The sequence below is a fragment of the Heptranchias perlo genome, chromosome 25 (assembly GCF_035084215.1).
Source record: "Heptranchias perlo isolate sHepPer1 chromosome 25, sHepPer1.hap1, whole genome shotgun sequence".
NCBI classification, from domain to species: Eukaryota; Metazoa; Chordata; class Chondrichthyes; order Hexanchiformes; family Hexanchidae; genus Heptranchias; species Heptranchias perlo.
The window spans coordinates 43,248,129-43,320,217 of NC_090349.1; the positions used below are offsets into that span (position 1 = coordinate 43,248,129).

General features: G+C 45.8%; 1 long non-coding RNA gene across 1 annotated transcript; it reads right to left on the bottom strand.

Annotated features, from left to right (window-relative positions):
* Nucleotides 1-2,987: 2,987 nt before the first annotated feature.
* LOC137342413 (uncharacterized) lies at nucleotides 2,988-37,564 on the bottom strand. The gene is made up of 3 exons (XR_010967256.1): nucleotides 37,447-37,564; nucleotides 26,200-26,305; nucleotides 2,988-3,212 (listed from the first exon to the last, which is right to left on the bottom strand). It is a non-coding gene; the product is annotated as an uncharacterized lncRNA (long non-coding RNA).
* Nucleotides 37,565-72,089: the final 34,525 nt, after the last annotated feature.

The window sequence follows — 72,089 nt, forward strand, 5'->3', positions numbered from 1 at the left end:
TTCCCCTTGGCCCTGCAAATTTGTCAAAAAGTGCTTACGTATTAAAAGAACTCCATACATACTGCAAAAAATTGTTACTCATTTCTGTTACGTGACAGAACACACAAATTTTGTGACCAGTCTCCCAATCTATCCGAGAGGATCCCATAGTACCTGTGGTGGCTTCCAAAGATGCAGGCAAAACTCCCAAGTGCACTGGGAGTTGTCCGATCTGGATAGGGGCAGTCGGGATGTTTGCCTGCAAAAAACCTGAGGTGGGGGGGTCAAGGGGCAACTCCAGCGACCTGGGATCCTCCCAGATGTCAGGTAAAGACTAGGTGTCAGCCGTGGCTCAGGGGGTAGCACACTTGCTTTCGAGTCATGAAGGTTGTGGGTTCAAGTCCCATTCTAGAGACTTGAGCACAAAATCTAGGCTAATGCTTCTGTGCAGCACTGCACTGTTGGATGGTTCTGCCTTTCGGATGAGATGTTAAACCGAGGCCCTGCCTGCCCTCTCAAGTGGATGTAAACTATCCTGTGGCCACTATTTGAAGAAGAGCAAGGGAGTTCTACCCTGTGTCCTGGCCAATATTTATCCCTCAACCAATTTAATTCAAATAGATTACCTGGTCATTACCTCATCGCTGTTTGCAGGACCTTGTTGTTGGCAAATTGTGCCCCATTACCTCAGTGACCACACTTCACAAGTAGTTAATTGTCTGTGAAGTGCTTTGGGATGTCCTGAGGTGGTGAAAGGCGCTATATAAATGCAAGTCCTTTCTTTAACCATTACTGGATTTTACAGGTCCAAAGACTGATGTACTTTAAGCATAACAGGTGGCAGATGTTTCTGCCAGTGGTGCCCGGAATGAACTGGGGCAAACTTCAAATAACTCTGAGTATTAATGGGATGGAATGCAACAGAAACTATTAGCACCCATGGGTGGAAAATCCCAGTCATCGGCTTGACTTGGGGACAAATTCCTTGCCAGGAGCTGAAAAATAACGTGGTTCTCCTCCTCCAAGGCCTTGCCATTTCTTTCCACCTTTTCTCCAGTCTTCAGAGATCCTCTTGCAACTCTTCTCTGCCCTGTGATCTTTTGCTGGCGGCAAAATTCACCTTCCGTTCCCACTCAAACTCCTCGCAAATGAAACTGTCAGATCGGAGAGATGACAGGCCAGTTTGACTGGGAAGTAACCCAGGATTTTCATAATGACATTCTTTCAAATTTAAAGCAGGTATGGTGGTGTAGTGGTTTTGTTACTAGACTAGTAATCTAGAAGTCTGGACTAACAATCCAGTTCAAGTCCCACCACAGCGGTTTGAGAATTTGAATTCAGTCCAAAAGAAAAAGCTGGTAACAGTTAAAGTGACCTTGAAGCTGTTGAATTGTTGTAAAAATCCCAACTTGTTCATTAATGTCCTCCCTGCCATCCTTATCCAGTCTGGGCCTATATTGTGACTCCAGTCCCACACCAACAAGGTTGTCTCTTAGCTGCCCTCTGAAGTGGCAGAGCAAACCACTCAGTTGTATTAAACCACTATCAGAGATTCCAGATGTTGGCCCTTCATTACCTTCTCAAGGGCAATAAATGCCGGCCTTGCCAGCAACGCCCACATCCCCAGAATGAATGTAAAAAAAAATTGATTTGAGCAAAAGTTTTATGGCCAATATTAATCAAATCTTGACCCGTCTGAGGCAACACTGCCTGCGAGGGACTACAACTGGACATTGATAGCCACGGATAATGGCCCACTTTACAATCGTAAAGATGCTTTCATGTTATAAATGTTCAGCCAACAGCAAATGCAGAGTCCTCTCACCATCAGCTGCACTTGAACTTATAAATGGGGCCAACCTACTTCTCACGAGCCTCTGTTAAACTGAGTGTAAATTAATGCACAGGCCTCACGCAGCCCACAGGAACGCCAACGGCAAGCGTGCATCAGCCGCCGAGACCGGTGGCCAGGGAGGACCCTCCCTGCCGGCCGACATGAGCGGATCCGGAAACTTCATCTTTGGCTGTCACTGCCACAGCCTCGTGCGTCACGAGCCAGAGGCGCTGGCGAGATCCCACGGTGCCGGTGGAGACTGGTCCCTGGATTCGAGGCCTTTGTTTCTGGTCAGCTTCTGAGACAGAACAGCGCCAGGTAGAATTACATCGAAATTACAGCACAGAAACAGGCCCAACTGCTACATGCCGGTGTTTATGCTCCACTCGAGCCTCCTCCCTCCCTACTTCATCTCACTCTATCAGCACATCCTTCTATTCCTTTCTCCCTCATGTTTTTATCTAGCTTCCCCTTAAATACACCTAAGCTAATCGCCTCAACTACTCCTTGTGGTAGTGAGTTCCACATTCTAACCACACCCTGGGGAAAGAAGATTCTCCTGAATTCCCTATTGGATTTATTAGTGACTCTTATATCTTTGGCCCCTATTTCTGTTCTCCCCCATAATTGGAAACATCTTCTCTACGTCTGCCCTATCGAACCCCTTTCATAATCTTAAAGGCCTCTATCAGGTCACCCCTCAGTCTTCTCTTTTCTAGAGAAAAGAGCCCCAGGCCTGTTCAACCTTTCCTGGTAGGTAGAACCTCTCAGTTCTGGTATCATCCCAGTAAATCTTTTTTGCACCTTCTCCAGTGCCTCTATATCCTTTTTATAATATGGTGACCAGAACTATGCACAGAAGAGGACAGTTCTGGGAGGGGGAGTAGCTTTACTATTAAACCGCTGTTGTAGTGAGGGGCAGCTTCTTATATTAGCTTTTTGTGACTGTGTAGGCGGGCTGTACCGACAGGCTAAGCCACTTCCTCTTGTGGATTTGGTTGAGAATGTTTGGAGAAAGAGGAAAACTGTCTTTTGAGAGGAGGAGAGGGTAACGGTGTTTTTGTGTCATATTTTCGTTCGCATCCCAATGAAGGAATAACTAGTTTTATTCCTATGTTCCTATGTTTATTAAAGTTCGAAACAACTTCATAAATTCAGCATTAAGCAGCTCCGGGAAGCTTACAAAGTCCATCTCACAAAGTCTGTAGGTAAGATCTAACCAGTTGCCTAGTTGCTACGTTGATGCCGCACTTAAGAGATGTTGAGGGAGTGTCTCTAAGTTACCATGGTCAAACTGATACTTCATTCTAGCTCCTTTCTCAGACGACTTAGACGTGTTCTCTGGTGTTGGCTTCGGCAGAACGGACCGATCTTCACTCCTGGCCTTTTTGGTTAGCACCTGGGGAAGAAGAGGCATAGTAACTGAACGGATTTTCTGATGTTAAAATAGTAGCAGGATCCTCCCCAGTGCCTGCCCCAATACCCAATATGGGGTTTCTGGTGGGCAGGGGACAAAAAAAGAAAGAACTTGCATTTCTATAGCACCTTCCATGACCTCAGGGCGTCCCAAAACGCTTTACAGCCAATTTAGTATTTTTGAAGTGTAGTCCCTGTTGGGATGTAGGAAACATGGCAGCCAATTTGCGCACAGCAAGGTCCCACAAACAGCAATGTGGTGATAACCAGATAACCTTTTTTTAGGTGTTGGTTGAGGGATAAATATTGGCCCAATTGTGCTAAAGCTGTGAACCAACAACAACTCACCTTTAACGTAGTAAAACGTCCCAAGGCGCTTCACAGGAGCGATTATCAAACAAAATTTGACACCGAGCCACATAAGGAGATATTAGGACAGGTGACCAAAAGCTTGGTCAAAGAGGTAGGTTTTAAGGAGCGTCTTAAAGGAGGAGAGAGAGGTAGAGAGGTTTAGGGAGGGAATTTCAGAGCTTAGGGCCTTGGCAGCTGAAGGCATGGCCGCCAATGGTGGAGCGACTTTATATACTTCATGTAACAAGCGTGGGAGAAAAAAAGTGACTTTGGACCTATGTTTCCCAAAGCTTTCCACCACTGGGGGTTTTCCTCGCCTCATGTCTGGATCTGTTGTAGACTAGTTGTTTGAGATTGATTGCGATGATTAGACAACAACGCCGTTATCGTATCATGTGACTTGAGATTTGACCTCAAGAACTTTGGGTCACTAGTTCAGTACCATACCTACTGGACCACCATACTACTGGCAGATATGCAAGGCCACGTCATGTTGCAATGTCCCAAAGCCCTTCGCACAATGAATTAGTTTATAGGCAAACATGGCACCCATTGTAAGCCAACAACATCCCATTAACAGCAATGAGATGAAGGAGCAATCTGTTTTATTTTCATGTTGGTTGAGGGAGGAAATGCTGACCAAGACTTTGGGAGAACTCCATGTTCTTCTTTGAAGAAGAAAAGATCCATTGGATCTTTTAATCAGAACCCCTGGAGAAGGCTGAGATGTCTTATCCGAAGGACAGGTCCCCTGACAGTACAGCACTACCTCAGTACTGTGTCGGAATATCAGGATAGATAATATAAATTCAAGCCCTGGTGTGGGGATTGAATCCATGACCTTCTAACCCGAAGGTGAGAGTGTCATCAACTGAGCCACGCTGAAAGGTTTGGGGAAAATTGAATTAGTGCAACGTTCTGAAGTGAGATCAAGAATAATAAATGTTCCTTTCACCTCTCATGCTTGCTTATATTGTTAATTTATAGTGGTGTGATCTGACTCAGTTTACAACTGTTCCAAAGTCTTTTCACACCATGTCACCTCCTACACAGGGATGTACTGAATTCTGATTAAGTCACTGAATGTCAAGCATGCAATAACAACAAACTCTTTGGAGGCCATGTATACCCCCCAAGGCTGTAACCACATCCCCTCCTGCACACAGCCTAGTCACACACCAACAGATGCCTGCCTAGCTAGCTTTCAATTATCCAAATTCAAGTTCTAGGTACTAGGCCTGGGCCTGGAAATTTAGCCTCGAAGGCAGGTTAAAAAAAAACTTTTTTTTTGTGTATTAGGTAAGAAAGAAAAGCTTACATTTATATAGAGCCTTTCATGACCTCAGGATGTCCCAAAACGCTTTACAGCCAATGACGTACTTTAAAAGTATGGTCACTGTTGTAATGTGGGGAAACATGGCAGCCAATTTGTGCACAGCAAGAACCCACAAACAGCAATGTGACGATGACCACATCATCTGTTTTTAGTGATGTTGGTTAAGGGATAAATTTTGGCCAGGGCTCCGGGGAGAACTCCCCTGCCCTTCTTTGAATAGTGCAGTGGGATCTTTCATGTCTGAGTCGGTAGGCGGGACCTCGGTTTAATGTCTCATCCGAAGGGCGGCACCTCCCGACAGTGGAGCACTCCCTCAGTACTGCACTGAAGTGACAGCCTAGACTACGTGCTCAACCCACGACCTTCTGACTCAGAGGCGAGAGTGCTACCCACTGAGCCAAGGCTGACACCAGGGAAACAGCGCAGCAGGCTCCAAGCAGTGAAAGCTGTAACAAAGACTGTAGCTGCTTTTATATTGGTATCTGTGGGGATTAACTGCTGTGGACTTTTTTTTGTTGAGGGAGGGGTGGTTAAAATGAGATTCCATAGTGTGTCCGTCTTAAAAATCATACCTATTGGGGACTTCCATGCAGGTCTAGCAAGGGTCTGACAATGCTCCACAATCCCAGCCAACCAGATCGATGAATGGTAATCAGATCTAAATTTAAGCCACGTAATGAACATGAGTCTATGGGATTGACCTTCACTCCCAGTGGGTTTCCGGTGGGAAACTGCGGGAGTCAGTTTCCCACCTACTAGAGGCAGGATGAGGCCACCGCGATTTTAACCACCAGGCCTCGTTACCATGCCGCCGACCCCCTTCCAGGCAGGAAATTGGGCAGGCCGTAGCCACCTGTCGGCATGCAGGTGGGTGTGGAGGAGGGGGTTCTGGGGGGGTGGGGGGGGTGGGGGGGGGAGTAAGTTTCGCTGGAGGGAATGGAGGGGGAGGGCGGAGGGAGGGGGCGTCTGGGGCAGGGCAGGCCTAACCTCTCCTGTTGGGGCCTCTTCACATCCTGATCCTCTGCCGACCTGCTGGGAAGATTAGAGCAGCTTCCTCCACGCAGACCCGGTTTAAAATTGCAGTCGTGGTCTGACTGACATCATCGGACCCCGATTAGCATATTTAAAGCAGGACCCCCGCAGGCTTCAGGCAGGTGCCTCCGCCGCCTGCTCAGAACCGCAGGTTAAAATCGGGCAAGTAACCTGGGGCAACGGAACTGACCACTCGTTTGTTTGTGCCGGGTGGATAGGGTTAAAATTCCAGCCCCCCCCCCCCCACTTCCATGACTTTGTGCTGCGTTGCACTGGCACGTACCTTGTGTTCTGTACACCCAGTGTTACGGTGGCTGTGGATAATATTTACAATCACATTTCATCTCTTTACCGTCCTTCAAACACCGACTGGTTATTTTTAAAAATAAAAATGCAATAAATATAAAATGAAAATCACACTCTAATGACCAGATAGAGTCGCTTTCACATGCTTGATTTGTTCCATTACCGAAACGAACAGTATGGTAACTACCTGCGAGTTAATGTGCAGAGAGATTAAACCACAAAACCCATTTGCTGATTAGTGTCCCTTTTACAGTTAAGCCTCTGCTAGCACTGGGGGAATGGATCCTGTCAAAATGAGTCAGAATCAGATTAATCTGAAGCCCTTGTAATTTGACAACATTCACACAGATCAATACTAACATCAGTGCCTTGCCTCTGATAAATCATATTTGTAGCAACACTAATCACTTGGAGCCACAACCTTTGTGAAAATGAATCAGAAGAAATTAATTCCTCTTCATCAAACCCCCTCAGAAAACAAAAATAAAAGTTTGGCGAGAAAATAGCAGCACATCTTCCACTGGGAAAAATGATGTCAGGGAAGAGTGAAAGAACTTGCATTTATATAGCGTCCTTCATGACCTCAGGTCATCCCAAAGCGCTTTACAGCCAATGAAGTACCTTTGAAGTGTAGTCACTGTTGCACTGTAGCCAATTTGCGCACAACAAGATCCCACAATCAGCACTGAAAGAAATGACCAGATAGAACCATAGAACCATAGAAAAGATACAGCTCAGAAGGGGGCCATTCGGCCCATCGTGTCCGCGCCGGCTCGAAGAACAACCAGGTGCCCATTCCAATCCCACCTTCCAGCACCCAGTCCGTAGCCCTGCAGCTTACAGCATTTTAGGCGCAGGTCCAGGTACTTTTTAAAAGAGTTGAGGGTCCCTGCCTCGACCACCAATTCGGGCAGCAAATTCCATACACCCACCACCCTCTGGGTAAAAAAGGTTTTCCTGATGTCCCCTCTAATCCTTCCACCAAACAGCTTAAATCTATGTCCTCTGGTTCTTGAACTCTCCGCTAGGGGAAACAGGTACTTCCTGTCTACTCTATCTAGGCCCCTCATAATTTTGTACACCTCAATCAAGTCCCCCCTCCGCCTCCTCTGCTCCAAGGAAAACAACCCCAGCCTATCCAATCTCTCCTCGTAGCTGCAATTTTCAAGCCCTGGCAACATTCTTGTAAATCTTCTCTGCACTCGCTCCAGAGCAATTACGTCTGCTAGGATCATCTGTTTTTTAGTGGTGCTGGTTGAGGGCTAAACATAGGCCAGGACACGTGGAGAATTCCCTTGCTCTCCTTAGAAATAGTGTCATGGAATCTTTTACGTCCACCTGAGAGGGCAGGCGGGCCTCAGTTTTACATCTCATCCGAAAGATGGCACTTTCGATAGTGCAGCACTCCCTCAGTACTGAAGTGGAGTGTCGCCCTACATTTTGTGCTCAAGTCTCTGGAGTGGGACTTGAACCCATGAACTCCTGACTGAGAGGCGAGAGAGCTGCCCACGGAGCCTTGGCTGAGTGTAGGGTTGGGCACTGCCCATGTCCCATTAACAAATAGCAGAAACACACTCTTAAGCGCTCACTGCTTGTTGCAACATTTTGTTTCTCCAGCTGCAGGCACCTCCTGTTCATTCTGCAGGTTAAGAGTTCACCAAAAATACACAGGGAGTGTAACATTACTGCTTATTACATAATGGCCGTTCAGCACAATACAAAACTACACTGCAGCACCTGATTTGGAAAAGGCCAAAGAAAGAACTTGCATTTATATAAGCACCTTTCACGACTTCAAACATATGTCATTGTCTGTAAAGTGCCTTGGGATGTCCTGAGGTCATGAGAGGTGCTGTATAAATGCATGTTCTCTCTCAGAGGCATAAGCAATAAAAAGGCACAGGAGCTCAGTTTGGAGATGGGTCACCAAGAACATTCACTGATATCAGTGCAGCCACCTTACCTGGAGTGCAGCATTGGTCACAGTGAAGGGTGAGTGTTAGCGCTGTCTTAAAAGTGAGAAGGATGATCAGTCTCTCTGTCGCTGATTTGCTCAGCGGTGATGTAGCAGGTATCAGTCATCGCTGACTGCTGCAGTAATCAATCGAGCAGCTCAAGGTAGGTGCCTCCCTGCAACTCGAAAGCTGGATTTTTTTTTATTCATTCATGGGATGTGGGCATAACTGGCAAGGCCAGCATTTATTGCCCATCCCTAATCCCAGTCGGGGAACACTTCAGCAGTCAAGGACATTCAGCCTCCGTTCTTCGGGTAAGCGTTCTCCAAGGCGGCCTTCGAGACACACGACAACGCAAAATCGTCAAGCAGAAATTGATAGCCAAGTTCCGCACCCATGAGGACGGCCTCAACCGGGATCTTGGGTTCATGTCACGCTACATGTAACCCCACCAGCGAAAAAAAGTTATCTGTGTTTAATACAACTGGTCATTCTCTCTCTTTCTCTGCCTTTTGGATGTTTCTCTCTCTCTCTCTCTATCTTTGTGTTCTGACCGTTTGTGTATTCAGTAGTCTTGTATGTAATGTTTCTCTGTCTGAACACTATTCAACTCCTTTGATTGCCTTGATAACGGGCAGTTGGAAAGATTATCTGTAATCATCAGGCATTGTTCTCTGACTATATATGCTGTACCTTTATGGAATCCCACACGCACCTGACGAAGGAGGAAGCCTCCGAAAGCTTGTGATTTTAAATAAAGCTGTTGGATTATAACCTGGTGTTGTAAGACTCCTTACATTTGTCCACCCCAGTCCATCATCGGCATCTCCACATCATGACCTTGAGAAGGTGGTGGTGAGCCGCCTTCTTGAACCGCTGCAGTCCGTGTGGTGACGGTTCTCCCACAGTGCTGTTAGGAAGGGAGTTCCAGGATTTTGACCCAGCGACGATGAAGGAACGGCGATATATTTCCAAGTTGGGATGGTGTGTGACTTGGAGGGGAACGTGCAGGTGGTGTTGTTCCCATGCGTCTGCTGCCCTTGTCCTTCTAGGTGGTAGAGGTCGCAGGTTTGGGAGGTGCTGTTGAAGAAGCCTTGACGAGTTGCTGCAGTGCATCCTGTGGATGGTACACACTGCAGCCACAGTGCGCTGGTGGTGAAGGGAGTGAATGTTTAGGGTGGTGGATGGGGTGCCGATCAAGTGGGCTGCTTTATCCTGGATGGTGTTGAGCTTTTTGAGTGTTGTTGGAGCAGCACTCACCCAGTCAAGTGGAGAGTATTCCATCACACTCCTGACTTGTGCCTTTAGATGGTGGAAAAGCTTTGGGGAGTCAGGAGGTGAGTCACTCGCCGCAGAATACCCAGCCTCTGACCTGCTCTTGTAGCCACAGTATTTATGTGGCTGGTTTGATCACAGGTCAAACATAATGAGATTTGCACTCCGACTCACTCTGGGTACAGTTCATCACACACATTTAGAATTATGTGCCTTTCCACTCAACGGAATTGCTTTTTATCAATTGGAAAGGCCTCAGCTGACTGAGTTTGACACGTTAAGAGTAGCAACATACACATTTATTTCTCAGCCAGGAGTCTCTCATCCTGTTACAATTGGTTGGAAACAGACTTGTGTACACGGGGAGTCGGTCAGCACAGTGAGAGCGGGAGAGAATGGTCTTTCCATCCCATGTCGGAGGTGCCGTCTTTTGGATGTGATGTTAAATCCTCTCAGGTGGACGTAAAAGATCCTGTGGCACTATTCGAAGAAGAGCAGGGGTGACTTGCCCAATATTTATCCCTCGACCAACATCACTAAAACAGATTATCTGGTCATTACCGCATTGCTGTTTGTGGGATCTTGCTGTGCATTAATTGGCTGCCGTGTTTCCTACATTACAACAGTGACTACACTTCATAAGTACTTCATTGGCTGTAAAGTGCTTTGGGACATCCTGAGGTTGTGAAAGGCGCTATATAAATACAAGTCTTTCTTTGAATTTATACTGCTAAGCCTGACCCTCTTATTGCAGTGTTTGGATTGTAGCCCTGGATGCTCAGGGGGCTTCGAGTCTGCACTGGGATATTGGACTGAGACTTCGGAGCAGTGTTGGGAGTCAGCTTCCAGACTCGAGTCTCCAGAAATCCACATTAAAACAGCAGCAGGTAATCATAGAATCACACAGCACAGAAGGAGGCCATTCGGTCCATCGTGCCTGTGCCGGCTCTCTGAAAGAGCTATCCAATTAGTCCCATTCCCCTGCTCTCTCCCAATAGCCCTGTAAATTTTTAATTTTCAAGAGTATATCTAATGCTCTTTTGAAAGTTATTATTGAATCTGCTTCCACCGCCCTTTCAGGCAGTGAATTCCAGATCATAACAACTCGCTGCAAAAAAAAAGTCAATCATCTCACCTCTAGTTCTTTTGCCAATTATATTAAATCTGTGTCCTCTGGTTACTGACCCTCCTGCCAGTGGAAACAGTATATCCTTATCTACTCTATCAAAACCCTTCATAAATTTTGAACACCTCTATTAAATCTCCCCATAACCTTCTATGTTCTAAGGAGAACAATCCCAGCCTCTCCAGTCTCTCCACATAATTGAAGTCCCTCATCCCTGGTACCATTCTGGTAAATCTCCTCTGCCCCCCTCTCCAAGGCGTTGATATCCTTTATAAAGTGTGGTGACTAGAATTGGACACAATACTCCAGCTGAGGCCCAACCAGTGATTTATAAAGGTTTACCTTTAATCTTGTACTTTTTTATTGGGATGCGGGTGACACTGGCAAGGCAGTGTCTATTGCCCATCCCTAGTTGGCCGGAGGACATTAAGAGTCTAGGTTGGTGTGGGGACTGGAGTCACATGTAGGCCCAGACTAAGGATGGCATGTTCCCTTCCCTGAAGGATATCATTGAACCAGTTGGGGTTTTGGGACAATCCTACAACTTCATTTGGGGTTGTATTCTCTAGAGTTTCGAAGGTTAAGGGGTGATCTGATCGAAGTTTATAAGATATTAAGGGGAACAGATAGGGTGGATAGAGAGAAACTATTTCCGCTGGTTGGGGATTTTAGGAGTAGGGGGCACAGTCTAAAAATTAGAGCCAGACCTTTCAGGAGCGAGATTAGAAAACATTTCTACACACAAAGGGTGGTAGAAGTTTGGAACTCTCTTCCGCAAACGGCAATTGATATTAGCTCAATTGCTAAATTTAAATCTGAGATAGATAGCTTTTTGGCAACCAAAGGTATTAAGGGATATGGGCCAAAGGCGGGTATATGGAGTTAGATCACAGATCAGCCATGATCTTATCAAATGGCGGAGCAGGCATGAGGGGCTGAATGGCCTACTCCTGTTCCTATGTTCCTATGTTCATGGTCACTTTTACTGGTACCAACTTTTTATTTCCATTTTTAAAATTCATTCTCGGGATTTATCGCCTATCCCCAGTTGCCCTGAGAAGTTGGTGGTGGGACTTCTTTTTGAACTGCTGGTGACAGTCTAATGCAACTGCTACACTTCAGAGGGCAAGTTAAGAGTCAACCATGTTGTTGTGGGACTGGAGTCACATATAGGCCCAGACCAGGTAAGGACAGCGGGTTTCCTTCCCTGAAGGACACTGGAGAACCAGTTGGGTTTTTAAGACAATTCAGCAGATTTCATGGTCATTTTCTGGTGACCGCCCACAAGTGATCAGATTATTGAATTCAATTTGTCACAGTGGGATTTGAATTCATGACCAGCATCATAACCACTAAGGTACTGAGGGAATATTGCTGTCGACATAGGGTGAAACCATTTGGAAAATGTTGTGTTCCCATTGGATTGAGATCTGTCACTTTGAAGAGCACAAAAATTTACCATAAAAAAAAGCACAGAACAGTTGAATTATTTGTGTAAAACTCTGTTGTGAAAAGACTCTAACTCTCACAAGCTAAAGCTTGAATATTTGACACCACATCTTGCTCCCCTGTGTGAATACCCTCATTAATTTTCTGATCACTGATGTTGCTATGCTGATAGTTTGAATTTTTCTTAAAATGTCACACGCCGCTGCTTCCAAAGTCGATCAAAAATAAATGATTTGGAACAAGAAGAAAATGACGACAGAAGGAAAAGAACAAGCAACTTCTGCCAAAAATGTATTTTTATTTATGAGTTTACAACGTTGAATAAATAATTCATGATGTGTGTAACAGAGTGGATGAAAGTTTGGGGTTTTTTCGATATACGAATGGTTTTGTTTCAGGCATATGCCTTGATATGTTTTCATTAGAGATATGAAAACAATTATCACTTGCCTTAAAAGAATCATACTGCTGAAACGGGTCTTGGGCAGCGATGATAAAAGAATATTGGACGGGGTGTAAAATGGACTACCAATTCGCTATCACCCATTTTACGTTACTGCCCAACACCAGTTTCGTCCCCATTAAGTCTACCGCTTTTTTGTGATCTGAGCAGCATTTCTAATTTTTTTTTGCAAAGGAAGTTATGCTAAACCTTCATAAATCAATGGTTAGGCCTCAACTGGAGTATTGCTTCCAATTCTGGACTCCAGGCTTTAGGAAGGATGTCAAGGCCTTGAAGAGGATGCAGAGCAGATTTTACTAGAACTGTATCAGGGATGTGGGGTTTCAGTTATCTGGAGAGACTGGGGGAAGCTGGGTTTGCTCTTTTTAGAGCAGAGAAGGTTAAGGGGAGATTTAATAGAGATGTTCAAAATTATGTGCAGTTTTGATAGAGTAGATAGGGAGAAACTGTTTCCACTGGCAGGAAGGTCGATAACCAGAGGACACAGATTTAAGCTAATTGGTAAAAGAGCCAGAGGGGAGATGAGGAGAATTTTTTTATTCAGCGAGTTGTTATGATCTGGAACGCACTGCCTGAAAGGGCGGTGGAAGCAGATTCAATAATAACTTTCAAAAGGGAATTAGATATATACTTGAGAAGGAAAATTTGCAGGGCTATGGGGAAAGAGCAGGGGAGTGTGACTAATTGGATAGCTCTTTTAAAGAGCTGGCACAGACTCGATGGGCTGAATGGTCTCCCTCTGTTCTGTGAGATACTATGATTCTATGATCGATGATTTACATAGCGGCTTTCATGACCTCAGGACCATGAATAAAGAAGAAAAGTGCCCTTACAGATAACACTTGGTCCGTGTGATCTCCTGGACTGGTTTCCATCGCCCGAGGGGGTCGGAGAGGAATTTTCCAGAGTATTTTTTCCCTGATTGACCCTGGGATTTTTCTCTGTTTTTTTTGCCTCTCCCAGGAGATTACATGACTGCGGGGGGGGGGGGGGGGAGGGGAGGGAGGGAGGAAGTGTTCAGTCAGGATTCTCCAACCAACATGGTGTGAGGGACAGGCTTGATGGACCAGCTGGTCTTTTCCTGCCCCTCAATTTCGAATGTTCATAATACCATTGAATTAAATAGATTCAACTGCCTTCAACCACACAGAATAAAGAAAATTGTCACTTGCCACATCTGCACCATTGTTTCAATGATATACAGGCAACCAAGGTTTCGACCTAACCTTCATGTGAATCAGATAGATTTCAATACCCTTCTCATTCCCTTTTCTGAACAAGTATTGATCCAGTGCCTTTTTAAAAGCTGTCAATTAGGCCAGAACTAAAGACTTTTTCGGGCAGTCTGTTCTATCTATCCAGCACCCCGCAGGGGGAGGGAATGGGAATTATCCTAATCTACAACTCAAGTCTTTGCGAAAAGCTGGGATTTTGTTTCTGCTTACAGCCCCCAGGGGCAAATGATCGTTTCAATCCCCCAGGGACTGATATTTGACGGTGAAAATCAATATGGAAATTATAGAGAAAACTGGCAGCGAATCTCTTGGTCCTCGTGTGCGATTATTGGGTAGTTTCCTTCGTCTGTCTGTGCTGATTGACCCAGGCCCCGTCTACCCTCTCAGGTGGACGTAAAAGATCCCACGGCACTATTTGAAGAAGAGCAGGGGGAGTTCTCCCCGGTGTCCCGGTCAATATTTATCCCTCAACCGACATCACTGAAACAGATGATCTGTTAATTATCACATTGCTGTTTGTGGGATCTTGCTGTGCACAAATTGGCTGCTGCGTTTCCGACATTGCAACAGTGACTACACGTAAAATAAGTACTTCATTGGCTGTAAAACACTTTGGGATGTCCTGAGGTTGTGAAAGGCGCTATATAAATGCAAGTTCTTTCTTTCTTGTCTCCCCGTGCTGATCTTGCTGGGCTGAACATCTTTAGCAGCGGACAAGGCCGTGTGGTGACTTGCTCAAGGCCCTCTGCTGATGCCAATCATCAGCTGACCACCAGAGGGGAGGTGGTCTGGCAAAGGCTAGACTTCCGACTCCCCCTCTCCGCAAGGGAAACCACCAAACAGACATCAGGTGCCTTGTTACAGCGATATGCTGACATTGGAATCTCAGGGGAGGGGAGTCAAAACAGAATCAAATCAAACTTAACATGTGGAGCCTCGCTCCTCCCCATCTCTGTAACCTCCTCCAGCCCTACAACCCTCCCAGATCTCTGCGCTCCTCCAATTCTGGCCCCTTGCGCATCCCCGATTTCCATCGCTTCACCATTGGTGGCTGTGCCTTCAGCTGCCTAGGCCCTAAGCTCTGGAATTCCCTCCCTAAACCTCTCCAACTCTCTATCTCTCTCTCCACCTTTTAAGACGTTCCTGAAAACCCACCTCTTTGACCAAACTTTTGGCCACCTGTCCTAATATCTCTTTATGTGGCTCGGTGTCAAATTTTGTCTGATTAACACTCCTGTGAAGCGCCTTGGGACGTTTTACTATGTTAAAGGTGCTATATAAATGCAAATTGTTTTGTTGAAACAACATGTACCAGATGCAAGGGGTCTCCCAGCATTAACTTAAGCCTACGCAGAGGATTATCCAATAGTGCACGATGGTTTCACCCATTCGAAAGCCTGTCGTAGCTCTCACACACACACAGGGCTATGGAATTTGCGCCATCACTAATGGAACTCAACCTGGTGGTGTCCCTCTCTGCACACTGTGTATCCGGTGTGCGGGTACACAGTGTGCTGAGAGTTCGGTAAGTGTGGGAGTTCGGTGAAGTGGGGGAAGGAGGTGCTGCTTTGCCTTGCTTTTCCTAACTTTTCCCGCAGAGCGGCAGTGGATCTGAGAGTAGAAGACTGAGATTGTGGAATAAAAGCAGCAGCAGACCTGCACCAAGAGACAACGACTGTGCGACATCACAGGGACTTAACTCCTGGACCTAAGATAAATAAGAAGCAAAAAGTAATCCAAGTGGGACGTCACCAAGGAAGAGGTAAGTGATTGGCTGGTGAGTATTTTCCTGCTGAATTTGTCTAAGGTTAGAGTTTGTGGATTCTCTGGTCTCTGTTGTGTAGTGGGGGACTGCTGTTCAGCAAGGGCCCTTGAGTATACCTTTTAATTGAAGTGAAATTGGTGGGATTCATTTAATTTGAATTAATTAGTTAAAGGGTAAGTCATGTCAGGACAGCCCAGCCCCGTGTTATGCTCTTCTTGCTCTATGTGGGAAATCAGGGACCATTCCCGGTGTCCCTGACGACCATGTGTGCGGGAAATGTATCCAGCTGCAGCTACTGACAAACCGCATTGCGGCACTGGAGCTGCAGATGGATTCATTATGGAGCATTCGCGATGCTGAGAACGTCGTGGAAAGCACGTTTAGTGAGATGGTCACACCGCAGGTAAAGGTTGTACAGGCAGGAAGTAATTGGGTGACCACCAGGCAGAGTAAGAGGAGCAGGCAGGCAGTGCAGGGGTCCCCTGTGGCCGTCCCCCTCTCAAACAAATATACCGCTTTGGATATTGTTGAGGGGGATGACTTATCAGGGGAAGGCAGCAGCAGCCAACTTCCTGGCACCAGGGGTAGCTCTGCTGCACAGGCTGGGAGGAAAAAGAGTGGAAGAGCTATAGTGGTAGGGGATTCTATCGTAAGGGGAACAGACAGGCGTTTCTGTGGCCGTAAACGTGACTCCAGGATGGTTTGTTGCCTCCCTGGTGCCAGGGTCATGGATGTCACTGAGTGGCTTCAGCGCATTCTCAAGGGGGAGGGTGAGCAGGCAGAGGTCGTGGTCCACATTGGGACCAATGACATAGGTAGGAAGGGAGATGAGGTCCTGCATCAAGAATTTAGGGAGCTAGGTAGCAGATTAAAGAGCAGGACCTCAAAGGTTGTAATCTCTGGATTACTCCCAGTGCCACGGGCTAGTGAGTATAGAAATAGGAGGATAGAACAGATGAATGCGTGGCTAAAGAGTTGGTGCAGGAGGGAGGGTTTCAGTTTCCTGGATCACTGGGCCTGCTTCTGGGGAAGGTGGGACTTGTACAAGTCGGACGGGTTGCACCTGAACCAGAGCGGGACAAATATCCTTGCGGGGAGGTTTGCTAGCACTGTTGGGGGGGGGGTTTAAACTAACTTGGCAGGGGGATGGGACACAGAGTGGAGCTACAATAGGGGGTGATGTGCAGCCAAATATAGAGAAAAAAACAAGTCAGCTTGGAAGACAGGGCAAATATGTGAGGGCAAGGCTGGATTGCATCTATTTTAATGCAAGGAGTCTTGCGAATAAGGTGGATGAACTGAAGGTGTTGATAAACACATGGGAGTATGATATTGTTGCTGTCACAGAGACATAGTTGAGGGAGGGGCAAGACTGGCAGCTCAATATTCCGGGGTACAGAATCTTCAGGCGAGACAGAGGGGGAGGTATAAGAGGAGGGGGGGTCGCAATATTAATTAAAGAATCAATTACTGCCATAAGGATGGATGATATATTAGCAGGTTCCTCTAATGAGGCCATATGGGTGGAGCTTAAAAACAAAAAGGGGGCAAGCACTTTGATGGGAGTGTACTATAGGCCCCCAAACAGTCAGGGGGAGATAGAGGAACAGATATGTAGGCAAATCTCAGAAAATTGTGCAAATAATAGGGTAATAATAGTGGGGGATTTCAACTACCCCAATATTAACTGGGATACTCAGAGTGTAAAAGGCTTAGAGGGTACAAAATTCTTAACGTGCATCCAGGAGAGCTTTTTGAGCCAGCATGTAGAAAGTCCTATAAGAGAGTGGGCGGTACTGGACCTAATTCTAGGGAATGTGGCCGGCCAAGTGGAAGAAGTGCTAGTAGGTGAGCACTTTGGTGACAGTGACCATAATTCGGTGAGATTTAAGGTGGTCATGGAAAAGGATAGGGAGGGGCCGGAAATAAAGGTTCTAAATTGGGGGAAGGCCGATTTTAATAGGATAAGGCAGGATCTGGCCAAAATGGACTGGGATCAGCTGCTTGTAGGAAAATCCGCATCGGAGCAATGGGAGTCTTTCAGAAGGGAGATTGAGACCATACAATGGCAACATGTTCCCGTAAAGGTCAAGGGTGGTTCCAAGAACTCCAGGAAACCTTGGATGTCAGGGGATATACGAGAATGGATTAGGAAAAAAAGGAGGGCTTTTGGCAGATACAAAAGGCTAAAGACGGAGGAAGCCCTAGAGGAGTACAAAAAGTGCAGGGGGATACTTAAAAAAGAAATTAGGAGATCAAGGAGGGGCCATGAAATAACACTGGCGAGCAAAATAAAGGAAAATCCTAAGATGTTTTATAAGTATATTAAGGGTAAGAGGATGACTAGGGAAAAAATAGGGCCCATTAGGGACAAAAATGGCAATCTGTGTGTGGAGCCGGCAGATGTAGGAGGGGTTCTAAATGAATTTTTTGCATCTGTTTTCACTATGGAGAAGGACGATGTAGACATAGAAATATGGCAGGGGGACTGTGATATACTCGAACATATTAACATCGAGCGGGAGGAGGTATTGGCGGTTTTAGCAGGCCTAAAAATGGATAAATCCCCAGGCCCGGACGAAATGTATCCCAGGCTACTGTGTGAGGCAAAGGAGGAGATTGCGGGGGCTCTGACACATATATTCAGAACCTCTCTGGCCACAGGGGATGTGCCAGAGGACTGGAGAACCGCTAATGTAGTACCATTATTCAAGAAGGGGAGTAGGGAAAAACCGGGGAACTACAGGCCAGTGAGCCTAACATCAGTGGTAGGAAAATTATTGGAAAAAATTCTGAAGGACAAAATTAGTCTCCACTTGGAGAAGCAAGGATTAATCAGGGATAGTCAACATGGCTTTGTCAAGGGAAGATCATGTCTGACTAATTTGATTGAATTTTTTGAGGGGGTGACTAGGCGTGTGGATGAGGGTAACGCAGTGGATGTGGTATACATGGATTTCAGTAAGGCCTTCGATAAAGTCCCCCACAGGAGACTGGTCAAGAAGGTACGAGCCCATGGAATCCAGGGTGCCTTGGCACTTTGGATACAAAACTGGCTTAGTGGCAGAAGGCAGAGGGTGATGGTCGAAGGTTGTTTTTGTGACTGGAAGCCTGTGGCCAGTGGGGTACCACAGGGATCGGTGCTGGGTCCCTTGCTGTTTGTGGTCTACATTAATGACTTGGATATGAATGTAAAAGGTATGATCAGTAAGTTCGCTGATGATACAAAAATTGGTAGGGTGGTAAATAGCGAGGAGGATAGCCTCAGTCTGCAGGACGATATAGATGGGTTGGTCAGATGGGCGGAACAGTGGCAAATGGAATTTAACCCGGAAAAGTGTGAGGTGATGCACTTTGGAGGGACTAACAAGGCAAGGGAATACACAATGAATGGGAGGACCCTAGGCAAGACAGAGGGTCAGAGGGATCTTGGTGTGCAAGTTCACAGATCCCTGAAGGCGGCGGAACAGGTAGATAAGGTGGTAAAGAAGGCATATGGGATACTTGCCTTTATTAGCCGAGGCATAGAATATAAGAGCAAGGAGGTTATGATGGAGCTGTATAAAACACTGGTTAGGCCACAGCTGGAGTACTGTGTGCAGTTCTGGTCGCCACACTACAGGAAGGATGTGATCGCTTTGGAGAGGGTGCAGAAGAGATTCACCAGGATGTTACCAGGGCTGGAGCGCTTCAGCTATGAAGAGAGACTGGGAAGATTGGGTTTGTTTTCCTTGGAGCAGAGGAGGCTGAGGGGGGACATGATTGAGGTGTACAAAATTATGAGGGGCACAGATATGATGGATACTAAGGAGCTTTTTCCCTTCGTTGAGGGTTCTATAACAAGGGGACATAGATTCAAGGTAAAAGGCGGGAGGTTTAGAGGGGATTTGAGAAAGAACTTTTTCACCCAGAGGGTGGTTGGAGTCTGGAACTCACTGCCTGAAAGGGTTGTGGAGGCAGGAACCCTCACAACATTCAAGAAGCATTTGGATGAGCACTTGAAATGCCATAGCATACAAGGCTACGGACCAAATGCTGGAATATGGGATTAGAGTAGACAGGGCTTGATGGCCGGCGCAGACACGATGGGCCGAAGGGCCTCTATCCGTGCTGTATAACTCTATGACTCTATGACTCTATGACTTTACACAGCAGCTGTCAATCCAGTTGGCGGGTTTAATGAATGAAAGCAACAGCATGAGTGGTGTACAATATTTATTCAACGTCTGAACAGCTCGGAGCTTAAACTTCCACACCCTCAACTCTGCAGCAAAAAAAGAAAGGCCGGACTGGTATCAGCCTGCCGCAGACAACTTGATAGCCATTCTCGTTCCTCCCCCTTCCCAGCTGCCTAATCGAATGGGCTGCACGGTTATCTGACAGCGTCTGCTGCACACAGTGATTGAGCTGCAAAAAGTTGAGCAGAGATTGAATTGAGTTTGAGGCGACGTGATACGAGGTCCAAGGTAGAGAGGGTACAGACCCCACCACTTACACCGTCCACCCTTATCAGGAGCGGCCGCCCATATCGGGCAAATGGCACTAACCGTTGGCCATCACCGTACAGGTCAATTACAGAGGCGCCACTTATAACATGGTAAGTGCCCCGGCTATTTCGGGCAGTTCAGTAAGTTCTTCGCATCTCGTTATCATATTTGTATTTGTATCCAAAACTCTGCTGCCCCGTATCCTAACTCGCACCAAGTCCCGCTCTCCCATCACCCACTGTGCTCGCTGACGTACATTGGCTCCCGGTCCAGGAACACCTCAATTTTAAAATTCTCATCCTCGTTTTCAAATCCCTCCATGGCCTCGCCCCCTCCCTATCTCTGTAACCTCCTCCAGCCCCACAACCCTCCGAGATCTCTGCGCTCCTCCAATTCTGGCCTCTTGCGCATCCCCGACTTTCATCGCTCCATCATTGGCGGCCGTGCCTTCAGCTTCCTAGGCCCTAAACTCTGGAATTCCCTCCCTAAACTGCTCCGCCTCTCTCCCTCTCTCTCCTCATTTACGACGCTCCTTAAACTTACTTCTTTGACCAAGCTTTTGGTCACCTGTCCTAATATCTCCTTATGTGTCTCAGTGTCAAATTTTGTTTGATAATCGCTCCTGTGAAGCCCCTTGAGATGTTTTACTACATTAAAGGTGCTTCTTCTTCTTCTGCTTCTTCTTGTTGGTTGTTCTTGTTGTATTTAAATCCCTCCATGGATCATTCTGTGTCCATGTCTGTTTTGAGCTCCTGATCGCTGTCATTGTTAACAATCAATGAGATGCTTAAAGGAGTTGACAGGGTAGATAGAGAGAAACTATTTCCTCTGGAGTCCAAAACAAGGGGGCATAATCTTAAAATTAGAGCTAGGCCATTCGGGGGTGATGTCAGGAAGCAATTCGTCACACAAAGGGGAGTGGAAATCTGGAACTCTCTCCCCCAAAAAGCTGTTGAGGCTGGGGGTCAATTGAACATGTCAAAACTGGGATTGATAGATTTTTGTTAAGCCAGGGTATTAAGGGATATGGAACCAAGACAGTAAATGGAGTTAAGATACAGATCAGCCATGATCTAATTGAATGGCGAAACAGGCTCGAGGGGCTGAATGGCCTCCTCCTGTTCCTATGTTCCTAATCTCTCGTTCTGAACTAGAATCCCACCCAATGCTCAGTTGCCAGTAACTGCGGCAGGAATTTCAGCAATCCTACCCCTCCTGCATTTCTTTCATTTTCCCAGCTCCCAATTCTTCAATCGGTATTTTGGGAACATTGGAAAACCCCTTGGTTTTAAATCCCGGACAAACCATCTGTTGATCCCGTTCAACGTTATAAATGTTACTAATGCTCGCAGGGATGGAATCAGAATACAGTCAGTCATTTGTGTCCTTCTCTGTTGCCGTTCTCTCTCTCTGTTTCCAAAAGACGATACACCCTCCAAAGCCGATAGCGGGACAATCACATGAAGACCAACATGGCCACGATAAGCGTTGGGGACTATGACAGGGCAGCAAAATACTATCAACGTCAACAAATGGCGATACTGGAGCCTGTGTGGGGCACCCCCACTCATTTCTTGTGAGACTGTGAAACTTGCTACATAAATGCAAGCTCACTCGCTCCTTCTTCCTAGCAGTGTGTTGATGATCCAGCCGTGGGCTGTTGTTGCTCTTTCGTGGCAGACAGACTAATTGACAAAATTGGCACAAGATGATCAAAACATACGAGCTTTATTCTGTTGTGCCTTGTCGGTTGAAATTCTCAACATGACACTCGAAGTCTACTCCTCACACCTGGGGTTAGTGCCTTCAGCTCTCAGAGTGGCTGGTGGATGAGGTATCCTCTGGACTTAATTTCTCTAACGCTCTTATTGTTGGCTTCTCATCCTTCACCCTCCATAAACTCCAACTTGTCCCAAACTCTGCTGCTCGTTTCCTATCCCACACTAAGTGCTGTTCGCCCGTCACCCCCCCCGTCCTTGCTGACCTCACCACCCTGTACCGCAGTGCGTTCAATCCAAAATCCTCATCGTCCTCTTCAAATCCCTCTGAGGTTTCGCTCCATCCATCTCCAGCTCAACCATCCTCCCAAGCTCTTCAATCTGCTGGCCCGAGCCTTTTGTGCCTCTCCTCCTCCCTTCGGTCCATCATCTGCCTCAGCCCACTCTCTGGAGCTCCCTCCTTGATTCCCTCTCCACTTCTCTCTCCATCTTTAAAAATCTCCTCAAGACCCATCTTTCCGACCATGCATTTCCCCATTGGCTCAGCATCTGTTTCTTTCATGGATTTTGTCTGAAAGGCGCCTTAGGAGATTTTCCACGTCAAGGGTGCAACATAACTGCAAGTGAGGCCTTGGAGAGGGTGCAGAGGAGATTTACTAGAATTGCACCCAGAGATAAGGGGTTTCAGTTATGTGGAGAGACTGGAGAAGCTGGGGTTGTTCTCTTCAGAGCAGAGAAGGTTCAGGGACGATTTAATCGAGGTGTTCAAAATTATGAAGGGTTTTGATAGAGTCAATAAGGAGAAACTGTTTCCAGTGGCAGGAGGGTCAGTAACCAGAGGACACAGGTTTAATATAATTGGCAAAAGAATCAGAGGGGAGATGAGGAGACATTTTTTGCGCAGCGAGTTGCTGTGATCTGGAATGCGCTGCCTGAAAGGGCGGTGGAAGCAGATTCAATAATAACTTTCAAAAGGGAATTGGATAAATACTTGAAGTGGAGAAAATTTGCAAGGCAATGGGGAAAGAGCGGGGGAGTGGGACTAATTGGATAGCTCTTTCAAAGAGCCAGCACAGGCACGATGGGCCGAATGGCCTCCTTCTGTGCTGTAAGATTCTATGTTGTTGAGAAGCCCACTGCAAAGGAAAGAGTAGCATTAAGTCTAGAAATAGTAAATGAGAGACAGTAATCAGATGGCTACCTGCAATAAAATCTTGCCTGCGTGTATGTGTGAGCTTTGCTGCCCTGAGCCGATCGGGACTTGTGTTGTACAATTCCTTTTGTCAGGATAATCCCAAAGTGATTGATGCTCTGCATTCAAGCTCACCACGTGCCACTGGCTAGATTGATACTGCATGTCAGCTGCAGCTCAGTGGTAGCACTCTCTGTGTTAAGAAGGTTGTAGGTTCAAGCCCCACTCCAGATACATGAGCACAAAATCCAGGCTGACACTCCCAGTACAATACTGAGGGAGTGCTGCCCTCTCAGAGGTGCCGTCTTTTGGATGAGATGTTAAAGCGAGGTCCCGTCTGCCCTCTCAGGTGGACGTAAAGGATCCGATGGCCACTATGTCGAAGAAGAGCACGGGAGTTCTCCCCGGTGTCCTGGCCGATATTTATCGCTCAAGCAATGTCACTAAAAATAGGTAATCTGGTCAATATCACATTGCTGTTTGTGGGACCTTGCTGTGTGCAAATTGGCTGCTGTGTTTCCTGCATTACAACAGTGTCTACACTTCAAGAGTACTTCATTGGCTGTAAAGTGCTATGGGATGTCCTGAGCTTGTGAAAGACGCCAAATAAATGCAAGTTCTTTCTGTCTTCCTTTAACCTTTTTTTTGCATTTCGTTTTTGCAAAGAAGTCTTCTGAAGTGCTTCACAGAGAGGAGGGGGGGGGGGGGGGTGGAAGCAGAATTCTCAGTGTTAGAAACATGTACTGTCACTTCAAATCTGCACGTAGCACTGAATTTAGCCTTCAGCTACAAGATTCAGATGCTGAGCGCTTAACAGCTAGTTCCCTGCAAGAGGAACAGGGCAAATTAAATAAAGCTGTTCACCTTCTGTCAATAAAGTGATGTGCAGCTGGCGCACTTTGTAACTTAATCATCAGGGGGATTTGTAGATAAACAGCAATGGAGAAAAACACTAAACTGCCCAACTGGGACCATAGCCCTTCTAAAACGGCAGAGTATAGGACCAGAGGGATCACTGTGGCCCCATCTCTCCAGTTCCAAAGATGAGCAAGATCATTTTTTTCCTCAGCAACAACGTCAATTTGCATTCAGCCGTGGCTCAGTGGGTAGCGCTCGTGCCTCTGATTCAGAAGATTGTGGGTTCAAGTCCCACTCCATATACCTGAGAGCACATAATCCAGGCTGACACCCCAGTGCGGTACTGAGGGAGTGCAGCTCTGCCGGAGGTGCCGTCCGTCGGATGGGATGTTAAACCGAGGCCCCATCCGCCTTTTCAGGTGGACGTAAAAGATCCCATGGCACTATTTCGAAGAAGAGCAGAGGTGATCTCTTCGGTGTCCTGGCCAATATTTATCCCTCAACCAACATCGCTAAAAAAACAGATTAACTGGTCATTATCACATTGCTGTTTGTGGGATCTTGCTGTGCGCAAATTGCCTGCCGTGTTTCCTACGTTACAACAGTGACTACACTTCAAAAAGTACTTAATTGGCTGTAAAGCGCTTTGGGACGTCCTGAGGTGGTGAAAGGCGCTATAGAAATGCAAGTCTTTCTTTCTTAATTATCCGCTGCACGCACTCACACACTCACAACGGGGCCAAACTTGAGTGGAGGCTTTCTTTACCTGTCGGCCTCAATACCACACCTGATGGTGCATTTACATAGTGAGCCATCAGAGGCGCGTCTTTCAACTGAACAATTCTTCCTTAGACACTTGGCTGACCTATAGCAAGACAACCTCAGTCACTGTTTACAATCCAGAGATTGTACTCAACTCTAAACCAGCTGGGGTCAATGGATTGCCCCAGTGTTTGCCCCCTGCCCCAAACCTGATAGTGGATTGAATAATGAAAGATTACTTTCTGATAGACACTTGCGTTGACGAGTGACAGTGTTGTGAGAGTACCGGGAATAATAGTATGATTTAAATTAAACCGGCCTGACCCAAATCGATTTGAGGAAGACACTCCCTTCAATTTTGCACGTCATGGAATTTTATGTCACCACAGAATCTATTTTCTTTTTATTGCACTTCCAATATAAATATGTCGGGCATTGTTAAAAGAACGAGACCTGCTTGAGAATGGAAAGCCGTAACACAAGGCCAGCTCATGTCAAAACACATTGGATGGTTGGATTGAACCTTTGGACAAACGCAGGGGAGCACGACAGACCATAATGCAGAAAACACCTGGTCACATGACACGTCAGAACACCGCGGAGCCGAAATTCCGGCAGAGATGCGGTGGGACGGGGCGGTAAGTCCGATGATGTCTCTATACGCAGACCACCCGACCAAATTACAGTGACGGCGTCCTCTGCACGGGTTGGGGAGGGCTTCTGGCATCTGCGGGGGCCACGCTGATGGCCCACAGACGCTGCCTCAGGGGTCCCTCGGCTTTTCCAGGTCAAAAAAAAAACTTTAAAAAAAATCTTCAACCCCTAAAGGAGACTGTTTTTTTAAATTCATTTTCAGGGATGTGGGCGTCGCTGGAAGGCCGGCATTTATTGCCCATCCCTAGTTGCCCCTTGAGAAGGTGGTGATGAGCCACCTACTTGAACCACTGCAGTCCACATGTCGAAGGTGCTCCCACAGTGCTATTAGGTGGGGAGTTCCAGGATTTTGACCCAGCGATGATGAAGGAACGGCCGATATATGTTCAAGTCGGGGTGGCGTGTGACTCGGGCGTGATGGCGTTCCCATGCTCCTGCTGCCCTTATCCTTCTGGTTTGTGGAGGTCGCTGGTTTGGGAGGTGCTGCTGAAGAAGTCTTGGGTGTGATGTTTAAGGTAGTCAATCCCCTCTGGGACTGATCGCCTTTGGCGGATGAAGGTTTGGGGCCTCAGTGCGACTCACGCAGGCGAGTGTTCTGCTGGTGCCTTGTAAAGGTGTACTGGGACCTAGGACATATACGCCAAACGTAAGGAGGAGGGGGGGGGGGGGCGGGTGGAAGATTCCCCTCTCACCGGAAAACGGCGCCCCCTAAAATACATGGCAGAATCCCCTGCGGAACCAGGTTCCATCCCATTTCCCAGTTCTCCCCCGTCCAGGATATCTATCGGGATTCTGCCTTGGCCCTGATTAGAAATTCATTCCGGCTAATGGAATGATCGGATCCTGGCCAGATGGGACGAAGGGTTCAGTGAATTGACTGCTTATCCCAGCAACATTTCCTAGTGAACAGCACGGCCCTTGGATTCAGGGCTAATGGGCACAGGTCTGACTAAAATTAAACAAAATTTATTGGACTATTTTAGCCGCCGAGTGTATCTCCACTGACCTCATTATTTGTTCCATAACCTCATGATTTTTTTAGTAGTTTTTGAGGTCTGGAGGCTGCCGATTCTGGACGCAGGGAGAGCCAATGTGGGGTTTTTACTTCACACCTGTTACCGATAAAACAGAATAACAAAATAAATTGGTACATCAGTATTTCACTTCTGCACAGGAAAGATTAACATGCAGTTATTTCACCTGTCAGTTTCCATTTACAACTTGCCGTGAGATAGGCTTCTTCCAGCTTGGGGGGAAACTAACGAATTTGGATCCACTCAAGTATTAAAATTCTTATCCTTGTGTTCAAATCCCTCCGTGGCCTCGCCCCCTCCCTATCTCTGTAACCTCCTCCAGCCCCACAACCCTCCGAGATCTCTGCTTTCCTCCAATTCTGGCCTCTTGCGCATCCCCAATTTCCTTCGTTCCACCATTGGCGGCCGTGCCTTCGGCCGCTTAGGCCCTAAGCTCTGGAATTCTCTCCTTAAACCTCTCTGCCTCTCTACCTCTCTCTTCCTTTAAGAAGCTCCTTAAAATCTATGTCTTTGACCAAGCTTTTGGTCACCTGTCCTAATATCTTCTTATGTGGCTCGGTGTCAAATCTTGTTTGATAATCGCTCCTGTGAAGCGCCTTGGGACGTTTTACTATGTTAAAGGCGCTATATAAATGCAAGTTGTTGTTGAGAAGGTGGTTGTGGGCCTTCTCCGTGAACTGCTTGTGCTGATGGTTCTCCTAAATGGTGTTGGGTAGGGAATTCCAGGAATTTGACCCAGTGACGATGAAGAACCGATGACATACGTCCAAGGCAATAAGATTAATTTTCTATTTTTGCTGATTATATTTTACAATAAAGAGAATTTGTGTGACAGCATAATCTGCAATTAGTGATGCTGAGGGAGTTTTATATTTGTTTGTGCAGTTGAGTTAGGACAGTAAGTGTGGTGTATCAGTGAGCATTGTCGTGACAGTGGCTGTGCTCGTACAGAATCTCAGAACGAACTGACTCATTATCAATTAACAATGCGTACAAACTGTTAACCTTTGGCCTACAAATGCCAATCTACTGGGATTAAAGGAGGAGAGAGAGGGAGAGAGGCGGGGAGGTTTAGGGAGGGAATTCCAGAGCTTAGGCGCTATGAACAATACTTTGTTTTCATTTAGTGTGTGTATATATATATATATTCATTATAAAAATGGAAATTCTTATGAAGTGCATGTTAAATACCAGGGCATAATAATTCATAACAAACTGGCTCTTAGCTGTCAACTTAATGAAAAGATACATTCCATTAGTTAATACATCTCACATGTAATGATAGTTTTATGTCATTATGCTCCGTCATTCTGTCATAATGATCCATGAGAAGTCTGTAGCCTGGAAGCGAGTGCTGGCGATATTAATGGGTGAACCACTAACGTGTTCGAATGACCTTCCTCTGTCCGCTATTTTGATGAAGATGTCAAACCCTATTCGATGCCTATTCCCCACATTGTCAATTCTGTGACCAATCTATTAAGAGCTAACAGCATCAACAACAACTTGCATTTATATAGCGCCTTTTAACGTAGCAAAATGTCCCAAGGCGCTTCACAGCAGCGATTAGCAGACAAAAATTGACACTGAGACATATAAGGAGATATTAGGACAGGTGACCAAAAGCTTGGTCAAAGAGATAGGTTTTAAGGAGTGTCTTAAAGGAGGTGAGAGAGGCAGAGAGGTGTAGGGAGGGAATTCCAGAGCTTAGGGCCTAGTTAGCTGAAGGCACGGCCGCCAACGGTGGAGCGATGAAAATTGGGGATGTGCAAGAGACCAGAATTGGAGGAGTGCAGAGATCTCGGAGGGTTGCAGGGTTGAAGGAGGTTATCGAGTTAGGGAGGGGCAGCGTTGCGATAGATTTCTTTCCAGGTGAGATTGCTGCCTGAGGGAGTGTGAACTTCTGAGGAACGGTGTTTGATAAGAGGTACGATCGTTAGCGAGTAAAGTAAATCAGTTCACGGGGGCTCTTATTGAATGGCAACTGGGGACAATAGAATTCCAGACCACGTGGAACGTTAGAGAGAAAGAAATACTTGCATTTACACAGTGCCTTTCATGACCTCAGGATGTCCCAAAGCGCTTTACAGCTAATGAAGTACTTTTGAAGTGTAGTTACTGTTGTAATGTAGGAAACGCACAGCAAGCTCCCACAAACAGCAATGTGATAATGATCAGATAATCTGCTTTAAGTGTTGTTTGAGGGATGAATATTGGCCAAGACAACTGGGGAGAACTCCCATGCTCTTCTTTGAATAGTGGCATAAGATAACGCTTTGGGACATCCTGAGGTCGTGAAAGGCACAATATAACTGCAATTCTTATTTTCTTTTCTCATTCAGCCCCCCTTTCCACACAGTTACAGCTTCAAACAAAAATACACTCCATCAGTAGTTAAACACTTGCTTTTTATTGTGTAATGCTTAGGTAGAATACTAAAGCGAACACTCCTTCACTGAGTAAAACAGCTTTCCCATTGCTGTCTGTCTCCTCCAGTAATGTACTATGACAAATTTATTATGTTATTAAAGGTCACATTCTGAGTATGTTTAAATTAAATGACATTTACATTCGCAGAGATGAGTTCTAAAATTGTTTTTTCTGATCTGGCCTTAGGATCAAACAGCTTTGCTCAGCCTTGCACGCAGGTATTCAAACTGAGAGTTCAAATCTCATGGGCTAACATACGAGCATACAAAAAGGACGGGAAAAAAACATTCCCAGCTCATCAATCCCACCCCATCCAGACATGGTGCTACCTCACTCATCATTTACCCCCTCCTCCTCCCCCCTTGATCACATAATCTCATTGGAAAAGCAAAATACCTGAGACCAATTTGGGGAAATCCCTGGTAGATTCCTCTCCCGACTAGCGCAGGCAATCGAGTAAATGTCGAGGGATCTGAGGTGACCAATCGATCCTTTCGAAACCAACTACCCCACAAACTGACTCGATATTGGGCCGGGCCATTGTTCAGGCATCCCTGGTGGCCGCCTAAAATAGGCGTTAGCCCCCTTACATATAAGTGAGAGGCCCAAGGCCTATTTTTGGCCCCCTTGCAGAAAGTGGATTGCACCATCAAAACAGACCACCTCATTGCTGTTCTTAAGACCTTGCTGTGTGCAAATTGGTTGCCTACGTAACAACAGTGACTGCACTTCAAAAGTAGTTTATTGCCTGTGAAGCACTTTGGTACATATTGAGGATGTGAAAGGCACGATATAAGTGCAAGTCTTTCTTTTTGGATATATTGCATTCAGCATCACTGCTGTGGGTTACTGTAAGTATCAGCCATGGCCCAGTGGACACGCTCTTGCACTCTCTGAGTCAGAATGTCTTGGGTTCAAGTCCCACTCCAGAGACTTGAGCACATAATCCAGGCTGACACTCCCAGTGCAGTACTGAGGGAGTGCTGCACTGTCGGAGGTGCCGTCTTTCTGATGAGACGTTAAACCGAGGCCCTGTCTGCCCTCTCAGGTGGACGTAAATGATCCCACGGCCGCTATTTCGAAGAAGAGCAGGTGAGTTCTCCCCGGTGTCCTGGCCAATATTTATCCCTCAGCCAACCTCACCAAAACAGATGATCTGGGCCCCGATTTTAGCAGGGGTGCGGGTTCTCGGCGGGTGGGCAAGCGGGCGCGTGGGTAACACGCCCATGTGAAATTAGTGGGTTTCCCGCGCGATCGTAGCAGGCAACCCACTAATTGGAGCCACTTACCTGCTCCTCCGGGTTCCCCGCTGCTGATCTGCGCGTCGGGCGGGCTGCGCATGCGCAGTAAGATCTGTCAGCTGGAGGCGCTCTATTTAAAGGGGCAGTCCTCCACTGACAGATGCTGCAACCAATAGCAAAGATGACTGCATGGAGCAGCCCAGGGGGAAGGCTGCTCCCAGTTTAATGATGCCTCACCCCAGGTATCAATACATGGGGTGAGGAGGAGGGGGAGGACAGAGATCTTCCACCCGGCGAGCGGGAGGAAGCGGCCCGCCTCTGCCACCAGGAAGGCCTGGCTCAAGGTGGCAGAGGAGGTCACCTGCGCCACCAACATATCGCGCACCTGCATACAGTGCAGGAGGCGGTCCAATGACCTCAGTAGGTCAGCCACAGTGAGAGCACGTAGTCTTTCCCCTACACTCCGTCTGCCACATCACTGCCCCCACCCCTCATCTCCTTCGGCACTGCCAACACTACTCTGTCACATCACCCCTCATACCCACTCAAACCCCATCCTCATCTTACCTGCACCTACTCACCTCGCCAGTACTCATCCCGCCACTACCACTCAACCCAATCCTCATACAATCTCATGGCTCTATCCCATACTCACCCTCTCGTGCATCTCTTTCACGGCCAGCCTCACTCAACCTGCCACCACCTGTGCTGCAGCCACAGGGCATGCATCACATATGTGCAGTAATGATGTGGAGATGCCGGTGATGGACTGGGGTTGACAATTGTAAACAATTTTACAACACCAAGTTATAGTCCAGCAATTTTATTTTAAATTCACAAGCTTTCGGAGATTTTCTCCTTCCTCAAGATCTTGAAACATTTACCTGAGGAAGGAGAAAATCTCCGAAAGCTTGTGAATTTAAAATAAAATTGCTGGACTATAACTTGGTGTTGTAAAATTGTTTACATATGTGCAGTAGGCAGCGTAAGGCAAATGTGTCGTGAGCATGAAGGGGATGCACAAGGGTGTTTGAGGGTTTGTCATGGTTGTTACTTCTATTGAATTTCAGAACAACTCACATCACACATTATATTGGCACCACTGCTGCCATGTCTTTGCGAATCCTGTCCGGTTTGTGCAATAATGCCCGCTCCTGGGTATCACTATGAGGACCCACCACTGATGCCACCCATTGTGTCACTGCAGAGTGGGTGTAGGTGTATTTGCAGGGCTCTTCTGCGCAGACGACTGAGAGACATCGGCGATGTCCCCGGTGGCACCCTGGAAGGCTGCGGAGGAGAAGTTCGGGAGGGCAGTGGTGACTTTGACAGCGACAGGTAGGAAGATGGTGCACGGGCCAGCCAGGAGCAGCTCGGCATGAAAGAGGCTGCAGATGTCCAGGGCTACATGTCGAGTGACTCTGAGCCTCCGTGTGCACTGCTGCTCAGAGAGGTCCAGGAGGCTGAGCCTCGGTCTGTGGAACCTGTGGCGAGGGTAGTGCCCTCTGCGACGCATCTCTCTCTGCGGTAGCCCTCCCTCCTGCTGTACAGGTGGATGTGTCACAGCACTCTGTTGTGGAGCTCTATGTGTCAGAGGTGGACGGCGTGGATGGCGAGGCTGGTGAGGCTGGTGATGCTGTTCGCCCTCCGAGTAGGTCATGACTGCAGCTACGGCGGCCCCCATCCGCAAGATGTACATCTGAGGGGGTCCGCAAGGTAGGTACATGTCTCCGGACCCTGGGGTAAGTGTGCAGGTTGGTGACTTTGACCGTCAGGAGGAGGGTGGTGGAGGCCAAACTTTGTCCCAAGTGACAGAGTGGCCTCCTGCAATGGGTGAGGGTCTCCCCTCTCCACCTGTCAAATGGACCTTTGCAGCTGCCACAGGCTGACAGATGCAACACGTCCAATCGATCTGGGAGTGTTTCCCCCAGTGTGGGAAACAGTCCCATGTTGTTCCAAAATCACACACAGTCCCTTAATCAGGTCAGTTAATGACCTGAAATACCTAACTAAATATTGTCAAGTGGCATCCCGCTGGCTTTAATTGCCTGCGGGATTCCCACCAGCGGGGGCTGCGCGCGCACGCCGGATCGTCAGCGGGGAACCCGGAAGTGGGCGGGATCAAGGCGCGTTCCGGTCGGGATCCTGGATTTCCCGATTTTCGAGGCCCCCCCGCCGAGAACGCACCCGATAGTGGGTGCTAAAATCGGACCCCTGGTGTGTGTGGGGCCTTGCTGTGGGCAATTTGACCGCTGGGCACAAGTTTTCCTACAACAGTGATTACCCTTCAGAAAGTACTTCATTGGCTGTAAAGTGCTTTGGGAAGTCTTGAGGACATGAAGCCGGTGTATAAATGCGAGCGAGCAAGGAACCAAAACAGCACAACCATCCAGCGAACCAAAAGTGGTTGGGTTCACATTCGATTACTTAATAGTGGACGACTGGAACTCGAAACACGATAGGCTGACAATGAAATACCTACATGTGCTGTACACCAATTAAAGTGTACGAGGCACAAATGGTGCAGTTTGGCGAGCTAGTTGTAGCGATGAATCAGACCTGTGGAATACAGTCAGTGTGACGTTGTTCTTTCACCAGTTGTTTAGTCTCTGTCGAGTGTAATTATTATCGCTGCCGAGCGATCCTACTTGCGAGAGTGATAATTATGTCAGTATTTTTTTCTCTCTGTGTGAATGTATTTATTATTTACTAATCAAGTAGTAAATTACACATATAATGGGGCTGGATTGTACTTTGATTGCCTGAAAGTGATGTCACCCACAGGAATTCAGGCGCAAGACGTCAGCCTGTCGAGTGCAATAAATTGTCTAATAGAAGGGGAAGCCAAGAATGCCTCTTGCATTTCTATTTACGCAGGGAGAACTGAGTCTCTGCTGTTTCGGTGCATTTGTTTTGATTAATTGACTCCAGAAAGTCTCCAGCCACTATTTGCATGGGATTTGTGGCTGTAATTAACAGGGAGCTGCAGTGCAGGAACCATGGCGAGTTTAATGTTTTTTTTGTAACTCAACCACTGCAGAGTTCCCATTGACGATAACAGTGCCCAGAACTGAGTGGGCCTTTTTACGGACACAGAGCTGTTTGCTTATTTATTAATTAACGGTTCTATTTTTCTCAGCAATAAAACGTTTGTACACAGTGACCCTGCTGGGAAGAATGGTACTACTTCCTCATCCAAAGGTTATACTAAATCGTACTTAACGCAAAGAGCTGGATTTAAGAACCTGTAAAATAAACAATGATTTTTAATAGAACAGCCCTTCTCCCCCCACCCCTCTCCCCTCTCAAGACTACACATAAAAGCCAGAGAGAGAGACAGTTGTTTTATTATTGTGAGATGCAACACAACAGTCTAATTACAAGTCAGTCAATGGGCAGCTCTCACATTGCCTGCTGGAAGCTAGGGGAGTGCGTCGCAAGGGAAGTGATCCAACGTCAAGTACGTAGAATGATGGCATCGTTCTGGGTGGTTGAACACCAGCAAGCCACTATTACTGCATAGAGTTACATAGAATTTACAGCACAGAAACAGGCCATTCTGCCCAACAGTCCCATGCTGGTGTTTATGCTCCACGTGGGCCTCCTCGCTCCCTACTTCATCTCAGCCTATCAGCATATATTCCTTTCTCCCTCATGTGTTTCCAGGGATGGGGGACTTTAGTTACGTGGATAGACTGGAGAAGCTGGGGTTGTTTTCCTTGGAACAGGGAAGGTTGCGAGGAGATTTGATAGAGGCATTCAAAATCATGAAGGGTCTAGACAGAGTAGATAGAGAGAAACTGTTCCCATTGGCAGAAGGATCAAGAACCAGAGGACGTAGATTTAAGGTGATTGGCAAAAGAACCAAAGGTGATATGAGGAAAAACCTTTTTACACAGCGAGTGGTTAGGATCTGGAATGCACTGCCCGAGGGGGTAGTGGAGGCAGATTCAATCATGGCCTTCAAAAGGGAAATGGGTAAATACTTGAAAGGAAAAAAATTGCAGGGCTCCGGGGATAGGGCGGGGGAGTGGGACTAGCTGGATGGCTTTTGCATAGAGCCGGCACGGACTCAATGGGCCGAATGGCCTCCTTCCGTGCTGTAACCTTTCTATGATACTATGATCTAGCTTCCCCTTAAATGCATATATGCCGGCCACCTCAACTACTTCTTGTGGTGGCAAGTTCCACATTCTAACCACTCTCTGGGTAAAGAAGTTTCTCCTGAATTGTTTATTGGATATGTTAATGACTATCTTATATTTATGGCCCCTCGTTTTGGTCTCCCCCTGCAAATGGAAACATCTTCCCTACGTCTACCCTATCAAACCCCTTCATAATTTTAAAGACCTCTATCAGATCACCCCTCAGTCTTCTCTTTTCTAGAGAAAAAAGCCCCAGCCTGTTCAACCTTTCCTGATAGGTCTAACCTCTCAGTTCTGGTATCACCCTTGTCAATCTTTTTTGCACCTTCTCCAGTGCCTCTATATTTTTTGTAATGTGGAGACCAGAACTGTGCACAATACTCAAGTGTGGCCTAACCAAGGTTCTATACAAATTTAACATAGCTTCCCCGCTTATCAGTTCTATTCCTCTAGAAATGAACCCCATTGCTGTTTTGTGGTTAATAATCCTGGTTGCATAATCTTATGTTAGCCTAGTGCCACCTAATGTAGGCCAATAAAAGGAGTTAAAAACTTGACTGAGGCCCAGCTCTACCTCTCCACAATCTCTCACGACCCCTCCACTGCCTCTGTGCTGTCAGAGTGCTTGCCCACTCTTGGATGAGCTGCAATTTTCTCCGGTTCAACGTTGAAAATACCAAAGCCACGGTCTTCGGCCCCCGTCACAAACTCTTTCCTCTCGCCAACGACTCCAACCCCTCACCGGCCACTGTCTCAGGCTATACCGGACTGTTTGCAACCTCGGCATCCTATCTGCCCCTGAGCTGAGTTTCGGACCCCACATCTCCATATCCTCTCCATCTCCGTATCTATTTCCACCTTCGTAACATCACCCACCTCCACCTCTACCTCAGCCCACCTATTGTTGAAACTCTGCTCCATACATTTGTCACCTCCAGACAGGATTACTCCAATGTTCTCCTAGACAGCCTCCCATTCTCCACCCTCCATAAACTTAAACTCATCCGAAACTCTCCTGCCCGTGTGTTACGCTGCACCAAGTCCTGCTCGCCCATCACCCCTGTCCTTGCTCCCGGACCCCCAACACCACAAATTTAAAATTCTCATGGCCTTACCTTTCCTTATCTCTGTAACCTCCTCTAGCTCCACAAGCCCCTACCCCAGAATTCTCCGTTCCTCTGACTCTGACCTCTTGGGCATCCCCTCTCCTTTTGCCCCACCATTGGTGGCTGTGCCGTCAGCCATTTACGCCCCATGCTGTAGAATCCCCCCACCCCTAAACCCTTGCATCTCTCCACCTCCCTGTCCTCCTTTAAAACCATCCTTAAAAGTTGACCAAGCTTTTAGTCGCCTTCTTCTAATACCTCTTTCTTTGGCTCAGCATCGATTTTTTTTTTTTGATCAGGCCTCTGCAAAGCGTCTTGGGACGTTTTTCTACGCTAATCCAGGTCATTGTTGTTATTAAACAGACTGGCTTTGAGATAGCTGATCTCAGCCAGGGCAACCGTTTTGGGACTACAACTGGCTCCAGTGCCTCTGGAATAGGCAAAATAAGAATCAGCCAGCGTGTCGCATCTCTTGCTTGCGATCAACGGACCCCCGCTAGAAGTATCGGAGATGTGGATGTCGGACATGGACCCGATCGTCTGCGATGCCGACACTCGGGCCTAGAAACCCGTTGACGTGCCGCCAGTTTTATAGGCGCTAAATGGGCGCCCGTGCGTCCAATACAACGGTGGCGAGCACGCACAAACCCCGTGCCGGAAGTGCGCTGCCCGCCATATTGGTAAAGGCTGAAATATAGAATGTCCTAAAACAGGCATTGGGCCCTTTGCATGTGCAACACCTGTTTGAGGCCCCCTTCCTGAAATTTGGGCTGCCCTGATTGTAGCCCGCGCTGGGGCCTGTGGCGTTCAGGAGAACCAGGTCTACATGCGGCCTTGAAGTGGCTGCTGGAGGCCACCCAACAATCAGCTAAAGCCCCTCCTCTCCAGGGAATCTCACTCCACTTCGATCTAGTATCAAGTGAAGCCCTGACTCCCAGTCTATAATTACACTACAACTTTCTGTTCTTATAACTGCAGCAAGCAACACGAAGGGAAATTGCTTCACCCTGAAGCTCGAGTCGTCTAAGGGCAGCTTCAGACCCCAGCACTAATGGGAGATTTAAAATCCCAACGACAAAAAGAATTCCCTCTCCAACTAAGAGTGACACTCCCAGTGCAGTACTGAGGGAGTGCTGCACTGTCGGAGGTGCCGTCTTTTGGATGAGGTGTTAAACCGAGGCCCCGTCTGCCCTCTCAGGTGGACGTAAAAGATCCTATGGCCACTATTTCGAAGAAGAGCAGGGGAGTTCTCTCCTGGGCCAATATTAATCCCACAACCAACATCACTAAAACAGATGATCTGGTCACTTATATCATTGCTGTTTGTGGGATCTTGCTGTGCATAAATTGGCTGCCTTGTTTCCTACATTACAACAGAGACTATACTCCAAATGTACTTCATTGGCTGTAAAGCGCTTTGGGGCGTCCTGAGGTCATGAAAGGCGCTGTGTCAATAAAAGTTCTTTATTTCTTTTTATAATCTTTGACCTGTGCTACTGTCTATTATGTGTAATGGTGATGAATCAGTTCCTTTATTATGGCTGTCTAGTATTTATGGAATAACAATGTATTCACAAGCGAGCCTACAGGATTGATTAAATTAGCATTTATTGCCAGCAAAGCGTTGTTACTTGTGTGTGATTATATATATAATTTCCACATGGTTCCATCCTCTCTTATGATTGCATTTACTTCCCTGGGATAAATATATTCCACTTCTGTAGTTTTATTTCTATCTTTCTCATGTCGTCGCCCCCCCCTTCTTCCCCCATTGGGTTGGCCCTGCTCCGTTATTGTAGCATTCATCCCTGAAATTCAGACCGGTGACTGAGCCAGAGAATGCTGCCTTTTGTGTGACAGTGCCTTTAATGTAGTAAAACGCCCTAAGGCGTGTCGCAGGAGTGATTATCAGACAAAATTTGAAACCGATCCACATAATGAGATAGTAGGACAAATGATGTAGGTTTTAAGGAGCGTCTTAAAGGAGGAGAGAGAGGCGGAGAGGTTTAGGGAGGGAATTCCAGAGCTCAGGGCCTAGGCAGCTGAAGGCACGGCTGCCAATGGTGGAGCGATGGAAATCGGGGATGCGCAAGAGGCCAGAATTGGAGGAGCGCAGAGATCTCGGAGGGTTGTAAGGCTGGAGGAGGTTACAGAGATAGGGAGGGTTGTAGGGCTGGAGGAGGTTACAGAGATAAGGAGTTCCCTAGCTTGACACCCTTTGATTTTCCCTCCCTCCATGTGGCCTGGCCTCTCGTCTTCACTTCCCCTGATGTCCCTGACCGAGCTCATGAACTCACCACAGTATTGCACACTCGGTGCATTCCACACATTCTCCATGATGATTTGTGCTCACACCTTGCTGTCTCCTGCCCGCTGCTCTCCTCTTCCTTTTGTAAAGCGTTCACACGTTCTTCTATAGCGTGAGGATTACTATATAAAGAAAGAAAGAGCTTGCATTTATATAGCACCTGGAATTACAAACTGGGTATTAGACTGTGTTGCAGGGTGTTAACAGAACTAATTAGAGATAGGCCTCGAGGGAAGTTAGAAAGTTAAAGGAAAGAAAGACTTGCATTTATATAGCACCTTTCACGATCTCAGGATATTCCAAAGCGCTTTACAGCCAATGAAGTACCTTTTAAGTGTAGTACCCACTGTGTAGGAAATGTGTCAACTAATTTTGCGCACAGCAAGGTTCCACAAACAGCAATGTAACAATGACCAGATAATCTGCTTTAGTGATGTTGGTTGCAGGATGAATATTGGCCAAGCACCAGGGAGAACTCCTCTACTCTTCTTCAAAACAGTGCCATGTGATCTTTTATGTCCACCTTAGAGGGCAATTGGGGCCTTGGTTTAACGTTTCATCCGAAAGACGGCACCTCCAACAGTGCAGCACTTCCTCGGTAATGCATTGGAGTGTCAGCCTAGATTTTGTGCTCAAGTCTCTGGAGTGGGGATTGACCCCATGACCTTCTGACTGAGAGGCGAGAGTGTTACCACTGAACCAAGGAATTTAGACTAGAATTAGAAAAGGCCATCTAGCCCATTCCTTCCGCTAAGTCAGAAAAAATTGGCTTATCGTGAACTCCAGCCAGCCCACTCAATCTTCCGAAGGACATATCAACACAGGTGAAAGCTCTACGAAGAAATATCTGTGTGAAATCTTTTCTCAAAACCTGAGACCCTGAGGGTATCTCAGAAAACTCCCATGCTATCTATTGCATCTTACAAACTACACTAGTCAAACAGTTCTAAGGCACAGCTGACACATTTGTGTCGCAGCAACACTGGAACTGTCGTGATCTGTAGACTATTTGATGGTGTACGTTGATCTTTATCCTTGTAACCTTCAATGATAATCCTAAAACGGATATTCAGCCAGCTCTTCAAAAGGCATCTCACTCTACAAACTTCTTAAAAATTCATTCTCGGGATGTGGGTGTCGCTGGCAAAGCTGGCATTTATTGCTCATCCCTAGTTGCCCTGGTGGTGGATGGTCCTTCTTGAACCGTTGCTGTCTGTGTGGTGAAGGTGCTCCCACAGTGCTATTATGTGGGGAGTTTTTACTCTTTGTAGCAATCTGAGCGTCTTGTTCGGCCACTTCAGAGGGCAGTTAAGAGTCAACTACATTGGCGTGGGGTCTGGAGTCACAGATAGACCAGACCGGGTAAGGACGGCAGGTTTCCTTCTCTAAAGGATGTTAGGGGGCCAGTTAGGTTTCTACGACAGTCCAACAGCGTAATGGTCACTTTTCCTGATACCAGCTTTTTAATTTAGCCAGTGGTGAAAGAGATCTGGGTATTTTAGTGCATTACTCTCTACAGGTACATGACCAGTGCTATCACTAAAGCACATAGGTTTCTAGGCTGTATTCATAGGACAATTCACTACAAAACAAAGCATACCATTTTGTCCTTGTATAAGACCTTGGTCAGGCCTCAGTTAGAATACTGTCTCCAGTTTTGGTCTCCTCACATGGTGGGTGATATTGAGGCTTTGGAAGGGTGCAGAGGCGAGTCAGAAGGTTGATTCCCAGTTTAAAACACTTTAATTACCCAGAGAGGCTCAAAAAGCTGGGTCCGTATACTTTAGAAAAGTGTAAACTTGGGCAATTTGACTGAGGTTTATAAAATAATGAAGGGACTAGATTGTGTTTATGTCAACCAATTTTTTCAACTGAATAGGCAAGGGAGTGACCAGGGGTCATGGTTCAAGTTATTTAAGGGCAGAACTAGGTTGGATGTTAGGCAATTCTTCTTTTCCCAGAGAATTGCGGACCTGTAGAACAGGCTGCCGACTCGTGCGGTGAATGCTGGTTCACTGAATTCCTTCAAGAGAGAGCTGGACTTATTTCTGGGTGGGGCGGAGATCACCTTGTACAAGAGTTAGGCACCTTGTAATATAAATCAGGGTTAATGTGGTCTCCTGGGCTAGTTTCAATGGAGAGGACTGTTCCGGGTTTTTACCCCTGAATTGGCCTGGGTTTTTATCTGGTTTTTCTCCTCTCCCAGGAGATCACCTGGCTCCAGATGGGTGGAGAGTGTCTGTATTGTGAAGCACAAGACATCACAATTATATGGGATAAGTTAGATGGGCCAACAAGTCTTTTCCTGTTTGACATTTTCATATGTTCGTATGTTTGTATTGCCAGTTTTTTAAGACTGAATTAAAATTCTCAAACAGCCATGATGGAATTTGAACTCACGTTCCATGGATTATTAGTCCAGGTCTTTGGATTAGTGGTCCAGTAACACAATCACTACACGACCATACTCCACTAAAAACAGATTAAGTATTCATTCATCTCATTTTAATTTTGTTTACTGTGTGCAAATTAGCAGCTGTGTTTTCCAACAGAGCCAAGCTGTTCCAGTACTATCTTCAGCTGCTTCATCAATGATCTTCTCTCCGTCATAAGGTCAGAAATGGGGATGTTCGCTGATGATTCACAGTGTTTAGTTCCATTCCTCAGATAAAAAGCAGTCCGACCCCACATGCAGCATGACCTGGACAACATCCAGGCTTGGGCTACTAAGTGGCAAGTATCATTTGTGCTGCACAAGTGCCAGGTAATGACCAACTCCAACAAGAAAGAATCTAACCACCTCCCCCTGGTATTCAATGGCATTACTATTGCTGAATCCCCCATCATCAACATCCTGGGGGTCCCCATTGACCAGAAACTTAACTGGACCAGCCATATAAATACTGTGGCTTCTAGAGCAGGTCAGAGGCTGGGTATTCTGTGGCGAGTGACTCACCTCCTGACTCCCCAAAGCCTCCCCACCATCTACAAGGCCCAAGTCAGGAGTGTGATGGAATACTCTCCACTTGGATGGGTGCAGCTCCAACAACACTCAAGAACTCGACACCATTCAGGAGAAAACTTGATTCGCATTTCATCTACTAGTCTAAATGTAAAACCCCTCCATCACTTCCAAGTTCCCCTCCAAGTCACACACCATCCTGACTTGGAGATATATAATCGCTGTTCCTTCGTCATCACTGGGTCAAAATCCTAAAGCTCCCTACCTTGCCAGCACAGTGGGAGTACCTTCACCACACAAACTACAGTGGTTCAAGAAGGTGGCTCACCAACACCACGATGGAGGGGCTTTATATTTAGACAAGTGACTGCTTTGTCCTGGATGGTGTCGAGCTCCTTGAGTGCTCTTGCAGCTGCCCTCATCCAAGCAAGTGGAAAGTATTCCATCACACTCCTGATTTGTCCCTTGTAGATGAGAGGCCAAAAAAAATCACAACCAAATCCTTTCCCTTGTCCCCTTTGCTGACAAACACCCAATTTAATGGGTTCACGTTTCCTGCACCAGTCCACAAAACAACACATTTATCCGCATTAAAATCCAGCTGCCACTCTTTAGCTTATCCACTTAATTTGCTTTCAGATTCCTTTGACTATCATCAATCTCCCTTACACCTGTCACCTGGTTGCTTAGCCTCGTGTCATCAGGAACTTGTTCAGTTTAAAATATGAGACGCCAGGAGAAAGCCTTATTTCAGAGTGACTGGGTCGATGGTCACACTTCCAATTTTTGTTCAAAGGACTCTGTATAAATTCAATGCTGCAATTATATTTCAGCAAATAAATTTGCTGTAATTTTCCTCCTGGATTAAGAAATATTAAGACCTTTGTTGCAGTTGGAACACGGATTACTAAATTAGTGACTCACAGTAAGAAATGACTCATCTGTCTAAATGTGCGTGTCTGCGATAAAAATAACAGGTTCTCCATTCTCAATGACTTTTACTGGTGTGAATGTAGCATCACCAATAGTTGCTTTTCAAACCTTTACTGCGACAAAATTCACTTTGCAGAATTTATACTTGATTCAGTCACCTGATTAAATATTCATCAACCACTAACTTAACAACAGTAACATCAGGATTTAAAAAAATAATTATACATAGTTCTTATTTATTATCGCAGGTTGTTTGGATGTGTTTAGAGTGATAAGGGTCAATACATAAAATGAATAGCCCATGGCCTCTCCATTAAGTATATATATAGATAGAAAGAACTTGCATCTTAACATATCCTCAGAGCATCCCAAAGCGCTTTTGAAATGTAGTCACTGTAATGTAGGAAAGTGCAGCAACAATTTGCACACAGCAAGATCCCACAAACAGCAATGAAATAGATCACCGTTTTTGGTGATGTTGGTTGAGGGAAGAACAGGACACAGGGGGAATTCAAAAACGTGCCGTGGGACCTTTTACGTCCACCTGAGAGGGCAGATGGGGCCTCAGTTTAACATCTCATCCAAAAGACAGCACCTCCGACATTGCGGGACTCCCTCAGCACTCCATTGAAGTATCAGTCTAGAATATGTGCTCATGTCTTTGGAGTGGGGCTTGAATCTGTAACGTTTTACTTCAGAGGTGAGAGTGCTACCCACTGAGCTAAGCTGACACACAGACTCATTAGAAATGTGACCCAGGATCATTAGACGTTTTAGCAGATGCGCACTGTTCATTAATCCGCTTAGAATTCACAATTCTGCCCAGGTGTAGCAGTGCAATTTTCTTTGTATGATTCCCCGAAGCTTTGCAAAGACAGGATATGTCTCATCATTTCTACAGAAAAGGTTTACACACATTTTAGGAGACTTTTATGTAAATCATCTAGAGTCTCCCTCTCCCCACCCCCTGCTCTCAAAGACCTTTAGGAGAAAAACACCCATTCTCTCAAAAACCTGCAGCAATTAACACCTTCAGGGCTTCAGCTGAGAAAAGAAAGAGCAGTCGAAGGCTTTGAATACTGGACAGCTGTTTAACATTGGATGACGTAAGAGGCAAGTCTTCTTCGACAGCACCTCCCAAACCCGCGACCTCTACCACCTAGAAGGACAAGAGCAGCAGGTACATGGGAACAACACCACCTGCACGTTCCCCTCCAAGTCACACACCATCCCGGCTTGGAAATATATCGCCGTCCCTTCATCGTCGCTGGGTCAAAATCCTGGAACTCCCTTCCTAACAGCACTGTGGGAGAACCGTCACCACACGGACTGCAGCGGCTCAAGAAGGCGGCTCACCACCACCTTCTGAAGGGCAATTAGGGATGGGCAATAAATGCCGGCCTCGTCAGCGAAGCCCACATCCCATGAACGAATAAAAAAAAAAGTCCAAGTGAGAAAAGGACATTCGGCCCATCAAGCCCACTCTATCCAGAGTCCATGTGTTAGGAAGTTATTATTATGTAATAATATAGACTAAGGCTGCAGTCCTGGGCCTATATTCCAAGGATGAATTCTTGGACACAGAGTCAAACACATGCCGTTTATCAAGGATTAAACGTTACATATACTCGCGACCAATACCGTGATCACACACATTACGGCCCAGCCCTCCAGATATCTCCCTTCTCCCAAACTATGGCCACACGATTTTACCCCAGTTATTCTGTTTCTAGCTGCACTACTCCATAGGAATCAGCGTTCCACTGCCCTTTATATACTTTCGGCACCAGTCCATGTCAAGATGTCCCAAGTCCGTGCTAAGTATGTTTGGGTTAGCAAGGCCTGAAAAGAGAACTGAGTCTCCAGTTGGGAGTGATAAAGTGAATCTAAATGTAAATATGTGTCAGCCTCACAGAATGTTGTCGTAACGTCTTGTACAGATACATTTTCGTCCTTTTAGCTGTCTTTCAATTTTGTGTTTTAGCAAGAAATAATCCAAAATGGAATATAGTATAAGAATCTAAATAATTATTTTGTGCAAAATGGATTTCTTATCTAGGTCTCAATCTCAATCTCCGACATTATTATTATTTATGATTATTTTATCGAGGCTATTGACAACCCCAAGTATTCGCTAAGCCTGGCAACCTTGAAGATGTGATTGCTTTTTATTAAACCAGAGCTCCTTGTTGGCCGGTCTTAGAGGGAATCAGGCGGGTTTATTCTGGGCTGTTGCAGGCTGTGTGAGATGGGTGGGTTGGGAACTTGTGACACCAGTACCCCATTAAACCGAACGCACTTTATGCTTCTTCTCCATCATCAAAAATGTTTTCCTTTATATTTTAAAAAACAGACTCTGATACATATGCAGACTGCCCCAACATTTCGTCATCGGCAGCACAGTCCAAATAATCTAAAATAATTAGAACCTGGTTCGTTGTTTAGTTTGCTCTGACTGTACTTAATCATAAAAGAAAGAACTTTCATGACCTCAGTGCATTCCAAAGCACTTTACAGCCAATGAATCACTTTTGAAGTGTAGTCACTGTTGTAATGCAGGAAACGCAGCAGCCAATTTGCGCACAGCAAGATCCCACAAACAGCAATGAAGTAACATAGAAACATAGAAAATAGGAGCAAGAGTAGGCCATTCGGCCCTTCGGGCCTGCTCTGACATTCAAAATGATCATGGCTGATCGTCTAACTCAGTACCCTGTTCCCGCTTTTTCCCCATATCCCTTGATCCCTTTAGCATTAAGAAATATATCTATCTCCTTCTTGAATACATCTAATGACTTGGCCTCCACTGCCTTCTGTGGTAGAGAATTCCACAGGTTCACCTCCCTCTGAGTGAAGAAATTTCTCCTCATCTCGGTTCTAAATGGCCTACCCCGTATCCTGAGACTGTGACCCCTGGTTTTGGACTCTCCAGCCATCGGGAACATCCTCCCCGCATCTAGTCTGTCTAGCCCTGTTAGAATTTTATATGTTTCGATGAGATCACCTCTCATTCTTCTAAACTCTAGTGAATATAGGCCTAGTCGACCCAATCTCTCCTCATACGTCAGTCCTGCCATCCCAGGAATCAGTCTGGTAAACCTTCGCTGCACTCCCTCAGATAAGGAGACCAAAACTGCACACAATACTCCAGGTGTGGTCTCACCAAGGCCCTGTATAACTGCAGTAAGACATGCCTGCTCCTGTGCTCAAATCCTCTTGCAATGAAGGCCAACATACCACTCGCCTTCCTAACTGCTTGCTGCACCTGAATGCTCGCTTTAATCAGATCATCTGGTTTTTAGTGATGTTGGTTGAGGGATACCGGCCAGGATACCGGGGAGAACTCCCCAGCTATTCTTCGAAATAGTGCCATGGGATCTTTTATGTCCACCTTTGAGGGCAGACAGGGCCTCGGTTTAACATCTCACCCAAAAGGCGGCACCTCTGACAGTGCAGCACTCCCTCAGTACTGCATCGGGAGTGTCAGCCTGGATTATGTGCTCAAATCTCTGGAGTGGAACTTGAACCTATGACCTCCTGACTCAGAGGTAAGAGTGTTACGCAGTGAGCCACGGCTGACAGTGCAGCTATGTTATGCTGTAGTCTGGGGTTTTGGCTTTGCGTAGTATAATGTGTGTGTGAAGTTACCCAAATTGCATTTAACTGGTCAGGTGTCAGATCATCTCCGGTAGGTAGTCTTTCACTGCTTCACACTGACTGCAGTATAACTGCAGTCTCAGGCTAGTTTCTCCGTTGTACAAGTGGCCCTGAGAAAAGTCGATTCAAGTTGGAAATTTTGAAGGACACGCTCATCGTCAACATGGCAACCTTGTTGCCCTGGAGGGGTTATAGGCTGGTTTGCAGTTATACTGCACGCCATGCAACCAGACTTTCTAGCATTCATTTCAATATGGCTACCCACACATGTCTTTGATTTCCACTGTGCCACATATTGTGCAGCATTGAACAAGTCTAGAAAGTTGAGTGCTTTCTCAAGGGGTATAATGGTGAAGTGCTACAGCATCACTGCTCCAGTGATTTTCTTATGAAGTGAAAATCCCCAGCCGACGAGGTTGGAAATCTTCCAGGTTTTCCAATAATCTGAGCCGCCTCTCTTTACACTGTTTATTTCTGATACTCTGTCATCTACCGTCATCTAATATCAAATAACCACAGCCCCCTAAAAATCCATCCCAGTAACTGGGCTTAGTGTTTCATCCAAAAGCTGGACTGCGCACGTACTGTTTTCTGGGAATTGTAAAACAAATTCAGAATTGCCGGGCATGCTTATATAGGAATATTTTATAGTTCCTATGAAAGTCATACCTTGAACTACCCCACAAAGGGTGAAATGTTGAATACCATCCTGGGATATTTAAACTGCCATGACACTACACCTGTAAAAAAGAGAAAGGAACTTGCATTTATATAGCGCCTTTCATGACCTCAGGGCTTCACAGCCAATGATGTACCTTTTTTTAAAAGTGCAGTCGCTGTTGCAATGTAGGAAACATGACAACCAATTTGTGCACAGCAAGATCCCACAAACAGCAACGTGATAATGATCAGATAATCTGTTTTAGTGATGTTGATGGAGGGATAAATATTGGCCAGGACACGGGGGAGAACTTCTTCGAAATAGTGCCCTGGGTTCTTTCATGTCCACCTGAGAGGGCAGATGGGGTCTTGGTTTAACATTTCATCTGAAAGACAGCACCTCTGACAGTGCAGCACTCCCCCAGTACTGCACTGGGACTTTCAGCTAGATTTTGTGCTCAAGTTTCTGGAGTGGGACTTAAAACCCACAACCTTCTGACTTAGAGGTGAGAGCGCTACCAACTGAGCCACGGCTGTATCAGAGTTTCACTTTGCACTGAGGCTAATGTCGTAGTGTAAATATGGAGGTGGCAGTCTCTCGACTCAGGTCGGGTCCTGACTCTGGATTTACACTCAGAGCTCCTTACTTTCATACAAAGTGAAACTGCTTTTCTCCGGTGCTACAGTTACAGTAAAAGTGGAGCCATAATCTGTCAGAATGGAGCTCAAGCTAAAGGGAGACCATAAATTTATGGCTGCATATAATGAAACCACTATTCCCGGCCAGAATCGAGATGATTGGGTAATTCCCCCCGTCAATCATGCCTGGAGCCCATTCTGCTATAAGTGACTGGGATTAATATTACACACATAATTTGTATTATGCAACTATCCTCCACTCACTGCATTTTACTGGTGAAGTGACCTTGCTTTTATCGGGAGACGTCGCTGTAGTTTCGGTCATGAGTTCTGTTTGTTGTAGTTCCGAGACCCTTTTTAAATAGACTCTGTGGACTGTTTGCCTGTAGTGCGCTGTTTAAACAGACTATGTTTGCTGAGTAAATAGACTGTGTTTGCTGTAAAATAGACTGTTTGCCTGTGAGTCCTGCCATAAGTACCTCTCTACCTCCAACTCATTGGCTAACACAGTGGTGTCAATGGACATGCTGAAAATGTATTCTTCGCTATCAAAGTGCTTTTGAAAACTGTGCTTCCTTCTCCAAGGGCATTCAGAAGCTCCTGCTTTTAGATTAACATATGCCTTGAAGTAACGTGCAAATGGCTAAAAATGGCCAGATAAGCTGTTTCTTCAGGTTTTCCTCCAAAGCTGTGGCAGTAGATCGGGAGAAATTCTTCCCCCATAATGTTTACAGTTTACCATCAGGAAAATTACAAGAACTGGTTCAAATTCACGTCTTGACCACATGTAATGTAATATTTCAACCATCCATCCAAAGTCCTGCTCTAGTTTAGTAACCCTAAACCACAGAATTAGATCTCTCTCTGGTTGGCAGTGCATGGAAAATCAACAAGAATAGAACTTGCCTTTAACATAGAAAAATGTCCCTAGGTGTTCCTCAGAGGCGTCATCAATAAAATGGGCTCTGAGGAGATATTAAAAGGAGTGACCAAAAGCTTGATCAAAGAGGTGGGTTTTAAGGAAGCTCTTAAAGGAGGAGAGGGATGTGGTGAGGCGGAAGGGTTCAGAGTGGGAATTCCAGAGCGTGGCACCAAAGTGGCTGAAGGCACGGCCACCAGTGGTGGGGTGAAGGAAGGGGGAGATGAAGAAGAAGCCAGAGGAACAGAGAGTTTGAGAGGGGTTGTAGGGCTGCGAAGATTACTCCGAGATTAGCGATGCTCTGTCCTCTTTAAGTAGCACAAATGGAAAAATCAGTCAATCAGGGGAGGGTAATGCTTAAAATCAAGACCCGAGACTTGGAGCGTCCAAGCTCGTTACTTTGTGGGCCGCAGAGATGCAAGTCATGGAGCTTCAGGGGCCACGTGCAGAGTTTAAACCAATATCTCCATTGAGTTGCTGATACTAACAGATCTTCGTGCTCCGATTTAGGATTTATCCACTAATGAGGCAACAGTGTTAAAATAACCCTTACAACACCTTGCATTTATATGGTGCCTTTAACATAGTGAAACATCCCAGGGCTTTTCACAGGAGTGTAATCAGACATAAAATGGGCACCAAGCCACGGAAGGAGATATTAGGACAGGTGACCAAAAGCTTGGTCAAAGACATGGGTTTTAATGAAGGTCTTAAACAAGGAGAGAGGGGGAGATGTTTTGGGAGGGAATTCCAGGGTTTGAGCCTCGAGGGCTGAAGGCACGGCCACCAATGGTGGGGCGAAGGAAGTGGAGAATGGACGAGAGGCCAGAATTGTAGGAATGCAGTGAGAGAGAGGAGGTGACAGAGATAGGGAGGGTCGAGACCATGGAGAGATTTGAACACAAGTCCACAAAACTCAAATAGAACAAATCAATGAATATAAGTGAAAATAGAACCGAGTTGGCTGAGTGGCAGGTTGCCAGGGTACAGAGGGCATGCATGTGGCCCACCGCCTGTAGTTTGGACATCCCTGCCCTAGATAAACATGGATCCACCCCATAATATCATCAACTGACCACAGCACTTTAATGCCGATATTATTTGCCTTCTTTATGATTTCCTATCCCGACTGAAGCAAAATCTGCAGCAAATCCTTAAATGGAAAACCAACATGGTTCAAAAACCTTTGATATGGATGTGGAAAAGATTAAAAATGGGCTGTGAAATGTTATATGTTTGCCCACAGGGAACATCAAATGTTCGTTTTAGTGCCAATCCCTTCCTACAGAATGTACTTTGTCTCTTCAGTACAAGTTGGAATTTAATAGACACTTGAATAACATTTTGCTTAAAAAAAACCCTTTGAAACACATCCTAAAATATGATCATCAGATAGGCTTAAAGCTTGAATTTGATCCAAGGTTACTGGTAGAATTATAAAAATGTAAAACCCTTGATCTTAAAAGACATGGTTGAAAATGTTAAATGCCCTTTTGCAAAAACTTAAATCCGCAACATGAGAATGGAACTTCGATCTGCTGAAATGTAAGGGGGTTATTTTCCGATGTCGTGCTCCCGGTGGAGTTCCTCACTCGACAGAATCAGGTCTTGGAAATTCAGCAGCGCATCTGCGATCCCAAACGGGTGAGGCTTTCCACTGGATGTTTTTAAATTGTGCGTAACTCGTCCTTCGCTTTCCTTTTACCGTTAGTGTCAGCCGTGGCTCAGTGGGTAGAGTGCTCTCGCCTCAGAAAGTCGTGGGTTCAGGTCCCACGCCAGAGACTTGAGCACAAAATCCAGGCAGTACAGTTGGAGGTGCCGTCTTTCAGGTGAGATGTTAAACCAAAGTCCCTTCTGCTCTCTCAGGTGGATGTAAAGGATCCCGCTGCACTATTTCGAAGGAGAACAGGGGGGTTCTCCCCGGTGTCCGATTCCAATATTTATCCCTCAACCAACATCACTTAAAAAAACAGATTATCTGATCATTATCAAATTGTTGTTTTTGGGATCTTGCTGTGCGCACATTGGCAGTCATGCTTCCGACATTACAACAGCGACTACCGTTAAAAAAAAAGTACTTCATTGGCTGTAAAGTGCTTTGGGACATCCTGAGATCGTGAAAGGCACTATATAAATTCATGTCTTTCTTTTCTTTTTTCTCCTAGTTAAATGTTCTTTATTTCTCTCTCCTGACACTGCCCGGTGCAGTACAGTTCCACAGGTCTCAGCCCCCATCATCCATACGTGAGTCTAGACAGTGAACGACGGCAAGCCTTCTTTCTCCAGGGGGATGTATCACAGCCGACCCCATCTTACCCTCCTCATTCAAGGCTCACACTTTCCAGCAGGGGTCACTGGGTCGTGATCAGGAGTAGGGACCTGGGCTGATTTGTCCTCTTCTTAGCCCAGAGTTGCTAAGGCCAATTATAATGGCCCTCTACTCCTGCCCCAGCTGAGGTCCACTAAGTCAGACTCAAATCTTGGGCCTTCCTCGTCTGTATTACATAGAATTACATAGAATGTACAGCACAGAAACAGGCCATTCGGCCCAACTGATCCATGCCGGTGTTTATGCTCCACATGAGCCTCCTCCCACCCTACTTCATCTCACCCTATCAGCACATCCTTCTATTCCTTTCTCCCTCATGTGTTTATCCAGCTTCCCTTTAAATGTATCTCTGCTATTCGCCTCAACTACTCCTTGTGATAACGAGTTCCACATTCTCACCACTCTCTGAGTAAAGAAGTTTCTCCTGAATTCCCTGTTGGATTTATTAGCGACTATCTTATATTTATGGCTCCTAGTTCTGGTCTCCCCCACAAGTGGAAACATCTTTTCCACGTCTACCCTATCAAACCCTTTCATTATTTTTAAGGCCTCTATCTGGTCATCCCTCAGTCTTCTTTTTTCTAGTGGAAAGAGCCCCAGACTGCTCAATCCCGTATCGGTTAGCTCTCACTCTTTTGTCATGAAGTGGAAGTGAAGGCTTGCATGAACCAGTCAAAAAAAATCTTCAAGCGCTTCAGAAGTAAATTCTAAAAAAAACATTTTATGTGATGCAAAAAATATCTGGATATTAAAGCCTTCCGACTGTGCCAATTTGCATTAGTAGATTTTGAATGAGCTCTTAATTTAAATGGATTTCTGAATTAGATCCTTTTGTGCAAAGGGGTTTATTGCCAATTCATTTCTTCATGTGAAATGTTGCACGATCGGACAATTCAACTGTGATTATCTGCGATTGGAAATATGCCAGCTGATAATGGACGATCTCTATCAACTAAGGTTAACAGGGACGACCCCTGCATTCTGCGCATCGGCTGCCAATCAACACACACACGGTCATCATGGGAAATGTGACGAATCCCTTCGATAGTTCAAAGAGGGCAATTAACAACTGTGGCGTTTCTTTACTCGTTCTCGAGATGTGGCAATGCCGGCGTTTATTGCCCATCCCCAGTTGACACAATTATGTGTCTTGCTGGGCCACTTCAGAGGGCAGTTAAGAGTCGTCCACATTGGTTTGGGACTGGAGTCACATATAGGCCCAGACCGGGTAAGGACGGCAGGTTTCCATCCCTAAAGGGACATTAGAAAGAAAGATTTGCATTTATATAGCGCTTTTCATGACCTCAGGACATCCCAAAGTGCCTTACAGCCAAAGAAGTATTTTTGAAGTGTAGTCATTGTTGTAATGTAGGAACTGTGGCAGCCAATTGCACACAGCAAGATCCCACAAACAGCAATTTGAAAATGATCAGATTATCTGTTCTTTTTTAGTGATGTTGCTTGAGGGATAAATATTGGTCAGGACACCAGGGATAACTCCCGTGCTCTTCTTCAAAATAGTGCCATGGGATCTTTAACGGCCACCTGAGAGGGCAGACGGGGCCTCAGTTTAACGTCTCATCTGAAAGACGGCACCTCCGACAATGCAGCACTCCCTCAGTACTGCACTGGAGTGTGAGCCTAGATTTTGTGCTTAACTCTCTGGAGTGGGACTTGAACCCACGACCTGTCTAACTCAGAGTGCTACCAACTGAGCCACACTGACACAGAGTGAATGATAATCCAATGCTTCACGATTTTTATTTCTAGATTTTTTAAACTGAATTCAAATTCTCAAACTGCCATGGTGGGATTGTGAGCTCATATTCTCTGGGATTACTAGTGCAGGACCTCTGGGTTACTAGTCCGGTAATGTAGCCAAGACACTAAAGTCATATGTATGAGGCAAAAATAGGAAAGGAAGGGAGAAATTTGGTGGGCTCAGGGTTGGGAGATAAAAGAGATTCTCCATTGATTGGTAAATCATTTGCATAAGAAATAACTTGTTAAATGTTGTAAAAACAATAGATATACTAATAAATTTTTCATCAGTGTAATCTCCGTGCATCCAGCGTATTATTGATTTAGACAAGTGCCTGAAACTCATTTCTTCCTCTCTGTTGCTCACCTCACTCCCATCCATTGTGAAGCATCTCTTAGCTACTCCATCTCACGCTCTGTCATTGTGAATCCCCGTGCTACAGTCTGAATCTGTTCCGTGTAACTGCAGTGGTGACACCATCTGATAATCTCAGTGGAATCAAGACACATGGAGAGAATGGGTAATGGAGGGAAAATAGAAAGAGTGAAGCACAAAATCGAGGCTGATGCTTCAGTGCAGTGCCGAGGGAGAGCTGCGTTATCGGAGGTGCCGTCTTTCGGGTGAGATGTTAAACTGAGGCCCTGTCTGCCCTCTCAGGTGGACGTAAAAGATCCCACGGCCACTATTTCGAAGAAGAGCATGGGAGTTCTTCCCAGTGTTCTGGCCAATATTTATCCCTCAACCAACATCCCTGAAACTTTGGTCATTATCTCATTGCTGTTTGTGGGATCTTGCTGTGCAAAAATTGGCTGCTGCGTTTTCCTACATTACAACAGTGACTGCACTTCAAAAGTATTTAATTGGCTGTAAAGCGCTTTGGGATATCCTGAGGTCGTGAGAGGCGCTGTAGAAATGCAAGTTCTTTCTTTTCTTTTAAAAGAAACCCTTTTTTTTTGCTCCGTTCAGTACGGTGCACCTTGATGTGTTCAGATGGCCAAGCCTGTCAGTTGAATCTTCTCTCGCCTCTCCACGGGTGTTTTTCTTGGCATGGCAGGTGGCCCAGCAAAGCTGTCTCGAGTTGTTTCCTTATGCTAGTAAAAGAGTGGAAGTGTGAGGAAAGTGATGACAAGGAATGTGATCTCACTCCATAAACTGCAAATAGACTGGGCTTTACAGCCAGCCCACTGACCACAATAGAGAACACAGTGTCCTTGCGCCTCGGAGAGAACTCGCTAAAAAACACACACACAAAGTGTTTCAAAGAGTTCCTTTTATTTATTGGCCAAGGTGTCTACAGTAACTTGAAACCTGAATTTTACAAAGAATGAGAATGTTTGAGAAAACTGCCTTAAGATGACTTCATTTCCTCATCCATTTTCACCCAACACTTTCACATCAAAGAGAGGTTTGCCTGCAGAAACGTTTCATTAAAGGTGAATTCCAAAGTTTACAGCTGCTCAGATTGAAAGGTTTACGGGTGCCTGTTGTGTAATCTTCAGTAATGTCAGTTGCTGTCCTTCTAAGTGTCACTGAAAGAAAAGACCGGCAATTCAATCGAAAGAACAACTTTCAAGGCTTCTTAGGAATAATCTTCATGATATCTATTCTCTAATAGTTGACCAGCTCCAGGCATGATATGTGGAGCACTTGACTGCCCCTTCAAGAGACATGGGTTTAAAAGTCATGCTCAATATAAAAACATTTCTTTAAGAACAACTAACCAGGAGCTGAAGCCCCATTAACAACAAACAAAGCATATTCAAATCAAATTGCTGCAGATTTATTCCTCTAATTCTGGCCTCTTGTACATCTCCGATTTCCTTTGACCCACCATTGGCGGCCGTGCCTTCAACTGCCTAGGCCCTAAGCTCTGGAATTTGCTCCCTAAACCTCTCCCCCTCTCTACCTCTCTTTCCTCCTTGAAGACGCTCCTTGAAACCTACCTCCGTCACCAACCTGTCCTAATGTCTCCTTCTGTGGTTGGGTGTCAAATTTTGTCTGATAACGCTTCCGTGAAGCGGCTTGTGACGTTTTACTACGTTAAAGGCGCTATATAAATGCAAGTTGTTGTTGCTCATGGCCTTGGAGGAGACGCTGGTGTGTGGGGGGTGAACCTGCTTCGTCACTTTGTAGATGTAGCTGGAGTAACTCTCCTTCCTCTTCTTGCCGCCCTTTGCTGGCGCTTTATTCACTGTTTTCTTAGGAGCTGCTTTCTTCTCCTCAGGCATTTTCAAACTCAATTTCAGACACAGAAAAAAAAAATGGAGGTCAGTGGTCTTTAATCGAGTGCTCTAAGCTTTGGTAAAAAACTGGGGAGTGTTGAGTGCAGCACAGTTGGGAATGAAGTGTTGCTGTTGATCCATTTGCATCATTGTGACACTGCTCTTGTAGCGTATTAGTAGCATTAGGGAATTGGGTGAGCTTATGTATTGTCTGTTTATATTCTTTTCAACATAACCCTTGTACTCATGTTCAGAGCGAGAGGAGAAGCAGCAGAAATCAAGCTTCATACAAGATGCCTGGCATGCTGCAGGCAACTCCCCTCACACACCGCAAGCTACAACGCACAGCCTAACGGGCTGCAGAAATGTCCCTAGTTCTGTTCCTGTAGGCCAGGGGAAGCCCCAGAGAGGCTCAGCATCCTGTTAGCGCCAGCTTCTCTGCTCAGGCTTTGAACTCTCGTTACCTCATTGTGCTGGGCTGCGTTGAAAAGGTCTTTTGGGATAAAGGGGTGGATGGTAAGTATTGTGTACCTGGTGGGCTTTAACACAAGATAATTAAACATCCCGGCACTGATTATAAACTTTATGCAAATACAGCTCCAACAATGGTTAACATGTTATTATTAAGCAATGCGACCACTTGGGAGAATATATAGAGGCAAGAACTATTTTCTGAAAATGTAACATCTTAATTGCAATGAGTATAATTATATTTTCTGCCTACCACATCCCAGTGCATTTACTTACATCAAAGGGGCTTATGATATACATGCTTTGAGGTTGTTCTACAAAGACCCAAGCTTTTTCTAGTACAAATTCATACAATACACAAAGGCCGGAATGAGGGAAGGCCAATCGATTCATTCCACAAACTGTGAACAGTCCACTAAAGCCTGGATTCCACTCAGGCTCTCGGAGGAAGGTTCTGGAAAGTTTTTCCTTGTATCACTGCAGAATATCTTACCGTGCCTCCAGCACTGACACCAGCCCATCCCTTTGAGCCTGACGTTTGCAAGGCCCCAGAATTTCAGAAACCATCATCTTAAACACATCAACCAGCTCTATTTCCATTTATAACCCATAATTCAGCCCTTTCTGCAACTGTACAATATATATAATTTGATATACAATTCAAACTTTAAAAAAAAAAATATTTTATTACCGTAAGATGTTTACTCATTTTGGGCTTCCTGAGGACATGAAAGGCACTATATAAATACATGTTTTTTCCAATATATTAATAGTGTACTTCTCTGAGACGATAAGGGACTTGTGCGGCTACTTCACAAACCACCTGCCTCCACCAAGTAGAAATTATCCCAAGGAATTCTGAATCTACCAGATGTCTTGCAACCAAATCGTAAGGTCAGGAAATGTATTTGCTCAGATCTTGGATTGGGACTCGAACTCACAAATCTCTATCTCAGAGGCTGGAGTTCTACTGACTGAGCCAAGCTGACTCAGCTTGAAAATCCTTTGTGTTCATTCTGCTGAGTTGGAAATGCATGTTGAGCAAGAGAATTCCCATTGAGGACGCTGGCTGCTCAGCGTTTATACGAGTGTAGTTTTCTCACAGACTCAAAGCCACTCATTTGACGATTTATTTGCTTTCAGATGAGATGTTAAGCCGAGGCCCCTGTCTGCCCTCTCAAGTGGACGTTAAACATTCCCACGGCACTATCCGAAGAAGAGCAGGGGAGTTCTCCCCGGTGTCCTGGCCAATATTTATCCCATAACCAACACCTGAAAACAGATTATCTGGTCATTTACTTCATTGCTGTTTGTGGGACCTTGATGTGTTCATATTGGCTGCCGTGTTTCCTACATTATAGCAGTGACTACATTTCAAAATGACTTAATTGGCTATGAAGCCCTTTGGTACATCCTGGGGTTGTGAAAGGCGCCATATAAATGCAAGTCAGTCAGTCTGTCAGTCTGTCTTTCTTTCTTTCGTTCTCTCTCAGGCAGGGTTCACACTGGAAGTGTGCGCGTATTGTAATCAAGTAAGGACCAGGTTGAACTCTCCTCTGATGCGTCCATTAGTCAAATAGCCTGTCGACAGTCATTGTCAAGACTCACACTTAATGAATGGTCACTTGGAGAGGTTACTGGAGAGCACCTAGCCCCCATGCAAATATATCCCCTCAAGTAGTCAGACACCTTTAGGAGGGGAGGGGAGAAGGTTGGAGAGAGGAGAAAAAAAACATCTGGAACCTATCAAGGGAACAGTGCCAAAGAGTAATCTCTCCCACTACACATTCAAAGTGCCTGTCCACATTGCTGGCTTATCTCTCATGTTTAACCAATTCTTAACTTTGCCTGACTCAATGATTGAATAGTCGCAAAAAAACTTCAGCAAAAATAACCAATGTTTGAAGATTCTAATATCAAATCGTTCTATATTTCCATTTCTCCCCCCTTTTTTTTTACCCTTTTCGCCTGAAGGCTGTGACTATGAAACAATGATGTGGAGATGCCGGTGATGGACTGGGGTTGACAATTGTAAACAATTTTACAACACCAAGTTATAGACCAGCAATTTTATTTGAAATTCACAAGCTTTCGGAGGCTTCCTCCTTCCTCAGGTGAATGTTGTGGAAATGAAATCCTCGAACCTTTCGCATTTATAAATCACAGAACAATACCTGGTGATTACAGACAGTGTTTTCAACTACCCGTTGCCAAGGCAATCAGTGTGCAGACAGACAGGTGTTACCTACAAGGTCTCCGAATATACAAACCACCAAAAAAAAAAGAGAGAGAGGCAGAAACATCGAAAAGACAGCAAATGACCCGTTATATTAAAAACAGATAACATTTGTTCGCTGGTGGGGTAACGTGTAGCGTGACATGAACCCAAGATCATGAGGATGGCCTCAACCAGGATCTTAGGTTTTAAGGAGGGTCTTAAAGGAGAGCAGAGAGGCGGAGAGGTTTAGGGAGGGAATTCCAGAGCTTAGGGCACAGGCAGCTGAAGGAACGGCCGCCAATGGTGGAGCGATGGAAATCAGAGATGCGCAAGAGGCAAGAATTGGAGGAGCGCAGAGATCGTGGAGGGTTGTAGGGCTGGAGGAGGTTAGAGAGATAGGGAGAGGGGGCGAGGCCAGGGAGGGATTTGAAAACGAGGATGAGAATTTTAAAATCACGGTGGCACATGGTTCCATGGGCACTGGCACCAACTTGGTCAAGTGGCAATTCAGGTGTGAGCCGAGGCAGTGAGTGTCGGTAGGTGAGTTGACTCTGGTAGTATCTCCCTGATTCTGGCCTCATCGAACCTCGAGGACAATGTCCAACAGTCTTAAAGGAGGAGAGACTGCAGAGGAGACCAAACTAGGGTCCATAAATATAAGATGGTCACAAATAAATCCAATAGGGAATTCAGGAGAAACTTCTTTACCCAGAGAGTGGTGAGAATGTGGAACTCGCTACCACAAGAAGTAGTTGAGGCAAATAGCACAGATGCATTTAAGGGGAAGCTAGATAAACACACAAGGGAGAAAGGAATAGAAGGATATGTTGATGGGGTGAGATGTAGCAGGGAGGGCAGAGGCTCGTGTGGAGCATAAACACCAGCATAGACCTATTGGGCCTAATGGCCTGTTTCTGTGCTGTACGTTCTATGTAATTGTATTTAAAAGGCGTCATTGGATGGAGAATAAGAGCAGAAACCTTGGCTGAATTTTCTCTTCCTTAGTCAAGGATGCTAAGGCCAACTGTACCGTTCCAACGACTGCCCCAGTTACAATCGCCTAACTCCGCACAGGCCCTGGATTGAAGGTGGAACCTTGCTTGTCTGCATGTCTCAGTAACGGGAATTGCATTTACCCACTGATCCGCCATGAAGCTGCTCTAAGTTTCATATTTATTGCTGAGGAAAGGTAAAGTCCAGAACAAGGGGGCATAACCTTAAAATTAGAGCCAGGCCGTTCAGGGGTGATGCCGGGAAGCACTTCTTCACACAAAGGGGAGTGGAAATCTGGAACTCTCTCCCCCAAAAAGCTGTCGAGACTGGGGGTCAATTGAGAATTTCAAAACTGAGATTGATAGATTTTTGTTGGGTAAAGGGTATTAAGGGATGGGGAACCAAGAAGGGTAAATGGAGTTAAGATGCAGATCAGCCATGATTTGCCTGAGGAAGGAGGAAGCCTCCGAAAGCTTGTAAATTTCAAATAAAATCGTTGGACTATAACTTGGTGTTGTAAAATTGTTTACAATGATTTAATTGAATGGTGGGACAGGCTCAAATGGTTGAATGGTCTACCCCTGTTCCGAGGTACAGTAATTCCATGTAGATTTTTAAGCTATTTCGGAAACACAACTTAATTAGGGAGCTTTTGTTGACTTGCCAAATATTATATTAATCTTGATGTGAGCTGCTGTAAGTTGATTACTTGAATGGTTAATGAATTAATGCTACAGCATACATCATAAATAAACAGCCTCCGTCCAGCTGTATCGAGCATGATACAGACAGTCATCTTTCTCTGCACAGTAACTAACAAGTCTTTGCAATATGGGAGCTGTGGTTAATGAAGCAACAATAATTTACACTGAAAAAAGATCCCATGAAAATTGATCTGCAAGAGGCTGAAATTACACTTGCTGTTTATTACATACGTCCCTTCACACATCATGAAGGTGACACTATTCACAACAGAGAAGAATCTAATCTGTCGCATCCCCTGAGGTGATTGTATATTTTTTTCCGTCTCCCTGATACGACCGTATAACGTTAATTATTAGGTTGGCAGTTACGTTGTTATTTCACTGTACTCCTCTTACTTTACCAGCTTGGCTCACTCTTGCCTCTGAGTCCGAAGGTTGTGTGTGCAGTACCGAGGCTGCGTGGCACTGTCGGAGGTGCCCTCTTTTGTATGAGGTGTTAAACCAAAGCCCTTGTCTGCCCTGTTCAGGTGGTGTAAAGGATCTCGAGGCTCTATCCGTAGAGCAGGGTACAGGGTACCTGGTGCCCTGATGATCACTGCACCTGAACCAACACTACCAAAAATAGAACTAACTGCAATCAAAAGAAAGATAGAACTACTGTGTCTCTTCCTCATCTCGGGGACTTTTCTCTGTTAAACTTTGCGAGGTTATTGCCTCTCCGTCCACAGTTCACTTTACCATTTCAGTGCTTGATGTGTTATCCATATGAACATTAGGAACAGGAGTAGGCCATTCATTCCCTCGAGCCAGCTCCGCCATTCAATTAGATCACGGCTGATCTGCATCTTAACTCCATCTACCTTTAATGCCCTTGCGTAACAAAAATCTATCAATCTCAGTTTTGAAATTTTCAATTGACCCCCAGCCTCAACAGCTTTTTTGGGGGAGAGAATTCCAGATTTCCACTCCCCTTTGTGTGAAGAAGTGCTTCCTGACATCACCCCTGAATGGGTCTAGCTCTAATTTTAAGGTTATGACCCTTTGCTCTGGAGGTTCATGTGGAGCATAAATGCCGGCATAGGCCAGTTGGGCCGAATGGCCTGTTTCTGTGCTGTAGTTTTGATGTAATTCAATGTACCCTATCAAATCCTTTAATCATCTCAAATACCTCAATTAGATCACCTCTTCATCTTCTATATTCAAGGGAATATAAGCCTGGTCTAGGAATCATAATGAATCCTCGGTAGAAAGATGGACCTTTTCATGAACGTAATAACACGCTGAGTAACATTCTTGACCTACAAGATACGATAATCAGGTTATTAAAAGACTGAATCAGCAGAGACATTATCGAGAATCTAGAGCATAAGCTGAAGGGTAGAAACCAATGAGGACTAAGGTTAGAGGGCGAAGGTCAGGGGGGTGGGGTACTGAGAGTGGTGTCCCAGGGTTCAGTGTTGGGACCGCCACTGTTTTCACTTTACATCAATGACCTGGATTCAGAACCTCAATGCAAATTGGCCAAATTTGCAGACAATACCAGACTTGGAAAAGCAATAGAATTGAAGGAAGCAGCCCAGAAATTACAGAAAGAGTTAAACCAAATATATGAGTGGGCTGAACAATAGCAGCCAAAATTTGATGCAGGCAAAGTGTAAAGTATTACACAGAAGAAGGACAAATGGGAAACCTGCGTTCTTCATGAATGGTGTTGAAATAGCTACGGATGAGGTTGGAAAAGTCCGAGGAGTCTTAATAAGTCTCAACGCTCAACGTGTCCAGCCAATGTAGAGCAGCGATCAATAAAGCCATTGCCAATACAGTAGAATGTAAGGCAGAGGACGTTGTGATCAATCTACAATGCACCTTGGGTACTGTGCCCCGTTCTGGTTGACAAGAAGCAAGGGAGACATTTAAGCACAGGAGGCAATGCAGGGAAGAGCCAAGAGGCTGATCCCTAGTGTCCGGAACCTGAGGTATGAGAAAATACTGGCGAACCTTGGGTTTTCCATCCTGGAAAGGAGGCAACTGAGAGGTGATCTTATCGAGGTACATAAGACAGTAAATGGAATGGATAAAGGTTAATCCATCAATTCTGTTATAAATGAAACTGTCGGAGTGGAGCAAGAAATCACAGGTTAAAACTAGTAAAAGGTGGAAGATGGGAGGCCTAGATGGATGGCCTCATCTTTAAGTATCTTATAATAAAAGCCTGAAACTCCCGTTCAATCCTGCCGGGGGGATTTAAGGAGTTACCTTTCTGCTATTTCCACGCTGACACTGAAAATGACTTCCCAGTGCGTCATGTCACTAAACAAAGACAAGAACACATGGAGCCTGGAAAAGTAACAAAACAGCTAGTTTAGCGACATCAGAGTAAATCATTTCCACCCTGACCTACACGTCTCCCCTGGTATCTATTAATATTTGTGTTGCATATCAGAAAATGGATTACTCATTTCTCAGTTGCTATTCATCATCAAACAGTAAATGTTTGAACAGTGATTCAAATGGATTGATAGTAGCATCAGTCGCTGTGCTTACAAAGCGAAACATCAATTAGGGATGCAGAACAGGAGCATTTAAATGGAGAAATGCTCCATTAAACACTCCATTAAACTCACCTGTTCAACATCTGTAATTAATTCTCCCCTTTAAAAGTATCATTGCTGCTGATCTGTGCCCAGTTGGAGCACTGTTTAACTAACGTCTCCTTTGCACTTGCAATAATATTGGGGATAGGTGGACAAATTCATTACGCATAAGGAGTCCCTTAAATTTAGATCTCTGCGTCCACTCTTCCAAGTAAGAAGGTTATGCTGATGGGGTGAGATGAAGAAGGGTGGGAGGAGGCTCGTGTCGAGCATAAACACCGGCACAGCCCAGTTGGGCCGAATGGCCTGTTTCTGTGCTTTAAATTCAATGTAATTCTATGCATTTTTTATTTGGGGGTGTCGCTGGCGAGCCCGGCATTCATTGCCCATCCCTAGTTGCCCCTTGAGAAGGTGGTGGTGAGCCGTCTTCTTGAACCGCTGCAGTCCGTGTGGTGAAGGTTCTCCCACAGTGCTGCTAGGTAGGGAGTTCCAGGATTGTGACCCAGTGACGATGAAGGAACGGCCGATGTATGTCTAAGTTGGGATGGTGTGTGACTTGGAGGGGAACTTGGAGGTGATGGTGTTCCCATGCACCTGCTGCCTTTGTCCTTCGAAGTGGTGGTGGCCGCAGGTTTGGAAAGAGTCAGAAATCACTGGTTTACTCGAGTAATTTACCTTAAACTGTCCACCGTATAAGAAGCTAATGGCAAGAGGAAGCTCATGCTCACCAGGCATAAATTGAAAGGTGCAAATTGAGGACTGTCAAAGATTGTGGGCGACATGCAAGTCCTCAATAATCAATGTGTGATTGTATTTTTAAAATTTTTCTTTAAGAAAGGGAGAGAACACATGCAGCTATTTTGTGGGGTCACTGCGCAGTTTTGACAGATGGTTCGGTACATGCATAAGAATACATTGGCACATTGGTAGTATGTTTGGGAATTACACTTTGGATGTCAAAATAATTTGATGAATTCCTGGGATTTGTTGAGTCAGTGGATAACAAGCATCCTATCCAATCATATATGCTTTTGTTCCCTCCGGATTTGACTATTCCAACGCTCTCCAGGCCGGCCTCCCATCTTCCACTCTCCATAAACTTGAGCTCATCCAAAACTCAGCTGTCCGTGTCCTAACTCGCACCAAGTCCTGTTCTCCCATCACCCCTGTGCTCGCTGACCTACATTGGCTCCCAGTCCATCAACACCTCGATTTTAAAATTCTCATCCTTGTTTTCAAATCCCTCCATGGCCTCGCCCCTCCCTTTCTCTGCAACCTCCTCCAGCCCTACAACCCTCCCGAGATCTCTGCGAACCTCCAACTCTGGCCTCTTATGCATCCCTTACTCCCTTCACCCCACTGGGCCGTGCCTTCAGCTGTCTCGGCCTTAAGCTCTGGAATTCACTCCCTAAACCTCTCCGCCTCTCTCTCCTCCTTTAAGACGCTCCTTAAAATCTACTTCTTTAACCAAGTTTTTAGTCACCTGTTCTAATATCTCCTTTTGTGGCTCGGTATTAAATTTTGTTTGATAATTGCTCCTGTGAAGTGCCTTGGGACCTTTTCCTACGTTAAAGGTGCTATATAAATGCAAGTTGCTGTTGTTGCTGTTGTAGGGCCACTGCCCTTTGTGGGTGGCTGAGAGAGGACTGTTAGTTTATGGTCCCATGCTATGGAAGTGGTCTGGGCGTGTAGGGTGGGCGTGTAGGGTGGGCGTGTACGGTGGGTGTGTACGGTGGGTGTGTAGAGTGGGCGTGTAGGGTGGGCGTGGAAGGTGGGCGTGTAAGGTGGATGTGTAAGGTGGGTGTGCACGGTGGGTGTGCACAGTGGGTGTGCACGGTGGTGTGTAAGGTGGGTGTGTACGGTGGGCATGTACGGTGGGCGTGTACGGTGGGCGTGTAAGGTGGGAGTGTATGGTGGATGTGTAAGGTGGGTGTGCACGGTGGGTGTGTACAGTGGGTGTGCACGGTGGTGTGTAAGGTGAGTGTGTAAGGTGAGTGTGTACGGTGGGTGTGTAAGGTGAGTGTGTACGGTGGCTTGTGCGGTGGGCGTCACTTCGGCTGCCAGCAAAGGGCTGGAGACTAGTTTATTCCAATATTATTTCTCCTTCAGTAATTACTATACATGTAATCAGTTCTAACAGCAGGAATAATGATTGTACTTCATTAAACCGCTTCTTGTGGCTAAGCCTATTGACAAAAAAAATAATTCACTGTGTGAAGTGCTGGGAGATATCTCGATGTAATCAAGTGCTGTAATGTAAGGGTCGTTATGTTCACGGAGCCTCAGGTCCATTCGATTACCGAGGTGTCTTCACGGTCGTGTTGCCCTTCAAAGTTGGATTCATGCTGTTCATATGTGTCTCAATTTAGTAAGGCGATCAATTTACTTTTGAGTTATTTGTTCTTCCAGGTGACCTGCTGTTAGGACTCTGCCAGTGCTGACCTTCATCTGACCTCCCTGCGATCTGTAGGATGCCTCACACCTTGAATTTCTCCCCTTTCCTCCAAGCATAGAATTACATACAAAATTACAGCACGCAAACAGGCCATTCAGCCCAACTAATCTATGCTGGTGTTTATGCTCCACACGAGCCTCCTCCCCCCCTACTTCATCTAACCCTATCACCATATCCTTCTATTCCTTTCTCCCTCATGTGTTTATCCAGCTTCCCCTTAAATGCATCTATACTATTCGCCTCAACTACTCCTTGTGGGAGCGAGTTCCACATTCTCACCACTCTCTGCATAAAGAAGTTTCTCCTGAATTCCTTATTGGATTTATTAGCGACCATCTTATATTTATGGCCCCTAGTTCTGGTCTCCCCCACAAGTGGAAACATCTTCTCTATGTCGACCCTATCAAACCCCTTCATAATTTTAAAGACCTCCATCAGGTCACCCCTCAGCCCCAGGCTGTTCAGTCTTTCCTGAAAGGTACAACCTATGAGTTCTGGATATCATTCTTGTAAATCTTTTTTGCACCTTCTCCAATGCCTCTATAGCCTTTTGCAATATGGAGACCAGAAGTGTGCACAGTGCTCTAAGAAGCAAGCACCTCACGCTTAAAGTGTCACACAGGGAAATTTATACACACTTCCAATCACTTCCAGTGACCAGAGAAACTGCCCCACCAATAGAAAATGCATTTCTAATTGACTTCGGGAATCAAACTTTCAAATAAAAAGTGTATTGAAAACAAGGAAACTCTGTCTGACCTCTGATTTATCCGAGGATCTGTTGAAAAGCAATTAGCCTCCAATTGACCTGAGGATCTGCTGAAGGGCAATTAGCCTCAGGTTGACCTTGGAAAGGCATCTTGATGCTTTAACAGGAACCAAGTTATACTCAGCTCCACTTTAGCAGCAGAATAATACACTGCACGTTAGATACTATGTCCTATTCTTTAGAACAACCCTTCCTCTGTGCTTCCATTAGCAATGTCACAGGAAATCCACAAATGCCCATTTCATAGAATCATAGAATCATAGAATGGTTACAGCACAGAAGCAGGCCATTTGGCCCGTCAAGCCTGTGCTGGCTCTCTGCAAGAGCAATCCAGCTAGTTCCACTCCCCTGCCCTTTCCCCGTAGACCTGCAAATTTTTTCCCTTCGAGTACTCATCCAATTCCTTTTTGAAAGCCATGATTGAATCTGCCTCCACCATGCCCTCTGGCAGTGTGTTCTAGATCATAACCATTCGCTGCGGAAAAAAGTTTTTCCTCATGTCACCTTTGGTCCTTTTGCCAATCACCTTAAATCTATGTCCTCTGGTTCTTGACCCTTCCACCAATGGGAACAGTTTCTCTCTATCTACTCTGTCTAGTCCCTTCATGATTATGAATACCTCGATCAAATCTCCTCTCAACCTTCTCTGCTTTAAGCAGAACAACCCCAGCTTCTTCAGTCTATCCACGCAGCTAAAGTCCCTCATCCCTTCAACCATTCTAGTAAATCTTTTCTGCACCCTCTCTAAGGCCTTCACATCCTTCCAAAAGTGCGGTACCCAGAATTGGACAAAATATTCCAGAAATGGGGATGTTCGCTGATGGTTGCACAGTGTTCAGTTCCATTCGCAACCCCACAGAAAATGAAGCAGTCCATGCCCGCATGCAGCAAGACCTGGACAACATCCAGGTTTGGGCTCATAAGTGGCAAGTAACATTCGCTCCAGACAAGTGCCAGGCAATGACCATCTCCAACACGAAAGAGTCTAATCACCTCCCCTTGACATTCAACGGCATTACCATCGCCGAATCCCCCACCATCAACATCCTGGGGGTCACCATTGACCAGAAACTTAACTGGACCAGCCATATAAATACTGTGGCTACAAGAGCAGGTCAGAGGCTGGGTATTCTGTAGTGAGTGACTCACCTCCTGACTCCCCAAAGCCTTTTCACCATCTACAACGCACAAGTCAGGAGTGTGATGGAATACTCTCCACTTGCTTGGATGAGTGCAGCTCCAACAACCCTCAAGAAGTTCGACACCATCCAGGACAAAGCAGCCCGCTTGATTGGCACCCCATCCACCACCTTCATTCACTCCCTTCACTACTGGCGCACAGTGGCTGCAGTGTGTACCATCCACAGGATGCACTGCAGCAACTCGCCAAGGCTTCTTCGACAGCACCTCCCAAACCCACGACCTCCACCACCTAGAAGGACAAGAGCAGCAGGTACATGGGAACACCACCACCTGCACGTTCCCCTCCAAGTCACACACCATCCCGACTTGGAAATATATCGCCGTTCCTTTATCGTCGCTGGGTCAAAATCCTGGAACTCCCTTCCTAACAACACTGTGGGAGAACCTTCACCACACGGACTGCAGCGGTTCAAGAAGGCGGCTCACCACCACCTTCTCAAGGGCAATTAGGGATGGGCAATAAATGCTGGTGTCGCCAGCGAAGCCCACATCCCATGAACGAATAAAAAAAAAGTTATGGCCAAACCAGTGTTTTATAAAAGTTCATCATGACTTCCTTGCTTTTGTACTCTCTGCCTCTATTTATAAAGCCCAGGATCCCGTATACTTTTTTAACCACTTTCTCAACCTGCCCTGCCACCTTCAACGATTTGTGCACATATACCCCCAGGTCTCTCTGTTCCTGCGCCCCCTTTAGAATTGTACCCTTTAGTTTATATTGCCTCTCCTCGTTCTTCCGACTAAAATGTATTACTTCGCACTTCTCTGCGTTAAATTTCATCTGCCACATGTCCGCCCATTCCACCAGCCTGTCTATGACCTCACTCTCCCCCTCCCTGTTCACTACACTTCCAGGTTTTGTGTCATCTGCAAATTTTGAAATTGTGCCCTGTACACCCAAGTCCAAATCATTAGTATATATCAAGAAAAGCAGTGGTCCCAGCACCGACCCCTGGGGAACACCACTGTACACCTCCCTCCAGTCCGAAAAACTACAGTTCACCACTACTTTCTGTTTCCTGTTACTTAGCCAATTCTGTATCCATGCTGCTACTGCCCCTTTTATTCCATGGGCTTCAATTTTGCTGACAAGCCTATTATGTGGCACTTTATCAATCGCCTTTTGGATGTCCATATACACATCAACCGCATTGCCCTCATCAACCCTCTTTGTTACCTAATCAAAAAACTCAATCAAGTTAGCCTTTAACAAATCTATGCTGCCTTCCTTAATGAATCCACACTTGTCCAAGTGACTGTTAATTTTGTTCCTCATTATCGTTTCTAAAAGTTTCCCCACCACTGAGGTTAAACTGACTGGCCTGTAGTTGCTGGGTTTATCCTTACACCCTTTTTTGAACAAGGGTGTGACATTTGCAATTCTCCAGTCCTCTGGCACCACCCCTGTATCTAAGGATGTTTGGAAGATTATGGCCAGTACCTCGCAATTTCCACCCTTACTTCCCTCAGCAACCTAGGATGCATCCCATCCGGACCTGGTGAGTTATCTACTTTTAAGTACAGCTAGCCTTTCTAGTACCTCCTCTGTTATCAATTTTTAGCCCATCCAGTATCTCAACCACCTCCTCTTTTACTGTGACTTTGGCAGCATCTTTGGCAGCATTGGTAAAGACAGATGCAAAGTACTCATTTAGTACCTCAGCCATGCCCTCTGTCTCCATGTGTAGGTCTCCTTTTTGGTCCCTAATCGGCCCCACCCCTCCTCTTACTTCCCGTTTACTATTTATATGCCTATAGAAGACTTTTGGATTCCCTTTTATGTTAGTTGCCAGTCTATTCTCATACTCTCTCTTTGCCCCTCTTATTTCCTTTTTCACTTCCTCTCTGAACTTTCTATATTGAGCCTGGTTCTCACTTCTATTATCATTATCAACCTGACATCTGTCATACGCCCTCATTTTCTGCTTCATCTTACTTTGTATCTTTTTTGTCATCCAGGGAGCTCTGGCTTTGGTTGCTCTACCTTTTCCCCTCGTGGGAATGTACCTCAAGTAATGAAGCAGTCCGAGCCCACATGCAGCAAGACCTGGACAACATCCAGGTTTGGGCTCATAAGTGGCAAGTAACATTTGTGCCAGACAAGTGCCAGGCAATGACCATCTCCAACAAGAGAGAGTTGAACCACCTCCCCTTGACATTCAACGGCATTACCATCGCCGAATCCCCCACCATCAACATCCTGGGGGTCACCATTGACCAGAAACTTAACTGGACCAGCCATATAAATACTGTGGCTACAAGAGCAGGTCAGAGGCTGGGTATTCTGCGGCGAGTGACTCACCTCCTGACTCCCCAAAGCCTTTCCACCATCTACAAGGCACAAGTCAGGAGTGTGATGGAATACTCTCCACTTGCCTGGATGAATGCAGCTCCAACAACACTCAAGAAGCTCGACACCATCCAGGACAAAGCAGCCCGCTTGATTGGCACCCCATCCACCACCCTAAACATTCACTCCCTTCACCACCGGCGCACTGTGGCTGCAGTGTGTACCATCTACAGGATGCACTGCAGCAACTCGCCAAGGCTTCTTCGACAGCACCTCCCAAACTCGCGACCTCTACCACCTAGAAGGACAAGAGCAGCAGGTACATGGGAACACCACCACCTGCACGTTCCCCTCCAAGTCACACACCATTCCGACTTGGAAATATATCGCCATTCCTTCATCGTCGCTGGGTCAAAATCCTGGAACTCCCTTCCTAACAGCATTGTGGGAGAACCTTCACCACACGGACTGCAGCGGTTCAAGAAGGCGGCTCACCACCACCTTCTCAAGGGCAATTAGGGATGGGCAATGAATGCCGGCCTCGCCAGCGACACCCACATCCCATGAACGAATAAAAAAAAAGACTGTACCCAAACCATCTCCTCTTTAAAGGCCGCCTATTGTTCAATTACAGTTTTGCCTGCCAATCTTTGATTCCAATTTACCTGGGCCAGATCCATTCTCAACCCACTTAAATTGCCCCTCCTCCAATTAAATATTTTTACTCCAGAGTGCTCCTTGTCCTTTTCCATAGCTAATCTAAACCTTATGATACTTTGACCACTGTTTCCTAAATGTTCCCTTATTGATACCTGCTCCACTTGACTCACCTCATTCCCCAGGACCAGATCCAGCAATGCCTCCTTCATCGTTGGGCCGGAAACGTACTGATCAAGAAAACTTTCCTGAACACACTTCACAAATACTTCCCCCTCTTTGCCCTTTACACTATTACTGTCCCAGTCTATATTAGGATAGTTGAAATCCCCCGTTATCATTACTCTATGGCTCTTGCACCTCTCTGTAATTTCCCTGCAAATTTGCTCCTCTATATATCCTTCCCACTCGTTGGTGGCCTGTAGAATACACCCAGTAGTGTAATGGTGCCTCTATTGTTTCTTAACTGTAACCAAATAGATTCTATCCTTGACCCCTCCAGGATATGCTCTCTCTCCAGCACTGCAATATTCTCCTTAATCAATACTGCCACCCAACCCCCTCCTTTCTTTCCTTCCCGATCTTTCCTGAACACCTTGTATCCAGAAATATTTAGGATCCAATCCTGCCCTTTTTTGAGCTCGGTCTCCGTTATCGCCACTACATCACATTTCCATGTGGTTATTTGCATCTGCAGCTCACCAACCTTGTTTACCAGGCTTTGTGCGTTTACACACACGCACTGTAAACCTATCTTAGACTTTCTTGTATTCTATCTTAGTCTGATCCCACCTAATACCGTAGTATTTCTTACTCTAGTGCTATCTGTCTCTCCCAATCCTTTATGCAACTTGTTTGTCCTTTCTAATGCTACATCCTGGTGCCCATCCCCCTGTTAGTTTAAACCCTCCCCCACAGCACTGGTGAAACTCGTGCTTTCAAATCATCATTCCCTGCCTCAGGGTTCTCTTTCATCAAAAAACTGCATTTAGAGGGAATAAAACGTGACATAACTTTCCATTTAAAAATTGTTCCCGAATAGTTTTATTGATTGCATTAGCCAATTGGAAACACTGCGTTATGGATTTCTGAGTGAACTGTTCTGCAGGGCTCGAACGCTTCATTCAGATCAACCACATTGAGATGCTCTGTTTTCAGAATGGTGTCAGATCAGTTTACTTACTCTCTTCAGACTTTCACTAACCACAAATGAGACAATTGGCAACAAGTCTGCACAATGGCACTTACTGATCAATACTGACACTGTTCAAACACCAAATTGATCGTGTTTTCATTTCTTCTTTCCTGTTTTTTACTTATGTTTTCATTGGGTTTGTAATCAAAATGTTATCCTTCAGTTTCATTTCCATATCTTCAATCAAACTTTAACAGCTGCCCTTCCAACTTCAGTAATTTCTGTTCTTATGCGACATGTGACCTGAATTCAGTAATGCTGTCAAACGCATTTGCTTAAGCTCCTTGAATTTCTGCTGTGTAACAACACTAGGTGTGAAATGTTTCCTGCACTCGTGCTCCGTTTGCACTAGGCTGGGATCCGGAGAATTGGAGCTATTCATTTGTATTGTGGGTCAACTCGAACAGTTTTGCATAATCCGTGACTGTTTAACTGGGCTTAACCCTTACCATGATCTTAGCCCCACTATGTGGTGGTCTTGCAATGGTATAATGGATAAAAGTGGTTCTAAGTACATGTCAAACCAGGAGAACAACAATGATATAGCACTTTTAACACAAAAGAAAAGAAAGAACTTGCATTTATATAGCATCTTTCAAGACCTTAGGACATCCCAATGTGCTTTACGGCCAATGAAGTACATTTTGAAATATTGTCTCTGTTGTAACGTAGGAAACTCGGCAGCCAATTTGCGCACAGTAAGGTCCCAGAGACAGCAATGAGATAAATGACCAGATATTCTGTTTTAGTGATGTTGGTTGAGGGATAAATATTCGCCAAGAACAATGGGGAGAACTCCCCTGCTCTTCGAAATAATGCCATGGGATCTTTTACGTCCACTTAAAAGGGCAGACGGGGCCTCGGTTTAGCATCACATCTCAAAGACAGCACCTCCGACAGTGCAGCACTCCCAGTACTGTACTGTGAGCGTCAACCTAGATTATGTGCCCAAGTCCCTGGAGTGAAGACTATTCGAAGAGCAGGCGAGTTCTCCCTGGTGTCCTGGCCAATATTTATCCCTCAACCAACATCACTAAATCAGATTATCTGGTCATTTTCACATTGCTGTTTGTGGGAGCTTACTGTGCGTTTCCTACATTACAACAATGACTACATTTCAAATGTACTTCATTGGCTGTGAAGCACTTTGGGACATCCTGAGAGCGTGAAAGGCGCTATATAAATGCAATTGGATTCTAAATATAAATGCAAGTCTTCCTGTCTTTTCATTCATTTGACTCTTCAATTTTCTCACCTTCTCTCCTTTAAGTGCTAAGGTTAAATGGGCACCAGCAGTTCTCTGGTACCTTGCCCATGTTGCTATGCATGAGCTTAGTCAGCGAGTGTTGGCAGACTAATTCCCGGTGGGGAACATTACATCTGAGTCTGCTCCTGCCCACACCTGATGTCCAAACGCGTTCACTTTTCCAGCAAGAGTCACTGGATCGTGATGAGGAGCAGGAACACCGACAGATCTTTCCTCTTCCCTCAGAACAATTATCGCGCCCCTGCCGCTGCCCCGAGATGAGATCTGCTGACTCAGCACAATCCCAGGATCGAAGTTGGGCCTCATCTGTCTCAGGAGCTGGACTTGTCCAGTCGGCCGATTGGGGGAAGCTTCTTAAATAAACAGATTAATAGTTGTACTTTATTTCTTTGGGTGTTATCTTGGCAGAGTATTTAGTTGACTGTACTGAAATAATAAAGCAACAGTCATTTATACTTCATTAGTTGGCATCTGACGAAGGGGCAGACCGGCCGTATGGGAAATCGAGAGATTTCGCAAGTGTCCCCACAGCGCTGAATCATGGGCGCCCACTTTTTCTGTGAGAATCCTGGAACCAGAGTTCATGGTCTCCTGAATACACATGGGGGAAGGGGAGGGGGAGAGGAGGGGAGGGGGAGAGGAGGGGAGGGGGAGGGGTGCGAAATTTCACATACAAATTGCAGAAGCATGAGAAATAAAAGTAAGTAGAAAGAAAGGAGGAAGAGTGGTTCACCTTAGTCCATCACTGTGAGCAATCATTTCACACCTACCTCGTGTGATTGGAACCCCGTTTCAAAGTTGCACAGCTGCAATCATTTTTTTTCTGAACACTGAAACATATAAAAAGCAGGTTACAGTTTCAACCAGAATGAGCAATTCGCAGGGAGAATGACTGGGACTTTCCATGCCGTGCAAAGCAGATCGAAACCTGCAGCTTTTGCCTAAAAACTGAAAAAATAGCCTTTGTTCATCCTCGTCCTAATATAAAGGCTGTTATGTGTCACATGGTGTTCTTGCTGTTTACAAGTCGTTTTGAACATTACTGTTGAACTGTCAGTGACGCTTGCTTCTGCCCACTGATACCAACTGACATTACTTCTGCAATCGGAGTCTTGGCTCAGTGGGTAGCACTCTTGCCTTCTGAGTTATGAAGGTCGTGGGTTCGAGCCCCACTCTAGAGACTTGAGAACATAATCCAGGCTGACACTCCCAGTGCCAGTACTGAGGGAGCGCTGCACTGTCAGAAAATGCTGTTTTTCAGATGAGATGTTAAACCGAGGCCCTGTCTGCCCTCTCAGGTGGGATGTAAAAGATCCCAGGGTGCTATTTCAAAGAAGATCAGGGGAGTTCTCCCTGGTGTCCTGGCCAATATTTATCCCTCAACTAACCTCGCTAAAACAGATTATCTGGTCATTATTACATTGCTGTTTGTGGGATCTTGCTGTGCACAAAGTGACTGCCGCCTTTCTCTACATTACAACAGTGACTACACTTCAAAAAGTACTTCATTGGCTGCAAAGCGTTTTGGGGCATCCTGAGGTTGTGAAAGGCGCTATATAAATGCAAATCTTTATTTTTTTCTTTCTAATTCTGCCTGCCAGCCAGTAAAGCTCAGGCTTATTGTACTATAATCGTTGATAAAACAACATGGCCTTGATCTACTGATCAGGATATGAATAATGATATTATCTGTTATAATGCCTGACCCCCAGGCCAATTGCATCCTCTAGCAA